This window comes from Pistacia vera, unplaced genomic scaffold, assembly GCF_008641045.1.
Source record: "Pistacia vera cultivar Batoury unplaced genomic scaffold, PisVer_v2 Contig426, whole genome shotgun sequence".
NCBI lineage: Eukaryota > Viridiplantae > Streptophyta > Magnoliopsida > Sapindales > Anacardiaceae > Pistacia > Pistacia vera.
The window spans coordinates 543,154-612,622 of NW_022196253.1; the positions used below are offsets into that span (position 1 = coordinate 543,154).

At 38.6% G+C, this 69,469-nt stretch overlaps 5 protein-coding genes, 1 long non-coding RNA gene and 1 pseudogene across 7 annotated transcripts; 3 read left to right on the forward strand and 4 right to left on the reverse strand.

Moving 5' to 3' along the window:
• Positions 1-16,068: 16,068 nt before the first annotated feature.
• On the forward strand, positions 16,069-18,295 carry LOC116143139 (putative serine/threonine-protein kinase). Its single transcript, XM_031428556.1, has 8 exons — positions 16,069-16,129; positions 16,263-16,378; positions 16,552-16,611; positions 16,973-17,129; positions 17,221-17,247; positions 17,449-17,653; positions 17,782-17,932; positions 18,017-18,295. The coding sequence occupies exons 1-8, from the start codon at positions 16,069-16,071 to the stop codon at positions 18,293-18,295; spliced, it is 1,056 nt and encodes a 351-aa protein (XP_031284416.1).
• A 547-nt stretch (positions 18,296-18,842) lies between these two features.
• On the reverse strand, positions 18,843-20,994 carry LOC116143140 (zinc finger BED domain-containing protein RICESLEEPER 2-like). Its single transcript, XM_031428558.1, has 3 exons — positions 20,493-20,994; positions 18,993-20,279; positions 18,843-18,886 (listed from the first exon to the last, which is right to left on the reverse strand). Exons 1-3 carry the CDS (start codon positions 20,992-20,994, stop codon positions 18,843-18,845), a joined length of 1,833 nt encoding a protein of 610 aa, XP_031284418.1.
• Positions 20,995-26,387: 5,393 nt separating this feature from the next.
• Positions 26,388-27,113, reverse strand: LOC116143141. Its single transcript, XM_031428559.1, has one exon. The coding sequence runs from the start codon at positions 27,111-27,113 to the stop codon at positions 26,388-26,390; it is 726 nt and encodes a 241-aa protein (XP_031284419.1).
• A 4,120-nt stretch (positions 27,114-31,233) lies between these two features.
• LOC116143105 (putative serine/threonine-protein kinase) lies at positions 31,234-33,145 on the forward strand. 2 transcript variants are annotated; one of them, XM_031428516.1, is made up of 6 exons: positions 31,234-31,350; positions 31,484-31,599; positions 31,773-31,989; positions 32,081-32,318; positions 32,447-32,597; positions 32,682-33,145. In XM_031428516.1, the coding sequence occupies exons 1-6, from the start codon at positions 31,284-31,286 to the stop codon at positions 32,991-32,993; spliced, it is 1,101 nt and encodes a 366-aa protein (XP_031284376.1). In that variant the 5' UTR covers positions 31,234-31,283; the 3' UTR covers positions 32,994-33,145. The 2 variants fall into 2 exon arrangements, with proteins under 2 accessions (XP_031284376.1, XP_031284377.1); XM_031428517.1 differs by having other exon boundaries at positions 32,510-32,597.
• On the reverse strand, positions 32,899-34,621 carry LOC116143111. The gene is made up of 4 exons (XR_004130088.1): positions 34,413-34,621; positions 33,382-34,280; positions 33,166-33,190; positions 32,899-32,993 (listed from the first exon to the last, which is right to left on the reverse strand). It is a non-coding gene; the product is annotated as an uncharacterized LOC116143111 (long non-coding RNA).
• Positions 34,622-38,286: 3,665 nt separating this feature from the next.
• LOC116143104 (serine/threonine-protein kinase-like protein CCR1) lies at positions 38,287-40,989 on the reverse strand. Its single transcript, XM_031428515.1, has one exon. The coding sequence runs from the start codon at positions 40,907-40,909 to the stop codon at positions 38,606-38,608; it is 2,304 nt and encodes a 767-aa protein (XP_031284375.1). The 5' UTR covers positions 40,910-40,989; the 3' UTR covers positions 38,287-38,605.
• Positions 40,990-53,192: 12,203 nt separating this feature from the next.
• On the forward strand, positions 53,193-55,616 carry LOC116143107 (annotated as a pseudogene).
• Positions 55,617-69,469: the final 13,853 nt, after the last annotated feature.

Here is a 69,469-nt window from a genome sequence, read left to right on the forward strand (position 1 = left end):
CTTCAGCTTTACTCTGCATGAAAAATATCCACGAATATCTTGAAAAATCATCAATAAAAGAAATGTAATCAATAGATTTTCCAAGATACTTAAGTGGAGCAGCCCCAAACACAGCACTATGAATTAAATCTAGAATCCCTTCTGTCCTTATACCAGTTGACTGAAAACTCACCCGATTCTGCTTCCCATGTAGACAATGCCCACAAAATCCGAATCCCATGGTACAATTAGGAACTCCTTCAACGATTTTCTTTGACGACATTACTTGCAATCCTTTCTCCCCAATGTGGCCCAACCGCCGATTCCATAACATTGAGTTTTCATCCTCTACACTGTGAACTTTTTCTGATACTAGGCTGCTACTCCACTTACTTGGTATTGTACTTCCTAGTAGCTTGTATAGGGTACCAGAACGAACACCACAAGAAATTATAATTGAACCCCGAGTTAGCTTGCAAGAGGTTTGATCACAACTTAAATTGACACCAACATTTGTCATTGCACTTACTGTCTTCAAATCCGAAATGTGCTTCATGTCAGGAAGCATCTTGATTGTTACCACTTGTAGGAGCTCGTGCAATGGAAAATATACTTTCGAGATAACTAAAATAAGATTAAAATCACACCACACAAAGAGATACAATATATACGTGGTTTGGCTAACCCTTCTAAATCCACAGATGAGAAAAATCCACTATAGTTTCATGAATACAATATACAAGAATACACAACACCATAAACCCAGTACATAATTAATATAGTAGAAACAATCCTAATTTCTAACCACGCTCAATCCAGTACCTAGAGCGGAAATAATTCTTGTTTCTAAGACACTCTCCCTATGGTGTTTAAATAACCCTTACATCAAATATCATGTATTCTCACATTCTCTCATAATCTTGAATTAGTTCGCACCCTTATATTTATAGGTAGTATATAAAATATTCTTTTCCTAATAGGATTAATGTTTCATTTCCTAATATGACTCCCAAGACCATCTCCAACCCGTTGCACCAAATTGGTGCAAGTTTCATACCAAATTGGTGTGATTTTTGGTGTAAAACATTCTTGCATCTCCAACTCATTGCACCAAATATTACACCACAAAGAATATTCCTTAGAATATTCTCTTTCTTTTTCTTTTATTGTAATAATTAACAATTAATCTATTTCACTCATTATTTATATATATATTAATTAACTATTGGGAAAGATATTTTTATTAAATAATAATTACTTTGAAAATTATACTAATTTAATAAAATTAAGCATTTATTTAATCAAATAAACATTACATTTAATATAGAAAAACATTACATCTAATATAAAATGATATCAAAAAAAAAACGATAACAACATAAAAGTAAAATTCCATATTGATAGTAATTTAATTTTTTGAATTAGTAATTCTTCCCACAAATGATCAATTAATGCATTTCAAAGAGCATGATGAGTCTTTAGTTCTTTCTAATATTTTGATGATCTTAGAGGATCTGGAACTAATCTACTAGAATACTAAATTGTTATTTTAGTTTATGTTATAATTTCTTTTAATTTAAGTGTTTTTAAATTAGTATTAATTTTTATTTTGAGTTATTATAGTTTAATATTTGCATTGAATAAAGTTTTGTTTTTAATTTTTCATACTTTTTTGAATTATATAATTATTATGAATTTATTATTATAAATATTAATATAAATAATAATCAAATTAACATAAATACAAATAACAAAAAATAAAAAATAAAATATATTTTATAGTATTTGAAAAGTACCGCACCAAATTGGTAAAAGTGAACAGTGTCACACCATCAAATTGGTGTAAGTGAACAGTATCACGCCAAATTTGGCATGACACTGTTCACTTATACTAATTTGGTGTAGTGTTTGGCATTGGGTTGGAGCATATTTTTCACATCATTTTAGTGTTTTGGCGTTGAGTTGGAGATGCCCTAAGGGAGAGAAATGGGAAGTTGTAGTGAGAGTGGGAGAAAGAAACGACAAAAGAGGCAAAGTTGTAGAGAGAGGACGGTTGTGAGAGAAATTTGAGGTGTGGAGGGTTATTTTAAATTTGTTATTTTTATTTTATATCTAATGCAGTACAAATCCTTANGGTATAAGCTCCTAGACGTTGAAAGAAGATTGGACTTTATCGTTATTATCACTATTACACGTTCAAAACCCAGTTGAAATTCTTCCAGAAGGATTAAACAGATGCTAATTGTGGGGCAAAAATCAGAAGTTATGACCAGCTCGATCAAAACTAACATGCAGTCTTTAATTCTTTTTGAGGTGACTTCAATTTTGTTTACTGTATTATGTGAAACGAGCTGACCCATTGAGCTAAAATGGACAGGCAGAAATCGTTTTCAATGAATCAATGGTGACCGGACTCAGAAATTAAAGCAGTTCGGTAAATAAACTTGGATTCATTTATTAGGAATTGTACCAAACTGACCAAAATAAGTAGTCCACTTTACATAAATACCTGACCCTCAATAAATTCTCAACTTTCTTAAAGATACGCAACGAATAGCAAAACAGTCTGGACACGGCAGCCTTTTTATGTACCCTTACGGCCTTACCCTTAAAATGATCTTATTAATTTCCTAGGTTAGAGTTACTTTGACATCACCTATTAGATTTGTAATTTACCTTAGAATTATTAAATTTATAGGGTGTTTAATAAACTCCAAATACAAACTGACTCAAATACCCGATCATTAAAAAACAAAAAAATTATAATCATGCATCATATGTAAGTTGTAACACGTCAATACTTTTCCATATACGTGATGGACCATTTACTTTTCCATATAAACCAATTGGGTTCTTTCCTCGTAAGAGAAAATACTTTTCATTCATGGCCAACTGCTACAATTGAAATAGACCTTATTAATTAATCATCTTAATTTGATTTTGGTTCATCCCGTCGACAAAAGGCAGCTAAATAGAATTATTTCTTATGTTAACATCCACCTTATTTTATTTAATATTAATTGTTATACCTGAAAAAGTAGGGCTGATGCAAAACCCAGTCAGCATAAAAAGTCAGAGCTTAGGTAGGTCCGCAGCCATTCAGAGGCAACCACGTCGCATAATGACATGAGCGGCATGCTTCTGTTAGTGTAGTGGGTGCGCGTCAGACTAGCCAGGAGCTAGAGTGATTCCACGTGTCCAATCCCTACACCAAATCACGTAAATCGCTCTAGAAGGTGGGTAATGGGACATAAAGAAGGATTTGCACGGATAATCTCACTAACTCACAGATTTAGTAATCATAACCTTAACACATCCCACTATAAATTGAGAGCTCTTCTCTCATTTAGCGGATGAGCTAATCTCTCTAAGAAAATAGCATTCTCTCTCTCTCTCTCTCTCTCTCTCTCTCTCTCTCTCTCTCTCTCTCTCTTGTGTAATCATTTGTAAGTCAGCTTGCTAAACGCGACCTGACCATTACTATTAATACAAAACCAGTGGACGTAGGATTTGCTTCCTTGAGCATCCGAACCACTTTAAACACTGTTCTCCATTGCTTTTACTCCCACTCTCTCATCCACGTGTGTCATCTGAGCCAGCTCAGCATTTCACAAGTGCGTTTGGTTTTGTGTCAAAATCATGCATCAACAGTTTGGCACTAAAAGGAGGGCTGATTTAGTATTCGTCCTTCATCAGGAGAATCTTTGACTAACTGGTCCTACAACAGCAAATGGCTCACCGATTCGAACTTGAGCGAACCAATCAGGGTGCTGAGGAGATCCCCCAAGTACAGGACACTTCTCCCGAAGTGCCCTTAGTTCCACAAAATGCCGTAGAGGATATCCCTTCAAGTTCATAACTTGACCTTGCCATCATGAGCTACCTGGAGAGGTTCAACAATACTCTCCAAACGGTCAACCAAAGGTTGGACCGTTTGGACCGAGGCATGTCACCCGAATCAAATGGGGTGGTGCAGCCGTAAAAAATGCCTGCAGGTTGTGCGAAAGCATGGCAAAGGGCGATAGCCCGTGCCGCAAGCACTGCAGCGCGCTGAAGGAAGGATAAGCAAGTGGTGAAAAACCGGCCTAAGGGCTCCAAAGGGCCGACGAACACCGACCACGTCCCGAGTAGAATACCCGTGGCATTAAGACTCGGTGAAAGCTCACAGCCTGAGCCGTCCCATGCCACGTTGCATGCGCACCCCCATAAAAGTGCTGGGCGGGGCGATTCTTATCACCGCCATAAAAACGATCCTGATCGTCATCGTGTGGGAGGTTCCCACACTTCGCGGGGCGGTTCGTACCACCGCAAAGGTCGTGAAAATTCCCCGCACCATTCATCACCATCACACGACTTTAGCCAACGTGTGTCAAGGGTGGCCGGAACTGCCGACCAAGGCGAAGAGGAATCTGACCTCCGGATTTTCCTTAACTACAATCGCGAGGGTCAAACTCGCATGGGGGAAAGCAATCCCCAAATAGCTCCGTTGGCTCAGATTGAAGAGCTACAGTGAGCTCTAGATCAGCTAAAGCCTCAGCAGAATGAGCAAAGGCAGGTCGCAGCAACGTCTCCCTTTTCTATGACAGTATTAGTCGCCCCTCTCCAATCAAGATTTAGAATGCCTAATATGTGGGCGTTCGATGGAAATTCTGATCTGCAGGATCACTTATATGAATTCAACGACCTGATGGAGCTTCACTAGGTTTCAGACTTGGCGAAGTGCCGTTGTTTGGCAGTAACTCTAACCTCTCATGCCAAACGGTGGTTCAGGTTACTCCCAGCGGAATTGATCAGCTCGTGATCTTAGATGAGCACGACGTTCCTAAGACAATTCCAAGCGAACCGAAAGTTCTCAATGCCTTTAAGCTACCTCAGCAACATAAGGCAAGAGAGGGATGAATCCCTCCAGTCTTTCATCGATCGATTCCATAGAGAACTCAATAAGGTAGCTCACACTCCTGAAGAGTCTGTTCGGACTCTCATCATAGCGGGAGTTCGCCCGCAGACCGACCTGTGGAAAGAGCTACAGGCTGGGGATGATGTTTCTCTCACCCGCTTCTATAACCTCGTAGAGAAGTACCTCCGTATTGAAAATTTCGTGGCGGTGCTCCACCACCGCGACCCCGGTGCTTCAGGCAGTGCGCCTGGTCGGGAGGAAAGCAGGAGAGTTGATCGTAGATTGGGCTAATGATGATCAACGAAAAGGAAAGAAACCGCTGTACGAGCCCAAAAAGTCTTATGCTCTAGTTCCTCGTTGCGATCGTGATAGAAATCAGTATACACATCTGAATGCGTTTGTATCGGCTATTCTCGACAAGTCAGAAGAAGCCAGCCTGCTCGGAGAGCCTGAGCCTATGAAAAATGCCCCGTTAGCCAGAAATAGTAAAAAATACTGTCGCTTTCATCAGGATAATGGGCATCACACCGATGAGTGTCGAGCTCTCAAACAAGCAATCGAAGATCTCATCAAGCAGGGGCATTTCAAGGAGTATATTGATGACTCCACTCCTGCACAGGAGAAAAATCAAGGGGAACTAGGAAAGAAGCGTCGTGATCGCAAGGGTATCTGAAGCGTCAGAATGATCTTTGGGGGACCGCACCTCGTAGGGAACTCATGGGGTGCCCAAGAAAGATATGCTCGCCCAAACCATCACGGTCCCATTAGTGTGATGAGCACGACGCGGCGACCACCAAAGGTTTGCAAGGAGGAGGAAATTACCTTCTCCGAAAAATGACGCTCTCGTGATCACGCCCCTGATAGGGCGCTTCGACGTCCACAGAATGTTGGTGGACAATGGAAGTGCTGTGAACATCCTATTCTAGGCAGCTTTCGAAAGAATGAATTTGGAGGAGGCCGACCTAAAGCCCGCCTCGATCCCCCTATACGGTTTTATAGGGGACCACCTGATCCCCAAAGGAACGATCTGGCTTCCAGTTACGCTGGGTGACTTTGACGAGGTGACCAAGGTAACTGAATTCTTGGTAGTGGATTGCCCATCTGCTTTTAATGGTATCATGGGGTGATCTCTACTGAGGAACTTCAAGGCAGTCACTTTGATATACCACCTGAAGATGAAGTTCCCCACCTCGATAGGGATAAGGGGAGTTAGCGGATCGCAGCGCGCATCTCACGACTGTTACGTAAGAGTAGTGCAGATGGCATGCAAAGGGAAGGGCATCTCGCGCGACATCCCTCAGCAGGCAATGGCGATCAGCCGGATCGAGCCATGACCTGGCCCAACTGAGGATAATATGGATCCTCGTGTTCAGGAATGCCTTTCCAACGGGCCAGTTGAGGATCTGTCTGGGGTGTCGGTCGACCAGAATGAGTCGAGCAAAATGTTGAGGATTTGGAGCAATCTCAACCCTCAGCTCGCCACCGAACTGACCAGCTTCCTCAGGGAGAATATCGATGTGTTCGCGTGGTCGCATGCAGACATGGTCAGGGTCAGCTCGGATATTATTTGCCACGTATTGAACATCAACAGTGAAGCCAAGCCGGTTCGCCAAAAGAGAAGAGCGATGGATCCAGAACGATATGCCGTCTTGAAACTTGAGGTAGATAATCTCCTTTGGAATGGATCCATCCGAGAAGCGCTCTATCCGAGCTGGGTTGCCAACCCGATTCTAGTGAAGAAACCCAACGGCAAATGGCGGACCTGCGTCAACTTCACCGACCTCAATAAAGCATGCCCAAAGGATAGTTTTCCCTTGCTTAGGATCGACTAGCTCGTGGATGCCACCTCTGGGCACGAGCTATTGTGTTTTATGGACGCGTACTAGGGATACAATCAAATTCTGATGTACGCGTTGGACGAAGAACATACATCCTTTGTTACAGATCGGGGCTGTACTGCTACAAAGTTATGCCTTTTGGCCTCAAGAAGGCTAGCGCAACTTACCAACAGTTGGTTAACTGAATGTTCTTCGAGCAGATTGGGAAATCAATGGAGGTTTATGTAGATGACATGCTGGTCAAGTCGCATGTCGTTTCAGATCACATAGCACATCTTGCTGAGATGTTAGACATTCTCCGGAAATATAGAATGAAGCTAAACCCCTTCAAGTGCTTGTTTGGAGTATCCTCGGGAAAATTCCTGGGATACATGGTTAACCAAAGAGGAATAGAAATCAACCCCGAGAAAATCTAAGCTCTTCTCAACATGAAAAGCCCTACCAACAAAAAGCAGGTTATGAGCCTCAATGGGCGAATAACGGCACTCAGTCGCTTCATATCGAGGGCAACAGATTGCTGCTTGCCATTCTTCAATGTGCTAAGGACCACCCGAGTGTGAACAGGCGTTCCAGAGTATTAAAGAACACCTCGAGATGCCACCTCTTCTATCTAAACCTCTCCCGCAAGAGATCCTCCTCCTGTATCTGTTCGTCTCTCAGTTCGCGGTCAGTGTAGCCTTAGTTCGGGAAGAGAATAGGATTCAATGGCCAGTGTATTACGCAAGCAAGCGTCTATTGGATGCCAAGATGCGGTATCCGAAAATGGAACAATTAGCTTATGCCCTACTAATCGCTTTCAGAAAGTTGCGACCTTACTTCCACGCCTATACGATCCATGTAATGACCAATTACCCACTCAAGCAAGTCCTCCAGAAACCAGAGGCATCGGTAAATTGCTTAAGTGGGCCATGGAATTAAGCCAGTTCGATCTGAAGTACAGATCGAAGACAACCATCAAAAGGCAAGCTGTTGCCGACTTCATATCAAAATTCTCATATCATCCGACGAATGAGTCGGAGCAACAGCCCAATGAAGTCATTTAGGAAACTGCCCAAAGTCTATCGACCTGAAGCCTCTACGTCGATGGATCATCGAACAGAAAGAGGGCCGGGGCAGGTCTTCTCCTTTTGAGTCCCGAAGGGACTCGCATTCATGGTATTCTCCGGTTCGATTTTAAGGCAACCAATAATGAAGCCGAGTATGAAGCTCTGTGAAAGATCAGCATGCATGCATGAAGAGTGGTGGAAATGGAGAAGAAAGCATAAAAAAAAATTGGATTCAAAAAACCGGTTTTCAAACAAAGCTTGGAAAAGAGATTATACCTACTCCTTTGCTTTGGATTGATGAAGATCAGCCTCAAAGTAATAAGACCTCCACACTTTAACACCACCTTGAGAGGTTTAGAGAGTGGTCGTGGCTTTTAGAGAGAGTTTTGGTTTTGCTTTGAGTGAACAATGTGTGTTATGAACAAAAATGCAACCTTTTGCATTTATATATACTTGGGCAATTTTGCAATTATTTATTTTTCACTTCCAAGCCCAATAAAATCTTATTTTATAAAGGGACCCCACGAATTTAATATGCTACCCTTTGAATAATCAATATTATTCAAGGGCCCATGTAAACTAAACTAGTTTACATTAACAACCCAAAAATTTACCCCTTTTTACCCTTTAACTATTAAAAGGTTATTTTTGTTCATCTCATTAATCTTAACACTTTAAGATATAATAATTAAATATAATTAATTATTGCTTGACCATTTTAACCCTTAAAATGTCACAAATAATTTTCTATGTAACTATTACTATAGAAATCCCGTTATTACCCTCGGAAGGTGCTAGCCCTCTTCGGATAATCATTTCTCTCTCTCATCCTTCTCTAACTTCTCAAGGCTATTGGTGTGACCATGTAGGTCCACCGTGGATTAGCCGTGAGCCGGTTCTGGATGAATCCGGAAACCTGTCCGGAGGCCCAACGACTATGGTAAACATCTAGCAATGTGCCATAGTCCCTAAACCACGATGAAGAAATACTTCATCGAACCCATTTCAGATCATACGTACCATGCAGGTAAAGTCCCTCCATTGAGATATCCTAATCGAGTATGGATTCATGGAACGTCAAAATCCTAAACTCGATCTTCTACCGAATTGTCGATCAATATGTCCGGAACTTGTCATCACAAACTTACTTTTGTATGACTAATAATAGACTCTGGCCAGAGATTCAGTTTTCCGACATTTATCGATGTTCGTCTAGGAACTCGAATCCGGATGGAGTCAGCGGTACTCCCGATCCTATATTTCCGAGTCAATGGATCCCCTCTTGACCATCGTTCGTTTCCGCATATGAACAACGCATGACCAAATAGGCTTTATTGTACGAAACATGATTAGTCTCGTACTTATACACCGTATGAACCATACGCATCCATATCGGATCCGACTACAATGTCTCAGGTCAAAGGACTACATCGTGCACTGATATAACCAAACGATAAATCATTGACTACATGCTTTTCCAAGTGATTTGTCGTTATTCGGTCACGTTCGAAAAACAGTTCACCAACCGTTAATCCATACCAATGCCCCAGTGACATGACTATCATCGTCATCCGTACTTATATCAACTCATGATATCTTTCGGAAGCATCCGGTATGCCTACTGTACAATATAGTTGCCCAAATTTATATTGCTTCCGCAGGGAACCCTTTTCGATAATTCATTTACCTATTAAATGAATCATCTGGACAATTCATATACATACTTTATTTTAAATGCATGACTGAATAAAGGAAGCAATTTACATATATGAATTGAAGAACTCTTTCTTCTATTATTTATGATATATATAGATACAAGACAAAATGCTCTGAAACCGACAACACGAATGGTTTCTAGGGCATACACTAATATACAGTAACACTCTGTTCACTGGACTGCAGTTGACCAAGGAAATGGGTTCAACCGCGATCAGAATCCACAGCGACTCCGTGCTGGTCGTTAACCAGATTTTGGGGGAGTACCAAGCCAAGGAGGAAAACATGATCAGCTATCTGAAGAAAGCTAAGACCGCACTTGAGCCGTTCAAGCACTTCACGATCACACAAATTCTTAGAGATAGCAACTCTGTGGCAGATGCCTTGGCAAGGATAGCCTCGTTGTTGGATTCTGACGCTCCGGAAAGCATTCCTGTTTGGTTCATCCAGACCCCCAGTATTAGCCCGATCGAACAGGTCGTGAATATAGCAGAATCAGTTTCCTGGATGACCCCTATCATTCGACATCTCAGAGACGAGACTCTACCCGACGACAAGGTCGAGGCAAGGATCCTGCAAATAAGATCTGCTCGTTACACCCTCATCGGAGACCAGCTGTACAGGCAAGGGTTTAGCGCCCCCCCCCCCCCCCCCCCCCCCCCCCCCCCCCCCCCCTCCAATGTGTAACCAGCGAAGAGGTAGACTACATCATGAGGGAAATACATAGAGGGATCTACGGTAATCACACCGTCGCACGATCTCTCGCCAACAAAGTTGTTTGTCAAGGATACTATTGGCCCCTAATTCAAGAAGACACCTACAACTTTGTCAAAAGGTGTGACAAATGCCAGCGTTTTGCGAACATATTGCGAGCTCCTTCCCACCAGCTGATAACCATGACCAGCCCCTGCCCATTCTCCATGTGGGGAATCGATCTCATCGGTCCTATACTAGTTGGTAAAGGGGGAGTCAAGTATGTCGTGGTTACGGTGGATTACTTCACCAAATGGGTCGAAGTAGAACCATTAGCCGTGATCACAACCAAAAAGCTCAAGGACTTTGTCTTCAAGAACATTGTGTGCCGCTATGGGATTCCTCATACTCTCATCTCAAACAATGGTAAGCAGTTCAACAATGAGGAGTTCAAGCAGTTTTGCGACGAGCTGGGTATTAATAAAATATTTGCCTCAGTCGCAAGACCGTAAGCGAAATGTCAAGTTGAAGCTATCAACAAAACCATCAAGCATACTTTTAAAGCCAAACTTGGCGCAACCAAGGGGAATTAGGCCAACGACCTCCCCAAAGTCTAATGGGCATACAGGACAGCTCCGAGAACCTCTACCTCAGAAACCCCTTTTTCGCTAGCATATGGCTGCGAAGCGATGATCCCTATGGAGGTAGGAACCGGTTCACTTCAGAGGGACCTGTACAACAAAGCCGACAATAAAGCGCTTAGGCGCGTAAGTCTGGACCTAGTCAAAGAACATCGCAGCAAGGCTCAGCTAAGGATAACAGCCTATCAGCAACATGCGAAAAGGTTCTTCGACTCTAAGGTCAAAAGAAGAGACTTCCAGGTCGGCCATCTCGTTTTGAAGGAAGTTCTCCTTAGTACTAGAGAACCAAGTGCGAGAGTTTTAGGACCAAACTGGGAAGGCCCCAACCGCATTGCCAAAATGATAAGACCGGTGACTTATCATCTCAAAAGGCTAAATGGTTCCGAAGTATCGCGAGCTTGAAATGCTGAACATCTCTGACCATATTATCAGTAATTCCAAACTCAGTTTTTCCTTGTAAAGATTTTATTTCTCACAATCTTTGTAAATAACAAGTGTATTATTTTGTTCTTTTGTAATAATCTTTCCACATGTAATTCTGCTCGTATAGACGTGTTATAATCATGTTTGAATAGACTTGTTCTAATGTTATAAACGGTTAGAATGCGATCTCACGAACAACATGGGGTACAGAAATTATAAGTGCTCGAGAGATTAAGAAAGATGTATTTCATTAATAAGGGAAGTACGACGAACAAGATCCCAAAGATAAATTGCAATTATCAGCCCTGATCCCCAACTCTTGAAGGCTCGGCCTCGTTATCCCCCAACTTATCGCCATCTGCCTGGTTGGCTGCGGGCTTCTCTAGGACGTATCCTGAAGTCTTTCCCTGATCAAATCCTCGGGTGGCCTCCGCTGTCTCCTTATCGTCAAGCCGCGCCATGGATATGCGAGTTTCCCGCCAATCCTCTAGGAGGTTGGACATATCAATCTCTGGATTCCTCGGCCACAAGGCATAGATAGACTCAATCGCCCATTCAGTAGCCTTTGCCTTGATTTCCGCTGCTTGACTCTGCATCTCTTCGGTCAGTGAAGTAACTCTTCCCTAACTTGCTTGGAGTTCGGCCTCGAGAGCCTGCATTCGCTTCTCGGAGGCCTCCCAAAGCTTGCCCCTCTCCCGCTCTGCTCGTAAGGCCCGCTGAGAGGTCGTTTTAAGCTTCAGGTCTTTCTTGTCGACCTCCTTGGAGAGTCTGGCTATAGTCCTCTAGAGCTCCTTTATCTCCTTCCCGTTCTTCTCGAGCTCAGCCTTTTGAAAATCCACCGTGCGAAGAGCCACATTCCTTTCATTCAGGTACTGGTTCACCGATTTAGTGGATAGCTCCTTCTCTGCTTTAGCTGCTTCCAGGTCCCGCTTGAGCCGCACATTCTCTTCCCTCAGCGCGACCTCTCTCTCAGCAGCTCCCAGCCGGACCTTTTGCAAGGATAGTTGCATGGAGAGCAGAGCCTGCGAACAAAAAGAATAGCAAGTCAGTTTCCTACTAAGAACAAAAAAGTAGTCCTCGTTGAGGATAGCTCGTTTTACCTTGCTTAACTGCTGGATTGATGTGGACATCAGGTCCACATGGTTGGAACCCACGAACTCTTCAAATGCTTTCGCGAGTCTGCACTCCAGCAGGGCGAAGACCACTAGCTACAAATGATCCGGCAGTTGTCCCATCGAGTCCAGCACTGGAGTGTCCTTGTCGATGCCCCCGGCAGAGGTGTCGCCCATCGGTTCCTTACCCGTTCTCTTTCCAGTGCCTGCGACCTCGCTTTGCCCTACTCGAGGTGCTCCCGGAGTAGTGGAAATGCCTGGCTACGACCTCCCGAGCTGAACACCCAGATCCTCTGGTTTGGACTCTGACTCTTCGGTCTGAATTTGTCGCCTCTTCCTCGAGCGAGCAGCTGAAGGTTGGGAAGTGCCCGTAGGTCAGACCAGAGTGCCCGCCGAAGGTTGGGAAGTCCCAATAGGATGCGGCGAAGCTACGGGTGTTGCCCTTTTTGTCTAGGGGACCACTAGGAGCAGCTTCGGTCGTCCTAATGGTGCTCACTCGAGGAAAAGTGAACTGCCTTCATCGTGGCAACCTTGGCACCTTCGAAGGCATGGGTGCCGCATGTGAACGTCGTTAGTAAAAATAGTTTATTGCGCAATCGAGAAAGACCCAGTTAACACAACTTACTCGATGGGGGCTCTAAGGTTGCTTCCGGGTTGAAAAAACCATACTTCCACAAATTCTCTGTCGTCATAAGCAATCTGTCGTCATGAGCAATCTGGCGTCATGACTTGCTTCAGACAGGAAGCCAAAGGTGACAATTCTATCCGAGTCCGCGAGGAGTTCCAAATTGGTCGTTTTGTTAACTGCAAAGGAAAAAGAGTTCATTAGCAAAGACCAAAACAGTTCGCAAACTCATAACAAAAAAAAAAAAAAAAGGAAAGAAACCTACTCGGATCCTGGAAATAGAAAAAGCCATCGTAGCGGAAGAAAAAGAACTTCGTCTCGTAGGCTCCCACATTGCTCGGGTAACTATGTATACCCGCTTCGATGGTGGTTCGCCTAGAAAAGTAGTAAGAATCTTTTTCCTTACTTTTCTTCAGAACATACGAGCAACCGAGTTCCACTGCGGTTAGCTCGCCCAATCCGCTCTCGCGGCACACGATGTACATTGCCACTGCTATCATATACGCGTTTGGCGTGAGCTGGAGTGGTGCAATCCCGAAGTGGTCGAGAGCCAACCTGATAAAAGGGTGGAAGGGGATCAACCCTCCACTCTAAAAAATGCTCTCGGAGATCGCAGCCAACCCCCGTGGCAGATTATGAGCTGCGCGTGTCCTATCTCGGAAGACAGCCGCACGAAGAGCATATTGCTCTATTATCTTGTCCAGATCCTCGGCAATCAATACCGATAGGATCTCTTGACAGGGACTCGCAGGAGCATCCTGCACAGACAAATTGGTCTTTTCCTCGGCTCTGGTCATTGGGGGGTCCATTCTACTGTAGTCTACAAAAGCGACAAGCAGGGAATCGTTTAGCCCTTGTACACTATTTCGTACGATGACGTGGAGGAAAGTAAACACTTCCCCTCCTAAATCCCAGAAAAACCCTAACAGAATGTTTCGAGCCATCATTCATGGCTCGAACCCAGCGAGAACATTTCGTCTCCGATCAACTACTGGCAGACTGATATCGTTTATCAACTATTGGAAGTAAGAAATAAAAACAGAAAAGAATGATTCTTACCTCTCGGAATATGAAGATGAATCCTTCTGCTTCGAATATCAAGTACGCGCTGGTTTGGAAGACAAAGAACCAAAGTTTGCAAAAGTCTCTTGCTCTCTCTGAAAAGATGAGTATGGTGACACTGCCTGAAATGAACCTAGGTTTTATAGCAAAAGAAATGGTGCTTGGTTTTCTCGAAATCAAATGACGTTTGGGCGAAAAAATATATCTCACCGTTGATCGCGACCATGTGTTGCAGATCCACGAGGAAGGGTGACCGTCACGCTACAAGAAAACCAAATCGTCGTCCTTCTCCGTTGAAAAAATCAAGCGACGGCACGTTCTCCCTCCGCATTAAATGCGCCCCAATCTGCATTTAATGCTCTGATAGGGAATGTCGTTTTAGCATGTCACACATTTAATGCGCATGGCTGGCATTTATTGCGCACAGGACATGACTGTCAGAACAGAAGGTGTTTCATTAAATGTATCCATTACGAAAATGCGACAGATAACGTGTGAAGAGATCGTAACATAGAACACTCTTCGTCGGGCCAGTCACGAAGCAACGTGACTCCTCGACTCTACCCCATTGGTCGCGAAGCGACGTAACTCTCGATGGGTATTCAGTTCCGAAACAGCCCAATCCCTTGTCCAGAGGAGAATTCCAAGTATAATCAGGTCGTTCATCCTTAAGCAATGACTATATCAGGTCGCACGCATAAAAGCGCAGTCTCGACCACTTTTCAATCGGGTCGGGTCTACCAGAATCTCTTTGAAGGTGTCTTGTCACGGCATAATGTGTAGTTTCCAAGGTTCGATCCTCAAACCTTAAAAACTAGGGGACTTTTGTTATGCCTGAAAAAGTAAGGCTGACGCAAAACCCAATAGCATAAAAAGTTAGAGCTTAGGTAGGTCCGCAGCCACGTCGCATAATGACATGAGCAGCATGCTTCTGTCAGTGCAGTGGGTGCGCGTCAGACTAGCCAGGAGCTAGAGTGATTCCACATGTCCAATCCCTGCACCAAATCGCGTAAATCACTCAAGAAGGTGGGCAATGGGACATAAAGAAGGATTTGCACGGATAATTCCACCAACTCACAGATTTAGTAATCATAATCTTAACCCATCCCACTATAGATTTAGAGCTCCTCTCTCATTTAGGGGATGAGCTAATCTCTCTAAGAAAATAGCATTCTCTCTCTCTCTCTCTCTCTCTCTCTCTCTCTCTCTCTCTCTCTTGTGTAATCATTTGTAAGTCAGCTTGCTGAACGCAACCTGACCATTACTATTAATACAAAACCAGTGGACGTAGGATTTGCTTCCTTGAGCATCCGAACCACTTTAAACACTGTTCTCTATTGCTTTTACTCCCACTCTCTCATCCACGTGTGTCATCTGAGCCAGCTCAGCATTTCACACGTGCGTTTGGTTGGTGTCAAAATCACACATCAACATTAATTATTCTATTTATTCAATTCATGTTAAACAAAGTTTCATCAATTTCCAAATCATATGTGAACCTCCTTGATTTACCGTTTAAGAAAAAAAAAACAAAAAATGCTGGATTGTAAAAGATTGTTTATGTATTGAATTGACATAAAGCGCTACAAATTGTGATTAAGAAATACGAATAATTAGAAGTTGTGTTTAAGAAGAAGAACGATACAAATGCATGAACGCCTTTAAGAAGTCAAAATCTAACTACATTTGGCCTGCAGTTTTACTTTCATATTTCTTTTCTTTATTCCTCTCCTGTAATTAGATAATCCCGATAAAATAAATGGCCTACAGTTTTACCTTCATATTTCTTTTCTTTATTCCTCTCCTGTAATTAGATAATCTCGATAAAACAAATGACTTGCCGTTTTACCTTCATATTTCTTTTCTTTATTCCTTTCCTGTAATTAGATGATCTCGATAAAACAAATGGCATGTAGTTTTACCTTCATATTTCTTTTCTTTATTCCTCCCCTATAATTAGATAATCTCGATAAAATGTATGTTTTCCTTTTAAACTATAATTCAATATTTCTAAACAAAGTAGGTAGGGTTGCATTATGAAATTCCTGTTCTGTTGCTCAATCATCTCTGTATCACAAATTGAAACTGCCATCGATGGTAATATTTAGACTTTACCTCTTCTTATTCAATCATGTTCGTACAGTTTATGTAGATATTGCTACTAGTTAGACGTGTAGTTCTTGATTCAGTTTCGCTCTTGATTGCTTTCTGTATTTGCCCACAAAACCAGGTGGACAAAATCATCAAAACTTTCATGTATTCTTTTCTAATGAGCTTAAAACTGCTACTCATGGCTTCTCTAGTTCGAACAAGATCGGAGTGGGCGGGTTTGGTTCTATCTACAAGGTTGACTTTTCTCTCTTTGCCTGAATATCAAGTGTGAACAGAACTTTCTTGTATTTTAACTTGCATATGTGATGTGAATAGAACATTAATTGAACTCATCTGTGTCATTTTCATTTCAATTTCTTTCTAATGTGAATGCAAGATTGTGAATAATTGTTTGATTGACAATGAAGGGCCGGCTTCAAGATGGCACTTTTGTGGCTGTGAAAGTTCTTTCAATTGAACTTAAATCGATGAGATGATAGAATTTGAGGTGGGCTTGACTCCTCACCCAATAAGGCCTTGTTGAATGGGAGGATTACCCCCTCTTATAACCCAATAGGCTTGAGCGTGCCTAGTCTATGTGGGACTCCAACACTCCCCGTCACGGTCAAGCCCATATGTTGGGTCACGCTTGTTGATGAAGGTAGTTGCTGGCTCTAACTCCTCACCCGCTGGTCAAACGCTTAGCTCAACTGAACTTGGGCTCTGATACCATGATAGAATTTGAGATGGGCTTGACTCCTCACCCAATAAGGCCTTGTTGAATGGGAGGATTACCCCCTCTTATAACCCAATAGGCTTAAGCGTGCTTAGTCAATGTGAGACTCCAACATGAGAGGTGAGAGGGAATTTATATCTGAACTCGCTGCTCTATCAGATATCACGCATGAAAGCCTTGTTAAACTTATCGGATGTTGCATTGATGGAACCAATAGATATCTTGTCTATGATTCCATGGAGAATAATAGTCTCACCCATTCTCTACTTGGTAATTTTTCATTCTATTTTACAAAATAATTAGTTATTAATTCTCTATTTTATATGAGATCAATTCAATAGTTTTGTGTTTTGATTGATAAGCGGGGAGCAAAACAGGATGAAATTTAGTTAAGGAAAAATGATATCCTTACAAAGACCCATACAAAGAGGGGTACAAAGTGACATCATCCAGAAGAAAAAAACAAAGAAAAAACGGAAAAAGAGAAAGAGAGAGAGAGAGAGAAATCATGAAAATCAAGGGTGGGGATTATTTTTGTAAACCCCCTTTGTATGTGTCTTTGTAAAACTAGCATTGCTCTTTAGTTAAGATATCAGGCGGGATATCTTGTTAGGAGTTGCTCGAGGGCTCGCCTATCTTCATAAGGGGATTGAACCTCACATTGTGCATCGAGATATCAAAGCCAGCAACATACTAATTGATCAGAATTTTAAACCAAAAGTTTCTGATTTTGGCCTATCAAGGTTATTAAGAGATAACAACTCTTACATTAGTACTGGTGTCGCCGGTACATTGTAAGTGAATTAGTTTTACTAATCTTTTCTTACAACTCTCTAATTTGTTGCCTTTTAGACACAAATCTTATGGACAAAAAGACATTATTGCTAATGAGGTTTCTTGCAATTACTCACAATGTCAAAAGAGGCTATCTTGCTCCAGAATATGCCATTAGTGGACACATGACAAGAAAATCGGATGTTTATAGTTTTGGAGTGCTACTTCTGGAAATTATCAGCGGCCGGCAAGTTGTGGTTTTTGATTTAGAACAAGGGGAATATTACCTGGTCCAGAAGGTTAAATGGGTTACATAATCATCTTATTCTGTTAGTTTGATTTGTATTGATAATGTGGAAATAAGAATTATTTATTTGTTGCAGGCATGGGAAGTTTACAATGCTGGCAATTTGGTGAAATTAGTGGATCCTACACTTCAGATGAACTATCCTGAAGAAGAAGCCATTCGATTCTTCAAGGTGGGACTGCTTTGCGTGCAAGAAAATGTAAGGCTATGGCCGACAATGTCAGAAGCTCTCAAGATGTTGTGCAATGAAATGGACATTCAGGATGTTCAGATTTCACGGCCAGGGCTAGTTGCTGATCTTATGGATATCAAGTTGAACCAAAAAATTGATGGTTTTGAGGCTGTAGAATCCTAAGGAAAAGCACTGCAGAGAAGTTGGCACACAATGAAAAAACTGAATACGGGAATTGTCTAATATGCAAATAATATACATGGTTTGCACTAGGGGTGTTCGGTTCCGAGTACCCTGCCTTTTTGTAAGTAACCAGAATCGGAACCGACGGTTCCTTAAAATTTGATACTAGAACCGGAACTGACGGTTCTGGTTCCTGGGTACCCAGAACCGGAACCTGTAACAACGGTTCCGGGTACCCTGTAAAATTCCTTTTACCCCCAAAAGTTTATAAAACGACAAAAAACCCTTAAAAACCTACAAATACCCCCCAACCTGACACTTGTTAACAAAAAATAAAATAACAAATACATTATAAAGCCTTAAGCCTTCCACCTCCAATTCAACTTTATGGAAACTAATGATTTCACATTACAAATTACAATAATCCGTTAGAAAAATCAGAAATTACAAATTACAAACTCCAAAATTAAAATGATGAAATTACATAACATATAAAATAAGTAACATAACAATTAACAAAATCCAAATATGAAAAATTGAAAATATCTCATACTCCATGCTCCAAATTGCTTGCATCATGAGCATTAATTTCTACAAAATAAATACAAGTGAATCAGTAAGTTCAAAATATTGAATACAATTATTTGGGAATAAATTAACTAAATATGAATATAAAAGATTGATATTATATTGTTACCTAAGTCGTAACTTTCTGCATCCATTAAGTAATCCTCAAAAGTAGCTGGGGTATATGCATATCTCAACCAATCATGTGTACAAACTAATGCTTCCACAACAGGTGTACTTAAAGAACTCCAAAATTGATCAAGTACACGACCTGATGTACTAAAAGCTGACTCAGAAGCAACTGTAGATACCGGAATGGCAAACACATCTCTTGCCATATGCGAGAGAACCTTATACGTTACAGCATTTACTTTCCACCAATCTAGTATGTTCAAGTTGGACTTCACGAGAAGACATTTCTCCTCAAGGTAAATTTCTAACTCTGATTTAGTCATATCATGAACCTCTATCTTCATCTCCTCCTCATACTCGTCTAAGGAGGGGTCGTAGTCACTATCATCACAACTCACACCAGTAACTGAAGACTGACCAATTTCGGTAGGTTGGGAAGAAGTGGAAACTTGGCTTTCTTGGAAACTTGATACAACCTCCACATAAAAATCATACAACCGTTGTAACAAATCTCTCAACTTTCCATACATCAACCCAACCTTTTGAAAATCATTGCCATAAATCTTTTTGTACCCCCACTCCACATATTTTATTTTAAACTGAGGATCTAAAACTGCTGCAATCAATACCATCATGTTGGATCTATCAACACTTCCATAATACTTATCAAACTTCTCTTTCATTTTCATTGACATGTTGTTAAGTACTGGATTTGTGTCTTTCTCCCATTCATTCAAACAAAGTACAATACCAATTGTCTCTTGAAAGTAAGAGTTAGAAGTCACATAGTTCGACCTCAACATTTTATTTGTAGCTTCATAAAATTTTCTGAGGAATTTAGCAAATACATTTGCTTTTTCCCAATCCTCGTTAGAAGGTGGATCATGTGACAAATCTATAACATAGTTTGGATCCTCATCTTCCAACCTCTGAAAAGCTTTCCTAAATTTTAGTGCAACATCTAACATCAAATAGGTGGAGTTCCATCTAGTAGCAACATCAAGACACACACCACCTTTATAAGCAATCCTTTCTTCTTTTACACATCTTTGAAATGTTTCGGATCTAGTAGGGGAACTCCTCACATACTTAACCGAATTACGAATTCGGCTAATACAATCCTTTGTCTCACTAAAACCATCCTTTACAATCAAATTCATAATATGAGCAGTGCATCTCATATGGAAGAACTCGCCATCCAAAAGTAGCGCTAATTTGCCCTTTAAGTAAGCAATTGCCACGTCATTAGCGCTAGCATTGTCAACTATTATAGTGGACACTTTATCTTCAATACCCCAATTGAAAATTCACTTCTCAACCACTTTCCCTATCTCTCTTCCCTTGTGACTACTAATGGGCACAAAATTGAGAATTCTTTTATGTATAACCCAATTCTCATCAATGTAGTGACCAGTGAGACATAAGTAGCTAATATTCTGAATTGAAGTCCATATATCAGTAGTCAAAGCAATCCTAGACTTTAGAAAGTGCAACTTACTTTTCAGTAAAACCTTCTCAGAATCAAAACGCTTCACAACATCCATAGCCAATGTGTTGCGAGAAATATCAGACCACAAAGGTTGCAATGAACTTAGAAATCTCCTAAATGGTGGCTGCTCCACCATTCGAAAAGGTTCTTCCATAATAATAATCATTTCAGCAAGCAACTGCCTAGACACTTCTTGATTGAATCTCCAAGTGCTAATCATACTACTTTCTGCTCTTTCTTTGTTTGTGGTCTTGAAAGTTGAGATAAGTGTTTGGCTTTTATCTACATTGCTTAGGCGTTTCTTACAACTGGATAAATGCTTATGCATAGAAGAAGTTCCATTCGTCACATTAAACACCAACATCTTTGCACAATACAAACACTTTGTTCGGTCTACTATGCCCGTTGTCTCATTGACAATTTTCTCAAAGTGTTGCCACACATTGTATTGCTTGGGCTGTGCACGCACATTTGAGATATTCTCTTCAATGTCAATATTCTTTGATGACATTGTTCCTACAAAGAATTAAGCAATCAGCATATAAGTAATATAATAATCATGATATAAATTATAAAGGCAAAATTTATTATAAAGATCTTATTTTAAAAAAGAAAGCGACATTCATAACATCGAAATGTCTAATGCTAACAACAGTATATTATAAATAACAACAAATGAATTAACTCACTATGTCTAATTCCAAATGGTTAATTTAGTGTACATAAAAGGATGAACTTTCCCAACACAGCCGTACATAGTAAGGCACCAAAAATTAACTTTATTTTTAAGACGTTATTGTACATTCCAAATTCTTTACTATTAAATCACATATTCAATTCATATTAAACAATTAACATCTGAATGCACAATGTAAGATGGTTTCTTTTCTTTGATTTGCAATACAATAAATGAATAAAACCTTGAAATGAAGCTTCAATATCTATGGAACTGAAGGACTAGAGATAAAATGATAAATGCAAGAAGTAAAATATGATATTGAAAGAAATGAAATAATTATAAAGTATCCAAGGGAGATTACAAAATCGGAATTACATATATAAATAGGACAAATTTGTCTTTAAATTAACAAGTGGACAATGACCACCAAAAAAATTTAACTAAACCATTCTCTTTCAATTGTCTTGATATGTGTAGACATACACATAGCTGCTAAGTGGTGCATCTTTTAAAAAGAAAGCTTATTTGTTACCACATGTTAAAGGCCAAGGCAAGGCCAAGCAAAATCATTAATATTGTATTTGTTACTGCTGAAAGCCTGAAACGATCACTGAAGCAAGTGGGCATGTGTCCATAAGTCCATTATATACCAACCTAATTTCATTAATTATACTTTTTCATTTGCCACCACTACGTTTGCTTTTTGACCTTTTTACTATGTAAATATTTTCTACTTTTTAAACCATTACCATCAGATACAATCTATCCAACAATGAACATTATCAATGACATAAAAATTGGTGCATTGCAAACTATCTGTGCTATCTTTTTTAATTAATAAGTGGTGGACCATTGAGGCCCTAATGTAGTAATGCCTTAACTTTGTGGCTTTGTGCCCCAAGCTCTCAACAGGCCAACACAGCCAAGAATCTGTCAACTATTTTTGTCTCCTACGCAACCACCAAGTCAAATTTGGCTGCAAGTCTCATTTTGTGGGTCCAATTGTGTTATTCTCTTCTCTATTATTCTCTTCTCTATTTATTTTGTTTTTCAAATTTAATTTAATAATACAAATTTGTCAACACTTAACACTTAACAGGATGGGGAAGTAAGTCAACATACTGGGAAGCAGTGAGCACATGGGTCTTGCATTTCACAACTTTTAAACACAAGAATGATGCCTATTGGCTTGCCTATAAAGTGTTTGTGAAAAAAATTACTTCACAGCGTCAGGCATCAACACAACAAAGTCTTAGAAGAAGAGAGTTCAAGTGGGTCTTAGAAAGAGAAATGAAAACAAGATACCTGGGGTTGGAGCTGAAGGAATTCCACTTGAGCTGAGGGAGAAGTAACAGTCCTTAACCAATCGGGGCTCTGTTGTTGTTGTGATGAAAAACCAAAGAAAAGTGTGAATGATTTTTTTTCAATTTGGCGTTTAGGGTTAAAGAGTCGAATTGGGAATTTTAGTCTACACTAATTTAAATTTTTAGTGTAAAATATCACATAACCCCCCAGATTTATATATAATTTCATTTTAGTCCTGATTCCTGAGTACCCGTCGGTTCCTACCCAGTGAAACCAGAACTGGAACCGCACAGTGTCGGTTCTAGTTTTTTGGAACTAGAACCTACCCTGTCACTACTGGTTCCGGGTAGGAACCGAAACCGGACCCCGGGTACCCGTCGGTTCCGGTTCCGGGTGGTTCTTTTGTACACCCCTAGTTTGCATTGTTGTTACACCTACTCTGCAGTAGGTTTACAATCAAAATAAATCAGCCATACTTTGCTAACTACTACAAACACATTACATTAAAAAACACCTAACAAGCTGATTTACAGCTGAATTCACCTAAATTAACATTACATTGATTAAAAAATTCAGCTCCAAAGAGTTACAGCAGAACCAAAAAAACTACAGCAGAAATTTAAACTTTGCCGCCAACCTTGCAGCATCATATTCCAAAAGTTGACATCCTACATGCAGTTTCCAGCATAATATCAGCTTGATCAACACTCCTCCTTGATATTTATGCTAGAAACTCCAAGTTTGAGTCTAAATTCTTCAAACTTGGACTTATTCAATCCCTTGGTCATAATATCAGCAACTTGGCTCTCTCCCAAGCAATGAACCAAACTGATTTCTCTATTTTGCTCAGCCTCACTCACAACATGGTATTTAATCTTAATGTGTTTAGTTCGACCATGGAGAATAGGATTCTTAGCTATTGCAACAGCTGACATGTTATCACTATAAATGGTAGTAGACTCACCTTGGTTCAGCCTCAAGTCTCCTATAATCTTTCTCAACCAGACTGCCTGGTTTGTGGCAGCTACGACAGAAATGTATTATGCCTCAGCAGTAGATTGAGTTACTGTGTCTTGTTTTTTGGAAAGCCAACTGAAGGCACCATGATTGACAAAGAAAACATATCCAGAAGTGCTTCTCATGTCATCAATTGAGCCTGCCCAGTCACTATCTGAATAGCCAATTAAGCTGAATTTTTCAACTCTTCTGAACCAGATTCCTAACTCAGTAGTGCCCTTGATGTACCGTAGCACCCTCTTTGTAGCCTTATAATGTATCTCACTTGGCTTGCTCATAAATCTAGATAGGAGGCTGGTGGTGAACATTAGATCAGGCATGGTTGCTGTCAAGTACAGCAAGCAGCCTATTAAGCTTTTATAGACACCTTCATCCACCTTCTTGGCACCATCTTCCTTGCTCAGCCTTTGGCTAGGAATAAGAGGAATATCAACTGATTTACAATTGTTCATATTGAACTTCATTAGCATACTTCTTTTGACACACAAATATACCATTTAAGCCTTGGTATATTTCCATGCCAAGAAAGTAGCCAATTTCACCCAAATTAGTCATATCAAATTCCATCTCCATTGCCCTTTTAAATTCTCCCAACTGATTAAGATTGCTTCTAGTAACATGGAGGTCATCAACATAAAGGAAGACTATTATCACTTCACCATTTTGTTCCCTTACATAAAGAGTATGCTCATTTGGACTTCTCACATATCCTAGCTTACACAAATGGTCATTGATTTTGCTGTACCAGGCTCTAGGGGCCTGTTTGAGGCCATACAAGGCCTTCTTGAGCAGATAAACTTTCTCCTCATTTCCTTTAACTTCATACCCCTTCGGTTGCTCACTGTAGATTTCCTCATCAAGCCATCCATTTAAGAATGCAGACTTCACATCAAGTTGGAAGATTTTCCAACTGAATTGAGCTGCCACTGCCAGAAGAAGCCGAATGGTGTCATGTCTTGCCACAGGTGCAAAGGTTTCTAAAAAATCAACCCCAAATTGCTGTGCAAAGCCTTTAACAACAAGCCTAGCTTTGAGTTTGTTCACTGAACCAGCAGAATTCAGTTTCCTTTTAAATATCCATTTGACTTGTATTACTTTCCTGTCCAATGGCCTATCAACAAGCTCCCAAGTGTGATTTTTCTCAATCACATTCATCTCCTCCTGCATTGCAGCCTTCTAGGCCTCAGATTTTGCAGCTTCAACATAACTTGTAGGCTTTAATTCAACCATATTGCACCTTTCATATATATCATGCAGAGACTTGGTACCCCGAACTGGCATTTCATTCACTTCTTTTGGACTCAGTTTTGGATTCTGGTTCTCTGGATCCTTGTCATGCTAAATGCTGGACCTTCTCTTAACTTGCTTTTTTTCCCAATTCCATTTAGCTCCTTCATCTACCTTGACATCCCTACTAATCACAATCCTTTTGGTACTTGGATTGTAAATTCTATAAGCCTTAGATTGGCTACTATACCCAACCATAATGCCTATTTCAGCTTTTTCATCCAATTTCCTCCTTTTGTTTGCTGGAATAAGGATGTAGCACACACTTCCAAATACCTTTAGGTGATCCACATTTGGCTTAACACCATACCAGGCTTCAAAAGGAGTCGTGTTGTCCAGAGCTTTGGTTGGTATCCGATTAAGGAGGTAGATCCCAATGTTGATAGCTTCTGCCTAGAAAATTTTTGGCAGATTTTTCTCAATCATCATGCACCTTGCCATTTCCACCACTGTTCTATTCTTCCTCTCACGCACTCCATTTTCTTGTGGAGTGTATGGACTGCTAAACTGATGCCATATTCTAGCCCTTTGCATGCTTCTTCAAACTCATTGGAAGTGTACTTACTACCATTGTCACTTCTCAATTATTTGAGTGTCAAACCTGTTTGGTTTTCTACCAGCAATTTGAATGTTTTAAACACCACAACTACCTCACATTTTTAGTTCAAGAAATGCACCCATGTCATCCTAGAAAAATCATCTATGAAAAAGATGAAGTATCTACTTCCACTTAGAGAAGTTTGCTACATTGGACCACACACATCAATGTGTACAAGTTGGAGTCTCTCACTTGCTCTCCATTCTTTATTGACAGAAAATAGGGGCCTGTTGAGCTTACCAATTTGACAGGTTTTGCACAATCCTTCACCTTGGTCAATTTCGGGTAAGTTATGAACAAGGTTTTTGTGTTTGAGTTCCTTAAGGGCATAATAATGGAAATGCCCAAATCTCCTATGCCACAACTCTGAAGCATCTATCCTAGCTGAATGATTTTAAAAGATAAGTTTTCCCCATTCTACAGAGAAGCTTTTTCCCTGCATCCTAACCTTCATCAATTCAGTCCCATCACTTTCTAAAATAACACAAGCAAAGTCCTTGAAATACAGAGAATCATTTTTCTCTAGCATTTGTCCTACACTAAGTAGGCTCAAACTAATCTTAGGCATAAACAAAACATTTGTTATATGTTTAATACCTGTCTTGGTTTGGACAACTATATCACATTTGCTTTTCACCTCCAGCAGCTCACCATTTCCCACCTTTACTCTAGATTGATAGCCCTACTCCAGGTTCATGAAATTGCTGGCATTTGGTGGCATGTGGTTGGTGCAACCACTGTCAATCAGCCACACATCAGGACTACTTGCAACCATGCATTCCGAGACCACAAACAGCTGCTCTGTACTTTCTTGTGTCTGCTGGGAACTTTCCATTGCTTGAGCTTGTTAGTCCTGCCGATTCCCCTTGTTCTTACACACTCTTTCAATGTGCCCAAATTATTTACAAGACCTGCATTGTATGCCAGGCCTAAACCAGCATCTGTTTTCAAAGTGGTTTTTTTTTTTCTTGTAGTGAGGACAAGGACCAAAAGTTCTTGCACCTGCATTCTTTCCTCCTTAATTGTTCACATTTTCTTTTCCCTTCTTCTCTCCAGTATACCTCCTGCTTTCACCTTGAAATCCCTTCTTTTTTTGGCTTGCAAACATAGCTCCCTCACCCAAATCTTCCTGCCTCAACAGCCTCCTCTGCTCTTGTGCTTGAAGGGAATGCACAAGTTCAGCTAGACTGATATGGGACAGGTCTTTGGAGTCTTCAAGTGAGGAGATTTTTGCTTCAAATCTTTCAGGTAGACTGACCAAAACCTTCTCCACAATCCTATGATCAGTCAACTCCTCACCAAGTAGTTTAATCTTATTCACTACATTCATTAATCTATCCACATACTCTTTGACATTTTCAGTTTCTTGCATTTTGAGCATTTCAAACTCTCTTCTCAAGTTCAAGACCTGCATGTTTCTGGTTTGGCTACTTCCCCCAAACTCCTCCTTGAGCTTATCCCAATATTCTTTAGGAGTATCACATGCCATTATCCTAGAAAAGACCTGGTCGGTTACTGCATAATGGATGTAGAAGAGTGCTTTTAGAGCCTTTGCTACCTCTTCTTCATGAATCCTTATCTGATTCAGTGTTGGGTTTGCTCCAAGCTCAGGGATTTGTTTCTCTTCCTCCACATATTTCCATAAAGAATGACCTCTCAAGTAGGTCTTCATTTTGACAGCCCAAACATGGTACTGCTCACCATTAAAGATAGGTGGAGAAAGAGGTGTTGGGTTTGTTTCCATGAAGGAGATCTTAAGAGAGTTGAGCTATGTTTGAAGAGTTGAGGTTTTGGTCTGGAAACTCATGGTAGCTCTGATACCAATTGATGGTTTTAAGGCTAGAGAATCCTAAGGAAAAGCACTACAGAGAAGTTGGCACACAATGAAAAAACTGAATATGGGAATTGTCTCACTTCATTGAACAATAATGCAAATAATATACATGGTTTGCACTGTTATTACACCTACTCTGCAGCAGGTTTACAATCAAAATAAATCAGCCATACTTTGCTAACTACTACAAACACATCACATTACAAAACACCTAACCAGTTGATTTACAGCTGAATTCACCTAAATTAACATTACATTTATTAAAAAATTCAGCTCCAAAGAGTTACAGTAGAACCAAAAAAAACTACAGCAGAAATTTAAACTTTGCCACCAACCTTGCAGCATCAGATTCCAAATGTTGATAGTTTCCAGCATAATATCAGCTTTATCAACAAAAATCATGTCCCATAGCATTTCTTCATCAGGCACAGGCAACATTCCAAACAGTATTACATCTTTTTGACTGGTTAGCTTGCAAGAGGTTTGATCAGAACTGAAATCGACACCAACATTTGTCATTGCACTTACTGTCTTCAAATCTGAAATGTGCTTTATGTTAGGAAGCATCTTGATTGTTACAACTTATAGGAGATTGCGCAATGGAAAATATACTTTCGAGATAACTAAAATAAGATTAAATCACACCACACAAAGAGACACAATATTTACGTGGTTTGTCTAACCCGCCTAAACCCACATATGAGAAAAATCCACTATAGTTTCATGAATACAATATACAAGAATACACAACACCATAAACCTGGTACATAATTAATAGAGCAGAAACAATCCTAATTTCTAACCACTCTCAATCCAGTACCTAGAGCGAAAATAATTCATGTTTCTAAGACACTCTACTTATGGTGTTTAAATAACCTTTACATCAAATATCATGTATTCTCACATTCTCTCATAATCTTGAATTAGTTCTCACCCCTATATTTATAGGTAGCATATAAAATATTCTTTTTCTAATAGGATTAATGTTTCATTTCCTAATGACTCCTAAATTCTATTCCTATTTACAATTTTATTCTTTATTAAATAGTTTTCTTAAAGACATACAATTTCACATGGGAACAAATAGGAAAGGGAGCCACAAATATCCCAACAACAGTGCAGTGCCACATTATCAAGTTTCTGGAATTTCAAGTTCTAGCTTCTTCCTTGTGTGTCGCGACAGAAGTTTCTTCCTACCGTAGAAGACGTATGGCATTGCGGCACTGCGACGCGACATGCTTCCCTTCTACCAAAACGTGTTCATTGTTTAACAGGATCAAGTGAAAAAAAATTCAAATATCATCATCTATGAAAAAGACTTTTTAATTCATTAAGTTTCATTAATAAATCTTCTTGTATAAAATAATTTTATATATATAATGGTGATAATGTTTGAACTTAGGTTAATTTGATTAAATAAAATAAAAGAGCGTTAATGTTAAAACATAGAGTATAAAAGTATAATTGAAAATTTTCTAAGTTGGATGGGGCATGAGCCCCCTTCCACCCCCTTAGTGGCTCCGTCCGTCTGTAAATCAGGTCACCACATAAGCTTCTTTCGCGGTTGATCTCCATAACGTAATCTTGCATTCCATGCAAAGCTTCAACCACAACTTAAATGGGTCAGAATTTCTGGAATGGAGTATTTAAGCGTGCGTAAGGAATCGTGAGGATTGGGCTACAAATTTGAAGATCATTAACTATGACTCCCGAGAATACATTTATTATTAAGTAGTCATGAATAACCCAGTTGGAATATGAGAAGAAAATTCTTATCCAACATGATTTCTACTCCTTCCAATATGACATTCAGGCTAATCTAATCTTATGACCTTGACATTTGGAATATCATTCATAGCTTCACGGTATAAGCTCCTAGACGTTGAAAGAAGATTGGACTTTATCGTTATTATCACTATTACACGTTCAAAACCCAGTTGAAATTCTTCCAGAAGGATTAAACAGATGCTAATTGTGGGGCAAAAATCAGAAGTTATGACCAGCTCGATCAAAACTAACATGCAGTCTTTGTTGATTTATGTTGCTTGTTGATTTAGTCTTTCTACCACGTTATGTTGCTTGTTGACTTAGTCTTTCTACCACGTCATAGCAGTTATGAAACGTAGGCTATTTTATTGCGTTCAGTTTTTTATTTCAGTTCTCTGTAAGGCTATTTAACAGCCAAATTTGTTATTCAATATTCAGTGGATTTCCTTCAATATTCTGTCTGTGCAATTTCTTTAATCTTTATTTTTCTACAGTCTTTAATTCTTTTTGAGGTGACTTCAATTTTGTTTTCTCTATTATGTGAAACGAGCTGACCCATTGAGCTAAAATGGACCGAGAAAAATCGTGTTCAATGAATCAATGGTGACCGGACTCAGAAATTAAAGCAGTTCGGTAAATAAACTTGGATTCATTTATTATGAATTGTACCAAACCGACCAAAATAAGCAGTCCACTTTACATAAATACCTGACCCTCATTAAATTCTCGACTTTCTTAAAGATACACAACGAATAGCAAAACAGTTGGACACGGCAGCCTTTTTCTGTACCCTTACCCTTAAAATGATCTTATAATAATCCCAAGACACGGCAGCCTTTTTCTGTACCCTTACCCTTAAAATGATCTTATAATAATCTCTAAGGTGTTGGCTTGATGCTGAGCAATATTTGTTTTTTTATCAATTTTCTATATTCGAATTATCTTAAAATTATTTATTATATTTGTAACTTATCTTAGAATATTAAGTTTATAGAGTGTTTAATAGACTCTAAATACAAGCCGACTCAAATAACCCTTTCATTAGAGAAAAAAAAAAAAAAAATTATAATCATATATCATATGTAAACTGTAACACGTCAATACTTTTCCATATACGTGATGGACCATTTACTTTTCCATATAAACCCATTGGGTTCTTTCCGCGCAAGAGAAAATGCTTTTCATTCATGGCCAACTGCTCCAATTGAAATAGACCTTATTAATTAATGAGAGAACAACATGTTTCCACCAAGGTTTAGCGAAACGACACTTTCTCATCCATCAAGTTTCAAAATGACACTTTCCCACCTTTCTTTAGCTTCTGTTATGTTTTCCATTAATATTTTATTAAAAAGATAAAAATACCCTTAAATATTTTACTTTATTATTTTTTAATTAGCCAAAAAAGTCAAATATTAAAAATTTAAAAAAGAAAAAATAATTAACCTCATCTAAAATAAAATTATTTAAAGTTAAATAATCTTAATATTTATTTATAATGTCATCACTATTATTTATAATGTTTTTCATTTTTACTAATTAACATAAAAAATAATATTCCTAATTAATTAAATAAATAAAGAAAAAAATATATCTTTATACTTTGACTAATAAATAATCGAATAAAGGCTTTGAATTAACTAATTTAATTTATAATAAACTAATTAAGAAATAAACTATTTAAGGGTATTTTCGTCTTTTTAGTTAAATATTAACTGAAAATACTAACAGAACCTAACAAAGAATGAGAAAGTGTCATTTTGAAACTTGACGGGTGAGAAAGTGTCGTTTCGTCAAACCTTGGGTGGGAAAATGTCGTTCTCCCTTAATTAATCATCTTAATTTGATTTTGGTTCATCCCGTCGACAAAAGCAGCTAAATAGAATTATTTCTTATGTTAACGTCCACTCTATTTTATTTAATATTATTTATTCCATTTATTCAATTCATGTTAATCAAAGTTTCATCAATTTCCAAATCATGTGTGAACCTCCTTGATTTACCGTTTAAGAAAAAAAAAACCAAAAAATCAGCTGGACTGTAAAAGACTGTTTACGTATTGAATTGACGCAAAGCGCTACAAATTGTGATTAAGAAATACGAATAATTAGAAGTTGTGTTTAAGAAGAAGAACGAGTCAAACGCATGAACGACTTGAAGAAGTCAAAATCGAACTACGATTTGGCCTGCAGTTTTACCTTCATATTTCTTTTCTTTATTCCTATCCTGTAATTAGATAATCTCGATAAAACATCTGCTTTTCCCTTTAAACTATAATTCAATATTTCTAAACAAAGTAAGTAGGATTGCATTATGAAATTCCTGTTCTGTTGCACAAGTTCTTTCAGCTCTGTGTCACAAATTGAAACTGCCATCGATGGTAATTTTTAGACTTTACCTCTTCTTATTCAATCATGTTCGCACAGTTTATGTAGATATTGTTACTGGTTAGATGTGTAGTTCTTGATTCAGTTTCGCTCTTGATTGCTTTCTGTATTTGCCCACAAAACCAGGTGGACAAAACCATCAAAACTTTCATGTATTCTCTTCTAATGAGCTTAAAACTGCTACTCATGGCTTCTCTAGTTCGAACAAGATCGGAGAGGGCGGGTTTGGTTCTGTCTACAAGGTTGACTTTTTTCTCTTTGCCTGAATATCAAGTGTGAACAGAACTTTCTTGTATTTTAACTTGCATATGTTCTGTGAATGGAACATTAATTGAACTCATCTGTGTCAATTTCATTTCAATTTCTTTCTAATGTGAATGCAAGATTGTGAATAATTGTTTGATTGACAATGAAGGGCCGGCTTCAAGATGGCACTTTTGTGGCTGTGAAAGTTCTTTCAATTGAACTTGAATCGATGAGAGGCGAGAGGGAATTTATATCTGAACTCGCTGCTCTATCAGATATCAAGCATGAAAACCTCGTTAAACTTATCGGATGTTGCATTGATGGAACCAGTAGATATCTTGTCTATGATTACATGGAGAATAATAGTCTCACCCATTCTCTACTTGGTAATTTTTCATTCTATTTTACAAAATATTTAGTTATTAATTCTCTGTTTTATATGAGATAAATTCAATAGTTTTGTGTTTTGATTGATAGGCGGAGAGCAAAACAGGATGAAATTTAGTTGGGAAATCAGGCGGGATATCTCGTTAGGAGTTGCTCGAGGGCTCGCCTATCTTCATGAGGAGATTGAACCTCACATTGTGCATCGAGATATCAAAGCCAGCAACATACTAATTGATCAGAATTTTAAACCAAAAGTTTCTGATTTTGGCCTATCAAGGTTATTAAGAGATAACAGCTCTCACATTAGTACTCGTGTTGCCGGTACATTGTAAGTGAATTAGTTTTACTAATCTTTTCTTACAACTCTCTAATTTGTTGCCTTTTAGACACAAATCTTATGGACAAAAAGACATTATTGCTAATGAGGTTTCTTGCAATTACTCACAATGTCAAAAGAGGCTATCTTGCTCCAGAATATGCCATTAGTGGACACTTGACAAGAAAATCGGATGTTTACAGTTTTGGAGTGCTACTTCTGGAAATTATCAGCGGCCGGCAAGTTGTGGTTTTTGATTTAGAACAAGGGGAACATTACCTGGTCCAGAAGGTTAAATGGGTTACATAATCATCTTATTCTGTTAGTTTGATTTGTATTGATAATGTGGAAATAAGAATTATTTATTTGTTGCAGGCATGGGAAGTTTACAATGCTGGCAATTTGGTGAAATTAGTGGATCCTACACTTCAGATGAACTATCCTGAAGAAGAAGCCTTTCGATTCTTCAAGGTGGGACTGCTTTGCGTGCAAGAAAATGTAAGGCTACGGCCGACAATGTCAGAAGCTCTCAAGATGTTGTGCAATGAAATGGACATTCAGGATGTTCAGATTTCACGGCCGGGGCTAGTTGCTGATCTTATGGATATCAAGTTGAGCCAGAAAATCATGTCCCATAGCATTTCTTCATCAGGCACAGGCAGCATTCCAAACAGTACATCTTTTTGACTGGTAGTTTTTTTTTAGAACACACAAAAAGAAAAAACAAAGTGTTAAAATTGGAGTCAAGCTTTTGTATACCAAAGAAGAAAAGGAATGGTCTTATATGTATATGCAGTTTGTACAAATAATGTTTTTGGCACCGTGTGAAAAATGATTGTTTTGGGAACCCCTATGTTACCTTTCTTTGTTGATATGATGCAACCCTGCAGAAAATTCAACGTCAAAAGGAGACTAAGTTTGTATTATGGAGAAAACAGTAGCTTAAAACTTGATTGAGTAGGGCCAGTCAACTAGAGACAGACCCTATTACACATGTTTAGAAGTTTTAACTTGTTAGAGTTATAAAACGTTTTAAGTTGTTGAATCATATATTCAAATATAACTTCTGAAAAACCTTTTTAAAATGGCTCATCGATCGAGTGTCAAGGGCGACTCAAGGCAACATCACCCTGCCAAGAAACCAAAAAGTAAATAAAACGAAGTAACTAATAATTAAATTGAATAAAGTTAATTCGGTGTATGATAATTAAATAAATTCTGCTCAAGAGTTTTCTGGAAATTCAGAACTGCTTAAAATGGTCTTGCTAATATGGTCTACATATCTCTTACATACCCGTATCAAAGAATGAAGATTAGCTGATTAAAGAACACCACTAGGCCGCCATAATTGACATAAGATCACCAGCGTTGTATTCTAAATTTACATACGAGCAAATTAAACAATAAAGAGTCAAAAACTAAGACCACAGTGGTCCTGTGATTATATTGATGATGAGCATGGCAAATAAGTCATTCACCAGTCAACAGGAAGCTTTAATTAAAGGGAAAAGTTAAACTTCATGTGCTGCATTCGTGCGGCTTATCATCGTCTATGAGCATGCGCAATTAGAGTATTTAATAAAAATAAGCAAAAATAAGAACATTCATATCTTGATGTCTAAAAACTTATTTCCTTTCTGAGAATATCAAATAAAGAATCAGAAACTGAAAGACGCTCGTTATCAATATTAATTCTCAGATATGAATGACAAGAAGTTAGCATGCATGGCTCCTCGCACGCTATTTACGAAGGCCACCAATCCCATGATGAGCTTTGCAAATGGCATACAGGGAGCCAGGCATACTATCTAATACACATGCATGCATTGATGAATATGCAAATGAAATGAGTGAACAAATATGCACAATTTCGCTGTTACTTTCGAGTAAACCAAACCGAAAAGACAATGTTGCTTGCATTGCCACAAAGTGATCACCCTCTACCGATGGATGCGATTTGGGAGCACAAAGTTCCTGCAATTAAAGAGCAAGTGTCACCCCGCTCAGATAGAGCAGAGGCGTAGATATGAGCATAAGAGTGAAGAAGCTTTATATAAAGTTCATGTAAAATGGATGGGTTGGCTTGAAGGTTACTGCATCCCATACCTTGTTTTTTTTATCCCACGCTGTTTCCCAGAAACCAACGAAGTAGCTTTTGAGTTGGCAATGTGGCTATAGCTAATACAGATCAAGAAACCAGTACACTTCACCTGAAAGGCTTCTTCTTTTTCCTACTTTTGTCTCTAAACGTGGCGAAGATTGTAGAGATTTGTGTGTGAGTATAAAAGAGTAAGAAGGAAGCTGTAGGTTAGAGATTAAGTAGTGAAGATAGAGATGAGGGCTAGGTTCTTTTTTCCTCTTTTCTAGTTCATAAAGCAAAGCAAAGCAAAAGCTTCTTTTTTCTCTTCTGAAACCGATTTGTCGTGGAGTGGTTGTATGATTTGGATTCCCATACGCTTACACCTGGCTTCATATTTCAAAACAATTAAAAAGAAAATTCTCTTCCTCATGTGACCCCTTCTTCTTCACAATTACCCCTCTTCTTCTCCTCAATGTTCATACATATCGCGGCCTAAAACCAAGAACCTTTGAAAGAAATTTTTTAAACAGTTAATATATAACTTAAGGCTACAGCTTGTAGTAGACATTTGATATAGAAAATGTGTTTTTTTTTTTTTTAATGTTATATAGCATTGTAATATTCTTATCCTTTTTCTTTTCAATAATACTATACTTACAAAGAAATCTTACAAAGATTTCCATACAAAGTAAGGTGGCAAAATATAAATGGAAGAGTGAAACAAAAAGTCAAACTCATTAAATTCACTATTTTCTTCATTTTTTGCCACATCACTTTGTATGGAGGTCTTTGTAAAATTTCTTTGTAAATGTAGTATTATTCTTTTCTTTTAGAAATTCAATACAAGTTTCAATATTGTTTCCAAAGAGAGAGAGGCCGGAGAGGAAGGGTCCTTGAAATAGGACGAAATGTTAGATACAAAGCAGATTGGCTCTGTCAATAATTCAATGTCAAGTAAATAAAAAAGCTGCAATGGATGCAGTGTGATCCATTAATTCGTTGATTACAAAAAACAAATTAAATATGGCTGAATGAAAAAGATGTGAAAGGTGTGTCTAAAATTGGTAATAATAACAGGATTGGAACTTGGAAGGAACCACCAAAGTGATGAGAATCCTCTTCTTTTGTCAGGATTCATTCTGAGCATGCCAGAGCTCAGAAATCACAAGGGTTTGCCATAATTATTTTTGCATTTGGACGGGCTTGAGGACCCTTTCCTTAGATTCTATTCTCTCACACACGCTCCTGTAAAAATTCAAGCTTTAATTGAAGCTTAAACTCACAAAATGCAGCCTCTCAAATCCTCTCCCGTGAAGTTTAATTAAAATATGTGAAAAATTTGAAAGTAAAAACTTTAATTTTGGAAGCATTGATAATTCGTATTGGTGACTGAATATATCATGATTTAAAAGGGAAGAAGGGTCCCAAGCATTGAGTGAGAACCCTTTTCTATTTTTGTCAGAATTGAGAAGGCTGCAAATTACAGAAATCACAAGGGTTGCCATCATTTTTTGTGTTTGGACGGGCCTGACCACCGTCTGTGTTTAGATTCTATATATTCTCTCTTTTTCTCCCACACATATATGCCAAGACCCTTGCAATGGGGTTGGCTATGTTATCAGACATATGTTTATAAAAGCTCAACCTAACACTTACAAAACGCAGCCTTATTAAAACCTTTTTCTGTGTCATTCAACGCTAATAACCTATATTCAAGCTAACATAAAGAAAGGCCTTTCTGCTCAAAGCAGTTCACATTGCATATTTGTATTTGTCCCACCGACTTCATTTGGTTGGACTTCGTAAACATAACGAACTGTACAAGAAAACCAACTTCAGCTATTAGACTTTAAAATTGCCCATTTGAAAGTTATCCATAATCACACACAGTGACAAATATTGGTTGCAGTCTACAAGTGCATATTCATCCATTTACTACAGGCAGAGGTAAGCAAAATTATCTTGGTGCTGTGGAGTTCTCTCCTGATTTAAATTTACCCATATTTTAAAATATTTCATGATGGGGTTTTTGTTTTGTTTCTTTTTCTATTCATTATTAATTACACCAACGAACTTGAATTTGAAAAAAGCTCAATCTGAATCTATGCTCAAAAATTGAGGGAAAAAAAAGAAAGTCAAGTGGTAGAAAATTAATTAACTAGCGGCACATCTCTGTTATTAGCTAACATAACATACATAGATTTCATTTGATTTGACAAAACAATATACTATGGAATACATTCCCGGTTAGACACTTCAAGTCTTAGATTCACCTAACATGCTACAGAACAGCTAACAGTTTCCATATCTTCTACTACAGGGCCCAAAAAGCAAAATTTAGACAATGCAACGCCCAGTGGACCAAAGATTTAGCACTGTTTGGGATTTCATGTAAAAGGAATACACTGGTAACATAAGGCAAACTGAATTTTTTTATATTTAAGTATATTAGAGATATACATATAAAAATAAAAAAATAAAAAAGGGATATGAAGGACGGAGTCCGGAAATAACCAAAGACCAAAGTAGTAAAAAAAAGTCCAGCTCTAATTTAGACAATGCACTCCTTCATAGTATTTTAATAACGGGGTGAAACCTGGCAAATTGGCCAGGTCCTGGGTTGACTGGTTGAACTGGTCCAACTAACGGATTGGACCAGTGATGTCAGCATGTCCAGATGTTTGAAATCTAACAAACGCACTGTTAAAAAATTACACATAAGTCCCTATAGATTTGAAATCTAGTAAACACACCATGTGATCTGGTCAAATGCAAATTGGCGGTTGACTAGTTGGCAACGACGACACACCAAATGCAAATAACATTCATCCTTTGAGTCATTCCCTAGCAAATGCCTAAGATCTAGCCGAAATTAAACCATATTTCGTAAAAAAACCACCACGCATGACTGTCGCCCCGAGCCAAATAGACCTGTTTTCGGCGTCAACAACGCGCCCCCCCCCCCCCCCCCCCCCCCCCCCCCCCCCCCCCCCCCCCCCCCCCCCCCCCCCCCCCCCCCCCCCCCAAGAAAACACTCTCCTTAGCCTCCTGACCAAAACCCATCTCACCCCCTATTCAGCTTGCCAATTGCCGACAACATCCCGTTGTTGTGGCTTTGCGACTTTTGCCTTTTGTGGTCGTTTCGCTTATGGGAAATTACCTTCGTCACCACCTTTCGACTCATAGACACTTTCTCTCCAAAAACTCTAACAGCCTCACCATCGTCTACTTGCAAATCATCACCCTCCTCTCTAGGGTTTGCTTCTTCGTGAATTTGGGGTTTTAAACAGTGGATAGGGGTGACCCAGCCCGGCGAAGGCCTGGTTCCTCATCCGATCGGTTATTGTACCTGTTTGGCTGGGCCGGATTTTAAAACAATGGCCCTTCACATAAATGGACAACTTATTGTTCATACTTTATATGAAGAATAATAACTTGTCTATGGTTATTTTCCTATTTGTGTGGCATGATGTTGCATATTTTGGACAATATCTTTGATTTAAAATAGAATTGATTTTTTCTTTAACGGATTATAACAACATTGTATATAAACTATTTCGTAATTATAAAGTATTGTGACAATGGAGACATAGATATTATGAATTTATGACTGCATAAATTTATATAAGTTGTGTTTTGATACATTGAGTTATTGAAGCTGTAAGTGAGCATTCACGTTGTTCCCAAAGAATCATAATCATGGTGATAACTACAACGAAATTAAAATATAATAACTGCAGTGAAAGAGCAAATTAGCAGATAACTAGAGTAACATAGAAATTATGAGAACAGAGTTTTTTCTTTATGCGAACTTAAAAGGTTATTAAATAATCATACCCAGTACATAAAAAGGAAGAAAAGAAAAGTATTCTATTCTTGATAAATGACAATGTTACGGCCCATTTTTTTATTCCTGAAATACAAGTTCCAATTGTTACACAAGAGGGCATACCTATTTAATCCATTTCCATAGAATGAACAAATGTAGAATGTAGAAAAAATTGCATCTCCTTTACTTTGTGGAGATAAACTGAAACAAGCACGGAGAAAATAGAAGTAAAAAAAATACAAAAAAAGGGCTTAGAGAGGGTGTGAACCGGTATGCGTCGTCATATGCAAGAAGCTCATACAAATTTACAGTTTCCAAATGGCACTACTCAATGAAGATGAAGTATTTATCAACTTGATTTTACCGAAAGTATGAGACTTGAGCTGAAGACTACAAGATCAAACCTTCCTTCACAATTTGCTCCAACCATGTTGCCACTTCTGACATAGTAGGACGCTCACTTGGATTTTCCCTAATACACAATTCTGCTATATCCGCTAGTTTTAGCAAAGGCTCAACATTTCTTGGTAGCGCCACATACCGATCGATTATTGCAGCTGCCTTACCCTGTTTAATCAAGGGCAATGTCCACTCAACTATACCAGGAGGTGTGTATTCTCTATCGTACGCTTTTCTCCCGCTAAGAATCTCTAATACTACAATCCCAAAGTTGTACACATCATTCTGTATGTCTCCACTGAAATCCCTCTCATTAGATGTAAGAAGCCCGAAATCAGCAATTCTAGCTCCCCAATCGGAATCTAAGAGAATGTTTAAAGTCTTAACATCTCGATGCACAATTGGTGGAACAGCTTCCTTGTGGAGGTACTCAAGCCCTTTAGCTGCCTGCATTGAAATTTTCAGCCTCAGGCTCCAATTTAGAGGAGAAAGTCCACCATGGAGATGGTCATGAAGTGTTCCATGGGGCATAAACTCATAAACAAGAAGCCTCTCCCCCATCTCTAAGCAATAACCGAGCAAATTCACAATATTGCTATGCCTGATACTGCAAAGGATTTCCAACTCCATTTCAAATTCTCGGATATTAGAGTGAATTATTGTGGCTGCATTAGCTCGCTTGACAGCAACTTGCCGCCCATCTGCAAGGACAGCTTTGTAAACAAAACCATAGCTTCCCCTGCCAAGTTCATTAAACTCCTTAAACCCATTGGTAGCATCTTTCAGCTCTGAGAGTCGGAAAACTTGAGCCACCCCAGGACAGGTAGCAATTGGAGGAGGAAGTGAATCAGCAGTAGCATCAGTGGCTAATTCTGGTTTACCAATGCATGATTTGAATTGTTTTTTTGATCCATCTTCTGTTCTAGTGGTACAAACATGCGGAAGTATACACCAGCTAATTATTAGCAGTAACAAACCTGCTGCAGAACAACCAACTATGAGAACTAAACGGCGAAACTGATGCCAATGCCTTTCTGTAGAAGATTGAAGCCCACAAACATCCCAACAAGAACTACTCTGGCAAAGTGAGCAGGCTGTGCATACTCGGTCAGCATTATCAGTGCACGGACTAGACAAGAAGAATCCTCCAGAACAATTTGTTCCACAGGGTGAACAAATTTTCAGATCCTTTCTAACACACAAGCTTGTCAAATCCGGCTCATTTAGCATACTTGCATTGAAGGCAAACTCCCCAACGTTACAAGGACCAGGTGTACAAAGTCCTGGACTACACAACTCCAAAGGAGGATCATAATCAGCCGGCAAGGAGGAATTAGCAAACCAGCAGTCAAGAACCAAATCATTTTCCCTGATACCACACGTTGTAAAATCAGATGAAGCAATAGCCATAAACCCAGAATTCTTCGGAACAGATGAAAAATTAAAGCTTCCCCAGCAATCAACTCCATGATTATCTTCTCTAATACCACAAAAATGATTGGCACCAGCAGCCAACGACACAAATCGGATCCCGACTCGAGGAACTAAACTTGAATCATCATTAGAACCCCAACATTTGACCTCGCCAGATAAATCTAAAATCCCACAAAGAGATTCTTTTGCTGAAGCTAAAACTGTGAAATTTTCTGTCACATTAGAGACTCCTAAACTCCCAGAGTTTGGTCCCCAACAAACAACACCGCCGTCTCTAACCCCACCACAACTAAACCCCTCACCGGACACGACATATTTAAGAACAAGAGTACTAACATACTCATCATAAAACATGGTACTTTGTACAGAACTCAAAGTATTATTATTACCACTTCTCAAAATATCCCAACAATCAACAATACCCGAATCGTGATCAGAATAATAAGACCCTCTTATAGCACACACATGATTCTTCCCAGCAGCGATATGTGAATAAGCAGTGGTTTTAAAAACAGAAGGTACAAGATCTATACCTGATGAACTATTTGAACTCCAACAAAACGCTTGTGAAGTGTTAGCTAATATACCGCACAGAAATCCTTCACCGCCAGAGAGAGCTGCCATCGGAGGAATGTTACTAAAATAAGCAGCGCTTGTTGTTGAAGATGAAGAAGATAACGAAGAAGTGTTCTTTGCCCAGCAAAGAACGTCTTGTTTGCCACTGGCGTCAATGGCGCAAAAGAAGCTATTTTGACCAAAAGATGCGGAGATAGGACCCATTGAGCCGAACCCAGATGCGCCATTGGAAGAGAGAAGGAGTAGAACAGAGAAGAGAAGAAAAGAGGTAATCAGAATGCGCATGGTTTTGATGGCTTGGGTTTGGGTTTGGATGAAGAATTAAAGTCATGGACTCGTAGGAGGAGTGGAGTGTTGTGTTGTGTTGTGTTGAGTTGAGTTGAGTTGTATGTTTCAAGTGTTTGTTGTTCTTGTTGATGTGTTGGTGCCTTGGTGGTGACGATAGAAGAACGTGCGTGTCGCCATTTTTACAGTTTGCTAGGACCGTTAACAATTCAAAATCTACTTCACTAATTACCGCGAACCACATTTTCGTAGTTGAAAAATGCAATCTTAATCTTAGATGGCAATTATTCCATAAGAAATTAAGTTGAAATGATAATAATTTTTCATTTTCTTAAAGATGTTGGATTCCTCCGTCCATGACAAAACGAAGGAAAAATCTAAAATACCATTAGATCCTACATTATTCTTTTATGATCTCACATTTACTATATATAAGATTAGTAGGTGGTTTATTAACCCTAGACTCTCTACCTTTACAAGTCGATCCTATAAGGTGAATAATTTGAGTGTTCGAACTAATTTGCGTATATTTTAATTAATCTCTGAAGTCCATTAAATATCTTACAAATCTAAAGAACTAAATAAGTCATAATGTTATTGTGATAGATAACTTAAATATTTGAATCCAAAAATTCAAAGAATTAAGCAAATCTTCTTGAGTGTCAGCTAGCCCCTTGAGATTAATTTTGTAACAATTGGTATCCCAATATGATTAATTATTGATATAAACTTGATAAATAATTGCATCTTATTTTGAGCGCAGAACATGGTGTTTGAATTTCAGGTAGTCATAAGTCATAAGTCATAACCAAACCTTTTTTGAAAAAGGGTGGTTCAAATGGAGTTTCATGAGTAAATTTTACTGATAATCATGCATGATTGTTGTTGACAACGATTATACGAAATCAAATTCATTATCAGAGAATTACAAATTAAGAAAGCAGTTGTGCTTATCGAAACGAAGAAGAAGTTAGCGCTGAGGCTACGTAAGAAACAGAGAAAAGACAGCACAGGAGGATATGAAAATATGGGAAGTGTACGGTGAACCGAGTGGGGTTTTTCAGAAGGTTGTCGTAATCTAAACACTAGTGTCTATTTTTTCATTAATGGATGGATAGAAATTACAAACAGTACAGAGTGTGACCACTTACCCACTTGCCTGTTATTATTCATATTTTAAGAAATATATATTTGACTATGTATGTACCGTCTTTTACTTAATTACATTTTTAATCTAACACCCAAAAACCCCCACCCAACACCCCACCCCACCCCCCCGCGGTTGATTTGGATTGCAATTTATTATGTTACGTACCCTTTGGAATCAAATCTACTTCAATCAATGTACCTATTTAATGTAAGATGTCAGTCGCACTATAATATGATAAATTGACAACTTGTTAACATTAATTTTCCTATACTGAAATAGTCTACCGATCAAAGAAGGTTTGTTCACTTCCTTAAGTTTTTATGTTTAAACCTTAGAGTCATTTACCATAATAATATTATTGTTTACCTGATCCTTTGGGTTTATAGGATATTCAATAGACCTTAGAAACAGTTGAGATGCGCACAAACAGGCTCGCATACCCCGATTACCAAAAAAAAAAAAATCTTATACTTGTGTTAATTTATATCTGCTCTTAATGTATATACATTTTTAATTTTATAGTTTAAACTAACAGAACACATAAAGTTTCAATACAAATTTGAAAGTGGGATATCAATAAATTAACAAAAAAATGGAGGGTTAAACAAAAATAACCATATTTATAAAAATTTTAAGACTATATTAACCAACGATTATTAGGATTTTAAAATTATTCTCATTCAAAAGCCAACATTTTATTCACTTTCGCTCTTTTTCTAATAATTTGAAGTTCAATTTTTTTGCCATTCCAAATTCTTAACAAATTGAAGCAATAATTTCATCATTAATAGTTGTTTCCCTAAGATTAAAGTCGAAAAATTGATTGAAAAAGTTGGAAATTTGGTTTGGAAACATAGGTATATGTTAATGATGTGGCATCATTTTTTAAACATGTCTACTTATGTGAAGTCCACTGCTAGTCAAAAGGCATTTTAAAGAAAGAAACAGGCATTTGTGGAATTCTTACTTTAGGATGTGTGTTGGTCGACCTTATCTATTTTAAGTTGCATTGCTGGTTTCTTCTTGATTTTCTCTTGGTTACAGTGAGAGAAACTTTGTTGCAAATGGCGATTGAGGTGGAGCATTGTAGATCACCAGATGAATCAAACAGCTTTGGTGAGGACTTGTCATATGGTTTGTTACACGGTTGTCTCCTTTTTCTTTGTATAAATGTCTTATGATCTTTTGTATTTGGATGTATGAGAGCTGAGGCAAGGGTGTTTACGAATGGTTCATAGAGGGTATCCTGGGTTTCTTTGTATACTAGAAGGTGTCTAAAACTTTATAAGTTTACCATTGATTAGTGATTTCTTGCTCACCCTGGAGAGTGGATGTAGGTAATCAGTTTGATTACCGAACCACTATAATTTTTGTGTTCCTTTCTCTATTTTATGCTTTCCATATTTCATTATTATTGTTATGTCGTTTGTGAATTTGCTTTAAGATTGTTGTTCTACTGTTGTCGAATGAGTCTTTAGTTTCTACAAGTGGTATCAGAGCCAGATTAGGTCTGGGTATTAAAGATTCTTTGAATTTGTGACTGTCTAGGGTTAGATCTAAAAATACTAGTTATGGGTTTCTTGACTTAGAGTTTCTAGATCTTGATTTTTGCGGCTTTTCATCTCTGAGTAACGGTGAGAGATTAAAACCTAGATATGTATAAGTTTGAGGTAGAGAAATTCACTGGAGACAATGATTATGGTTTATGGAAGATGAAAATAAGAGATGTGTTAGTTAAGGATGGTCTGTCAGCTACCCTAGAGGGTGAAGGTAGTTTACCAAAGTCCTTAACTAAGAAAGAAAAGAAAGAACTCTTAGACAAAGCCCATAGCACCTTGATACTTGGGTTAGGAGACAGTCTTGAGAGAGGTAAAGAAGATGGCTACACCAGCAAGGGTTTGGGAAAAATTAGACTCTTTGTACCTGTCCAAATCTTCTCTGAATAGGTTAATTTTAAAACAGAAGTTCTTTGGTTTTAAAATGGATGAGAGTAAATCTTTAGGAGAGAATATGAATGATTTCATGAAATTGGTTTAGGATTTAGAGAGTCTAAGTGTCAAGGTTGAGGATGAGGATCAAGTTGTCATTCTCATAAATTCTTTGCCAAAAATGTATACAAACTTTGTTGATACTTTGAAGTATGGTAGGCAGACCGTTGAGCTAGATGAAGTTGTGGTGGCAAACATTGCAAAGGATTTTGAATTTAGGAAAGAGGGTAAGCTAGATGGTGAGGGGCTTAATGTGAGAGGTGGATTTGAAAAGAAAAGTCATAAGAAAGGGCATTTCAGCGGGAGATCAAAATCAAAGTCAAAATTTGTGAGAAAATGCTTTTACTATCATAAAGAAGGCCATTTCAAAAGGGACTGTCTTGATAGGAAGAAAAATCAAGGGAAAAGGATGCTAGTGGGAGTGTAGATATAGTTTCTGATGGGTATGAGAGTTCAGATGTATTGGTGGCTTCTGAAACGGAAATGGATTCTGAATGGATTCTTTATTTAGGGTGTACATTCCATATGACTCCAAATAGGAGTTTTTTTATGAACTTTAAAGTTAGAGTTTGGGAAAGTCTTGATGGGTAATAATGTTGTATGTAGAGTCTTAGGAATTGGAGATGTTGGACTAAGCTTGCATGATGGTAGTTCAAAATTACTCACAGAGGTCAGATACGTACCAGAGTTAAAAGGAATTTAATTTCCTTAGGAAGCTTAGATTCTAATGGGTATAGCTATAAGGCTCAAGGTGGAGTTCTTAAGATCACTAAAGGGTCTTTAGTTGTGATGAATGGAGACAGGAAGAATGGGTTGTATGTTCTAAATGGTTCAACCATCACTGGAACAGTAGCTGTGTCATTATCTCAGAAGCCTAACACAAAATCTCTTTATGGCATAAGAGATTAGGACATGTTAGTGAAAAGGGTTTAGTTGAGCTAAGCAAGTAAAAGGTCTTAAGAGGGGGCAAAATAGAGAAACTAAGCTTTTGTGATCATTGCATTTATGGAAAGATGAGCAAGATTAGGTTTAGTGTAGGGAAACACTGTTCTAAGTCCATCCTAGACTACATTCATTCTGATGTGTGGGGGCCAACTAAATATCCATCCTTGGGGGGTTGTAAATTCTTCATTAGCATCAGAGATGAATACTTTAGGAGAGTGTGGATATACTTCTTGAAGAGTAAAGGGAAGCCTTTAGTAAATTCAAGGAGTGAAAAGTCATGATTGAGGATCAGACAGGGAAGAGAATTAGAAAATTAAGAATTGATAATGGGTTAGAGTTCATTAATGAGGAGTTTGATTAACTGTGTAAAGATAGTGGAATTCTGAGACATAGAATAGTTAGGTATATACCTCAACAAAATGGGCTAGCTAAGAGGATGAATAGGACTATCTTGGAAAAGGTTAGAAGTCTATTGTCTTGTGCCAAACTCCCTACCAAATTCTGGGTAGAAGCTACTCATACAACAGTGTTTTTTATTAATACGATTCCCTCCTCAGCCATTGAGTTCAAAACACCTATTGAAAGATGGACTGGGTATCATAGCAATAAACACTGTCTTTATGCATGACAACTCAGATAAGTTATATCCTAGGGCCACTAGGTGTATTTTCATAGGCTATCTTGATGGGGTAAAAGGGTATAAGTGCTGGGATGTTACTAAGAAACAATGTATAGTCAGTAGAGATGTTAGGTTCAATGAAGAAGAATTAGGTGGTCTGAGTGAGAAGGCTGGTGAAACTAGTGAAATATCTAAAGTCATTAGTTTTGAATTGGGTGATGAAGCTTCTACTAAAATCTTGGTAGTTTGCAACCAGACTATTAGCAAAAAGATTTTCAATTCCAAGATGAGAAACCTGCCTTAGTGGAGAATGAGGATGATTTAACTCATGATAAAGAAAATGAGCTCCAAAACTATCAGTTGGCTAAAGATAGGCAAAGGAGAGAAATTAGGTTGCCTAGTAGATATTCACATGCTGACATCGTTGCATTTGCACTCCAAGTTGTTGAATAGATAGAAGAAGAATCTAAGACAGTTAAAGAAGCCATTGAGAGTAAAGAGTCTAAGTTGTGGATTAAAGAAGCCATTGAGAGTAAAGAGTCTAAGCTATGGAAGTTAGCTATGCAAGAGGAGTATGAGTCCTTGATGAAGAACAAGACTTTGATCCTTATCAATAAACTTGAGGGCAGTAGGGTTGTCATGTGTAAATGGGTTTTCAAAAGAAATGAGGGAATTTCAGCGGTAGAGGCACCTAGATTTAAAGCTAGGTTAGTAGCAAAGGGCTTTATACAAGTTGAGGGGGTAGATTACACTGAAATATTTTCACCTGTGGTGAGGCATACAACTATTAGGGTCCTCTTATCTTTGGTGGCTCAATTTGAACTTGAATTAGAGCAGCTTGATGTTAAAACAGCCTTCTTGCATGGTGATTTAGAAAAGAGAATATGGATGGAACAACCTGAAATGTTTGAAAATGGTTCTAAAAATCAAGTGTGTCTTTTAAAGAAGTCTTTGTATGGGTTGAAACAGTCACCTAGGCAATGGTATAGGAAGTTTGATAGTTTTATGATTAATGTTGGTTTCAAGAGAAGCAATTTTGATGGCTATCTTTACTTCAAATGTTTGTATGGTGACTGTTATCTTTACTTAGCTCTTTATGTTGATGATATGTTGTTGGCCTGAAGGGATGTTTCTGAAATTGCTAGATTTAAGATTGAAATGAATAGGCAATTTGAAATGAAAGACTGGGGGAAAGTTAAGAAGATTTTAGTCATGAACATTGAAAGAGATAGGAAAACAAAGAGGATAGTACTATCTCAAAGGGAGTATGTCGAAAAGGTTGTTAAGAAATTTAATATGTTTGATTGTAAACCTATCAAAACTCCAATGGGTCAACATTTTAAATTGAGTGTGGATCAATGTCCAGAAACTGAGGATGAGAAAAGGGAAATGGCATAAGTTCCTTATGCAAATGCAACAGGGAGTTTAATGTATTTAATGGTCTGTACAAGACCTTATTTGTCTTTTGCAATTATCTATGTGAGTATATTTATGAATAATCCTAGAAAATGTCATTGGGAGGCAATGAAATGGATTCTAAGATATGTTAGGGGCTCAATCTCAATTGGGATTATATACAACAAAAGACAAGATCAAATGAATTTCATTATGGGATGTGTTTATGCTAATTATGCTGGGAATCTTGATCATAGGAAGTCAATGATTGGTTTTGTGTCTTCTTTATGGATAATCTAGTTTGTTGGAAAGCAAAATTGCATGCTATTGTGACTTTCTCAACTACAGAAACTGAGTATGTTGCAATCACAGAAGCTGCAAAGGAAGCAATTTGGCTCAAGGGAATGCTCAGTGAACTGGGGTTCATTCAGACATAGATTCCAATCAAAAGTGATAGCCAAAGTGCCATTTTTCTGTGCAAAAACCAAGCTTTCCATGAGAGATCGAAGCACATTGATGTGAGGTTGCCCTTCATCAGAAACATGATTGAAGATAAAGTTATCAGGGTGAAGAAACTTCCTGGAAAAGAGAATCCAACAGACATGTTTACCAAAGTTATTACTTTGGATAAACTAAGGCTCTTCAAGAGCCTGCTCCATGTTGAGTAGAGCTGAAGGAAATTTCCAACGCAGTGAGGAATGGCAAAAATCAGATGCCAAGGTGGAGATTTGTGGTGATGTGGCACCAGTTTTTAAACATGTCTGCTTATGTGGAGTCCACTGCTAGTCAAAACGCATTTTAAAGAAAGAAATGGGCATTTGTGGAATTCTCACTTTAGGATGTGTGTTAGTTGACCTTATCTTTTTTAGGTTGCATTGATGGTTTCTTCTCAATTTTTCTCTTAGTTACAGTGAGAGAAAATCTGTTTCACGTAGAGATTGAGGTGGAGCATTGGAGATCGCCAGATGAATCAAACGACTTTGGTGAGGACTTGTCATATGGTTTGTTACACAACTGTCTCATTTTTCTTTGTATAAATGTCTTATATCCTTTGTATTTGGATGTATGAGAGGTGAGGAAAGGGTGTTTAAGAATGGTTCATAGAGGGTATCCTGACTTTCTTTGTACACTGAAAGGTGTCTAAAACTCTGTAAATTTACCATTGATTAGTGATTTCCTGTTGCCTTGGAGAGTAGATGTAGGTAATCAGTTTGATTACCAAACTACTATAATTTATATATACATACATATATATGTATGTATATGTGCTCCTTTCTCTATTTTATGCTTTCCATATTTCATTATTATTGTTATGTTGTCTATGAATTTGCTTTAAGATCGTTGTTCTACTGTTGTCGAATGAGTCTTTAGTTTCTACAATTAAAATTTAGTTTAACTTTGGATTTGGAGTTAATCTATTAATTTAAACAGTATATATGGTTGTGTGTGTGTGTGTGTGTGTGTGTGTGTTGGTGTGTGTAATAAAAATATTAATTAGATTAGATTACTCTATGTTGTTTATCATGTTAAAGTGATAAAAACTTTTAAGAGTTGTTATGTATTTCATTGGAAGAATGACGAACTAGAATTCACTAATGACCACCTATTCATGTACATGATTTTAGGTTAGCTAGTGCAAAGTGTGGGAATTAAAAAATTTAAACCATGAGTGGGTAGTCTGATGTAAAAGATAAAGGAATACACATACCTCCCAAGTTTGAAGCCCCTTGATGGTCAAGAGCAAGAGAGGATCTAACTAGTCTTCTTGAATTCAAGTCCTCACAACTACTAATAAGGTGACCATTGAAACTCTACTCAGTCGTAGTTCTAGGATCTTAAGGATTTTGTTGAAGTGAATCTAGCTAGTTCAACAACCCCTGTAAAAAACAAAAACAAAAAACAAAAAACAAAAAAAAAAATTGCAATGGGAAGAAACATAAGGGGCCCAAAATTGCATATGTGATTAATATAGTTTAGGGTTTAGAGTTTTCATGAATCATATTAAACCCCTAAATTTTAGTAAATTTTTTAAAATCCCTCCAATCTTGCACTTAATTCATGTAATCAATAATTTAATTTTAAATCAGATCCATTTATGTTTATAACAACTACTATTATATAGATATTTAATCAAGAAGAACAAAACATATATTATCAAATAAGTTAAGATTGAAACAAGAAAGTAAACAAAACTAAAATAACAAGCTGTCTACTCTTGAGAGATCCAAATCCGAAATTTATTCTTAATCTGGTATATAATAAATAGATTAGGAATTAATTAGAAATTTTATCTCCATATTTTGTGGGTCTGATAGTGTATATACTGGTACAGATGCAGCCAAAACCTCCTAGAAATTCTCAAGCGCCGATCACCATCACGTGGTTGCTAGGTCACTGTCTGTTTTGGTCAACCTGTACGTCTACTTACTGTTTTTGTCAAACACTAAAAACTCTAGCTACCCACATAGCTTTGTCTTGTCCAAATCTTTACAATATGTAATCTCATTGGTCGGATCATGGAATTATTGGACCTTACCTGTTTTTTCAATACATTTTAGCTTCATATTTTGTTTGAAAATGGGATCCAAATTCTAATCATTCGTTCATAATTCAGGAATTGGAATTAATTATAGTTTATCATGTATAATGGTTTGAATATTTGACTAATCATTCTTCAAATAACTTACCATAACCTCTTCTTAAATTTAATATGAATTATTTCTCAGTCTGTCCAGGACATATTTTTGTTGATTTTGGTTTATATGATGCCCCTTAAATTATTAATTCCTCATGTTAAAAGGCATGGGATTAATCCAGAAAAGTGAGTTGAATAACTCTCAAAGAGTTAGTGTGGCAGTAAGATGCTTACTTCTTTCATTAACTTTTTTTATTTGAATTTTGAAATCATCTATCACATTTGTAATTTATTTAAAACATAATTGTAACTTATTTAAATATTAATTTATAAAGTATTCAATAAGTTTAAAAGATTAATGGAAGTATATGCACAATGATCCAAATTCCCTGGTAAAAAGAAAAAGAAAAAAAAAAAAAAAATGAGTTGGTGAAGAAGAGAAGGAAGAGACGAGAAAATTAGATTGGGACCCAGTTGTTGGAATGGAGCATGTGGAGTGTCCAGGCAAATTCCAATACGATTGTAGGCTGAAAGCATAATCTTCAGGTTTTGTTTTGTTGAAAGCGTTGGGATTCTATTAATTATTTCATAGAAACCGGCAGGTTTGATGGGTCAACAAACACCCTTCGCCCTTTCCAACTTACATTTGTTGGATGCCCTGCACTGCTAACCCAATCTTCTCATTCTCATTTTTTAATCACCTTCTACATGTCTATCATAGTTACTCCTCATTCAATGCATCTTGTATTATTGATATTGTCATTCTCTCCAATCTAGTATGTATTGAAAATTAATCTATTCTCTTACTAATAATGATCTATGTTCAAATTCTCTTGGTGGTTTTGGGTTTCTTATGATTGTAAATCCGCAATTTGAAGTGTATTTGATCACTATACTGTAATGTTTTCACAATCCATTGTAAATTTTACACGATGTTTTGTTTATATATGTCCATATAATTTAGAATTCATTAAAACTTAAATTTCATATTTTTTAGAATTTCTTCAAAGGTTAGATAGGTAGAAGATGAGGATGTTTTTGGAATATTTTTTCATATGATGAATTTCTTTTAATATGGAACTTAATGAGAGAGTTGATCTTTAGCCCCCAGATAAATTCTCAATTTAGAAAGTGTCAAAAATTATTTTAATTTGTCTCTATTTAAGATTTCTAAACCATGATACTCCGGAAATAAAAATTCTTTACTGTATAACTCTTATGTGAAGTAAATATTGTATTTATAATAAAAATTTAATGTCTTTAGATAAAAGTAAAAGTTTATGGGTAAGTTTAGTGATTGGAAGAATGAATGAATAAGTGACTTTCGAAATTATTTAACCCAATGGATTGACCTGATAGTCAAAGAGGTTTGCTCATTTCTTGAGTTCCTAGATTTAAACTTTGGAGTCACCTATCACAATACATGTAGGTTACTTAGTATGTTGGTCCGAATACCTCGGTTACCCAAAAAAAAAAAACAAAAAAAAAAATGAATGAATAAAAGTGTTAAATAGGAGGAGAGAGCAATTTTTAAAATCCTAGTCTTCAAGTGAGCAAGACACCATGAATTATTTGGCTGCAAGTCGGAGACTCTGGTAATGATAAAAAGAGGAGAGATTGGCATCATAAAAAGGGGCAAGTTAAAAGCTTTTTTATTGTGTTTATTTTTATTACAACTTTAAAGGGGCAGTTAAAAACTAATTCCCCAAAATCCTAGAATCGGCGCCAAATAAGAGTTTCATACTACCATTATTATTATACTCAAATAATATTACTCAAGTTCCCTTTTAGCAATGCCAAAATAATGTTTACTTATGTCATCTTCGTATTCGTAGAGTTATAAGGAGGGCTTAATGGGCCTAAATTCCAAAATAATATTTCCTGGACATGGTCGGTTTTACCTTCTACCTGCTGCCTGACTACAAATTGTTTCCTAACATCCCAGATCTACTGGTACAAAATTCACTTAATTTCATTCCCATGTTACTTACTAATTAGGTTGGGAGAAAATGTGATTTCTAATATCCTAGATAAGAATCAAGTGTGACACTTTCAGAGTAATAGTGAAATTTTTATGTGAGATACAGACAATATAATTATTTTTAATTTAGGAAGTTTTCATTTTTTCTTACAAACATAAATATTTTATCTTTATAAAAAAAAGTTAATAGTTTCCTTCAAGTGCAACATCAAATATTTTCTATGTTCAATAGCGTTGCGCCAACGATTGTCCGAGTCAATTTTATCTTTAAAAAAAAAAAAAAAAGTTAATTAGTTCCTTTCAAGTGCAATCATCAATATTTCTATGTTCAATAGCGTTGCGTCAACGATTGTCCGAGTCAATTTTATCTTTATAAAAAAAAAAAAGAGAGTTAATTAGCTCCTTTTAAGTGCAATCATCAAATATTTTATATGTTCATATCGTGCGCCAACGATTGTCCGATTCCAACCCATATTTAAATTAAAACATTGAGACCAGAGTTCTTTAAATTTATCTGCATTATCAGCCACTAGCCCACTCTAGAATGTTATTAGAACCTCTAGTCCAACATAAAGCATTAAATATGTAAACAACAAACTAATGCAAATGAGCAATGCTATAGTTACCCAAAAAAATATACCAAATTCATGCATTGACATATGTGACATCATTTGCTTTTCTTAAAAAAAAAAGTTTCATAATTAATGGACGATCAAGATGGTGCTACGTTTGTCAGTGCGTGAATTCGGTATATTTTTTTCGATAACTGTATCATTTTTCCGAACTAATTAGTCAGATATCATTTTCTGTAAAAATTGATATGTAAGCTTAAAATACATGGAATATTATTTATTATAGATATTTCTTTTTCAATTACATAGTATTATACTTATAAATCGAGAAAGAAAGTTTATATCATAGTTTACCATGTAAAACTTAAGGTTCGCCAATTTTTTTTTTTTTTTTTTAGTGACCGGGAATGTTTGGATCAGTTTGCGCGGCACTTCAACTAATCTCCAAGACCCTGGAAACTACCGATGGAGTAAGAGTTCCAATGACTATCCCTATTAGCAACTGAGAAAGAACTCGAACTCAAGACTTCTTAAGTAATACACCCAAAAGTCTCTATCGAACGATCAGGGATAATTAATGTTCACCAATGTTGATTGTTAAGAAACCTCGTCAAGAAGTTGGTAATTTCCCTCTCTTTTACCTGTAAGAGATTAGCCACAAGTGATAATATTAATATTATAGTAAATTTAACATTGTCAGAACAATAATACAATCCAACGTTAAAGAATTAAAACCAGAAACCAAATAGTCAAAATGCTATTTGCAAAAACAATTCAACTAGCCTTTCTATGACATCGTTTTGTCACTATTTTGTTCAAGAACACGTCCATTTGTCACTATTTTCCTCAAGAACACGTCAATTTGTCACTATTTTCTTTAAGATGACATGGGTTCGTCCCTATCACATCTAAATTTATTCAACACCTCTGTTACAGATTCTTTAAATATTCTAAACATCTCTTTAATTTGTCTCATGATCAATATTTCTTGATCGAGGGGAAGAGAAATGGAGGCAATAGAGACGTCTGAAGAATCACTAAGAGGCCAAGCTGAAATATGGCAACACATTTTCAGCTTTGCAGATTCAATGGCATTAAAATGTGCTGTTGAACTCCGCATAGCTGACATTATAAACTCAAACAATGGCCTTGTTACCTTGTCCCAAATAGCTTCGTCTATTGCCTCACCCTCCCCAAATATTTCCTTCCTCTCGCGCATCACGAGACTACTGGTCCGAAAAAAAATCTTCGCCGCCAATCATGACTCTAACGGTGGAGAAACCTGGCCTCTACGGGCTGACTCGCTCATCAAGATGGCTTTTACGTGACTCTGAGCTGAGTCTAGCGCCAATGGTATTAATGGAGAATCATCCATGGCTAGTGGCTCCCTGGCACTGTTTTAGCCATTGCGTTAAAGAGGGTGGCATCGCTTTCAAGATGGCTCATGGCCAAGAGATTTGGGACTTTGCATTACAGAATCCTGAATTGAATAAACTGTTTAACGATGGTATGGCCTGTACGTCCAGGATCATTTCCAGGGCGATTGTCTCAGGATACAAAGATGAGTTTAGTAGCAATGGATCGTTGGTGGATGTCGGAGGTGGAATCGGAGAAATGATGTCTGAGATTATGAAATCGTATCCGCATATTAAAGGTATAAATTTTGATTTGCCTCATGTCATCTCCACAGCTCCCAAGTATAATGGTATCTCTCATGTTCACGGTGACATGTTTCAAGCTGTTCCACAAGCTGATGCTGTTATTATGAAGGTAATTTATAAAGTGCTTAGCAATATATTATTACATTAATTTGCATTACATAATATGGATATCACCAAAGTCTAGCTACCCAGTATAAATACTAGGGATAGAAGAAAAATCCTCGCCAGGTTAGATACTCCGTCCCGTCCGGCTAGGAATCGCCAGAAAATTCTGGGGTAGGGGGAGTAGGGAAAAATGGAAACTTGCTAAACCTGGCTCCAAAAAAAGTCTGAGTATGGGTATTGCATTCCTCTCCCAATTGTACTTGCCCTCATCACCGCTCCTAAAAATACGAGGTTGGGGTCAGGGACGAGGCTGGAGAGAAAGGTCCTCGGCCCTCTCCTCAAAGATTGCCAACCCTAATAAAGATGAAAGATTGTACGTATTCAACTAATTAACCTCACTTGTATATTGAGTAATCGTTGGTTCAATTCCTAAGAAATATTAGGTGCGTTTGGCTCCATATTTCTACCCATATTCCCAATCTTATTCTCCAAATATTGTTTGGTACATTATTCCAGAAATATTACTATATTTTTTAATTACTTTTAGACCCCTTAAGTTTATTAATTTCATTAAATACCCCAGAAAAAAGTTTAAAAATTAACAAAAACACCCCTATCAACCCATACTTGTCAGATTCTGGCAACCACCGTCAGTGGTAGTCAGAATCTGTACAACGGCCTACACCACAACCAGAACTGGCCGGTAGTTCATCGATCTAGCATTTTTTGGCCAGATCCAAGCCGTCAGCGACGGCCAAAGAAATGGCGGTCGTTGACCAAAAACGACGGCCATATCTTTGGCCGTCGCGGCCAAAGATGAACTTCTTTGGCCTTTTCCGGCCGTCGACGGCCACATCTAGCCATAGATCTAGCCTTTTCCAGCCAAATCCGTGGTGGATCTGGCTGGAAAATGCCACATCGACGCGTTACGACGTAGATCCGGTCGATCTATGTCGTAACGCAATTTTTCGGCCAGAATCCGACGGTGGTGGCCGAAATCTGGTACTGCAGGTGGTGGGGGTATTTTTGTCATTTTATATGTTGGGGTGTTTAATTAAATTAGCAAATCTAAAGGTTTTTTTTATAAATTTTTAAATTTTACCTCGTAATACTCTCCTATTCAACTACCCAATATTATTTCCAAAATCCTATCCAAAATAATAAACCAAACGCATTATTTTTTTTGGCAAAACTATTTAATCTAATTTGATGTTTATTCATTTGCAAAAAATTCTTATAGTGGATATTGCATGATTGGAACGATGAAGACACTGAGAAGATTCTGAAAAATTGCAAAAAAACGATTCCGAAGAAAACAGGAAAGGTTATAATTGTTGAGGTTGTTTTACAACCTGATAGCAATGAGCTTTTTGACGAGACGGGCTTGGCATTAGATTTGGCTATACTAGCACACACCAGCGGTAAAGAGAGAACTGAACCTGAATGGAAGAAAATTTTAGAGGAAGGAGGATTCCATTGCTACAATATCATCGATATTCCAGCTTTTCCATCCATTATTGAAGCTTTTCACGAGTAATTAATTAATGTTGGCTTTCCCAAGTTTGATTAATATTTTGTATTGCGTAGAAATTTGTATTTTAATAAGTGGTGTTTAAGAATTGAGGATGATTCTATAATTAGTTATATTATATGTATGGTGGACTATTATTTGTAATAATATCTTAATTAGTATTTGTAAGTAATGATTAATCCATGTGTTATCTTCTTATTGTATTTAATGTCTTAATTACCCATGTCACCAAATAATTCATATATATCATTAAAGTATATAATTTTTTAGCCCCAAGGACTGTTGGGCTTGGGTTTCCCTCACGCGGAGAATGACCCAAAATCCTAAAACCCAAAAATAGGAGAATGACCCAAAATCCTAAAACCCAAAAATAAAAGAAAAAAAAGGGGGCAGCAGCTTTGTTAGGTTTTTTTAGTGTATGAATAGCGTGAAAGACAAGATACTGTTTATAGATTAAAAATATGAGAAGAGTCAGAGAGGCAGCCACACCAGATTATTTTAGCGATAATTCAACAGTAAATCTTACTTCGTTTTTACTTAAATTTTAGAGCGTTGTTTTGATGACAAGATCTTCACATCCAACGGTCAATTTCGTGATAGCCATTTTTTTTTTTTTTTTTTTGCAGAGTTTTGCCTCTTAAAAGACAGTCAAATAAAAAAGTTGAGTTGTAGAATTTTCAATCCATCGGTCTTTTTTCAACTTGACGATCGGAAGGTCATCTCTAGTCTGATCAACCTGATTTTTTTTTTTTTAGAATGCAGAGGACGTTTGGTTCTTCAATCTGGACGGTTAGTTTTCAATTTTAACGGCTGAGTTTGGAGTTATACAGTTTGCATTTTAGATGCTTTGCTGGTGATTTTACTCTTATCTTTTCGCAAGTCATTTGTGTATTTCACTTTGTTAGAGTTGTGATAAATCGCTAAATATTGTCTGGAATCTTATTAGTGGTTTGTGGCTGTTGTAAATACTTTTTATTATAGTGGATTTAAGTAGATCATTCGATCCTGTGGTTTTTAATCTCTTCACATCGAAGGGGTTTTTTCACATAAAATTGCTTGTGTCTCTTGTGAATTTGATTGTTGTTTTAGGCATATTTGCTGAAGGTTTTACTCATTACAGATTCATTCAAATATGAAATATTTTGTTAGTGCATTATTTACTTTCAAGGACTTAGCCTGGTGGTTTATCAGCCACTTGTTTTGGTGGTCACTCGAGTTAGGGCCATGGGGGTAGGATACCGGTTCAAAAATGCTTTGGGTAGTGACCCACCCTATCCTCTTTAAAAACATATAAAAGAAAATATTTGAAGAAAGCAAAAAAAATAACGAAATATTTATAGAAAATTGTCCACTAGCAAAATCTGCAAAATTTTGAACTTCGAGAATTTTTTTTTTTTAATGATTGTGGTTGTATGGACTAGCTTACGCGTACCTCAATTAATTCTCTTGGGACCCTAAAACTATCAGTATCTTACGTGTACTTCAACTAATCTTCTAGAACCTTGAAACTACTAGTAGCTTACGTACATCTCAACTAATCTTCTAAGACCTTAGAATTATCGGTTAGGTAAGAACTCCAATAGCCACCCTTATTAGCAACCATGCAAGCGCTCAAATTTAAGACCTTTTGAGTTATACACTCGAGAGGCTCCATCAAATAACTGGACCACCAAGGGGTTGATTAACTTTTGAGAAGTTTCTTTAAAGGAAATTGTTTTTGTAAAAAATTTAAAATAAGGCAATGGTAGTAAACACCCGAGGCTATGGGCTTAATTTTAATAAAATAGTCCGATCTATCTTCAGATTTTAATACAGCCAATCCCTTTTAACTTAAAACTAAACCAAACAAAACATGGGATCATTTGAAAAGAGTGCATTCTAGCCATCCGGACAACCAAACGAACCAATGAACACAAATGCATTTTTAACAGCACCGATTTATGATGGTTGAAAGGAAACAGATTCCTTGGTTCCCCAATAAAAATTCACCAAAAATCAATCAAAGGCAAACTCACTCGTCATGAATGCTTTATGGGACGTCGGAGTTGGGGATTTTAGTAAAATTTTCATTGTTGTAGAGACATAAATATTGGCAGATCACCTAACAGCCGGAGCCTCCACGGGCTGAGTGGGGGCTCATGCCCCTACTGACCCTAGGAAATTCAGTTAATTCCTTTCAACTTTGTATTTGTAACAAAAAATTAAAAAAAAAAATTATTTTATAAAATCAGTCTGTGTCCGTGTGCCACCACTTTTTCAATGTTTTGTATATTTTTTCTATAAACTTGAATATATTTTAAGCTTTGATTTTTTTTTTTTCTCTTATGACTGAATTAAATAATCACTATATTTTATAATATCAAAATTAAATATTATCTCTTTTGATTAAATTATCTCATCTAATAAAGATGATAGTATTAATAAGAACCTTAAGTTTTTAATTTATATGGTCAATTTTAAATTTGTGTTTTCTCAGCTACAAATGGCTAGAAGTTATCTCATGATAATCAAGCTGACTGCTTCTTTAAAATTAAACATTGAAAGCAGAGTTCATTGTATTTATTTGCAAAGATAATACAATAATATTATTAAAACTTTTACTCCAACTTAAGGAATTAAATATGCAAACAACAAGCTCAATTGTCAAATATCATTTCCAAACACTAAGCAATTTTCAATAAAAATAATATAATGTTACATCAATTAGCATTTACAAAAATAATATAACCTTGAAATAAATAGCATTATTCATTTTCAATCATGATATTAGTATCCTAATTATATATAATTGATATGTTAACCAATATATATACTACTCCCTCTATTTCAAAATATATGTCGTTTTAACAAATTACACAATTTTTAATGAACCAATGATAGCGTACTTCTCTCTTATAAGAAAGTAATTTTTTAACGTAAACAAACCCTCATCAATAACTTGTTAGCACTCCTTTACATTAACAAAAACTGACTCAAATTTTCTTTCTCCTACTTTGCCGGCTCTTATTTACTCTTCAATGATTGAAAATTGATAAATTATCAAATTTAAAATTACTCTTCTCTCTCAAGGTTCGGTGGAAAATTTTTGGTTTTACAACATTTTCCCTCTCATTACGCTTTATTATCTGAAACTAGAAAGAAATGTGAACAACTAATAGCGTTTGAAAGAATGAACAAAAACACGGTATATAAACAAAGAGATGTAGAAGAGGCTAACATGGGTTATGTTTTTGGTTCTCTATAACGAGTTAAGATCGATGTTAGTTTAAGCCATGGAGACAGATTCAAAATTGAGACAAGAGGATTTTTGAATTTGCGGGCACACCAAGAAACAGAAAGAGAAAGGGAGAGAGGAGACGAGGAGCTAGAGAAAAAGAAAAGGAGAGGTGTTATGCCTGGGAAAGTAGGGTTGACGCAGCACCCTGTCAGTACAAGTAGTCAGATCTCGGGAAGGTCCTGCAGTCGTTCAGGTGAAGCCACGTCACGTGGTGACATGTGTAATAACCACTTTCTACTCAAATACTCATAATGAAATACATATAAAATAATATAAAGAAATTGGGCCCAAAATTTTTCTTTTTATTAAATATATATATATATTCTTTACAAACATATAACAAACTTATAATGTGTACAAAAGATATTAAAACATGGTGGACAGTGTAACCGCTTCCCCTTGCGTGTCGACGTCCATCCGACTGTGTCCTCACCTAGATCCTACAAAACATAGGAAAACAACAGAGTGAGCACTAAAATAATGTTCAGTAAGTAAATCATCTACTCATCTATCCCCGTAACTCTCTCTCTCTCTAATTCTTTCCTTACAACTCCTCATTCAATTTCTCTTTGGGTACTTCTCTCTCTCTTTCTCTTTCTCTTGGAACTCTTTTCTAATAACTCTTTCGTAAGTAACGGCCCCATCTTACCGGGGGCACGGCCGGGACTCGCTTCCACTCTACGTGATCTCTACTCATTCTAGCCGATCGGACTCGGTTATGCATGGATTCGGAACCCTTGGCCATGTGAGTGTATAATCTCTCTCTCGGGTACTCGGGTATAGCCCTCATCTGCATGCACTCTCATGGGCTACACCACTTCTCTATCTCATACTCATGCCGCTCCCTCAATGCGGCGTACATGCAGAAATACTCTACCCATTACTCACGGGTTCCCCATCGCACAACCTACTCTATTCTCTTTCTCTTAGCTCTTAAAGTAGCTTATACTCAAATTCTTTACTAAGTCTCAAGCTACTTCTTAAGTGTATAAACAAATGTGTATAGCTAGCTCATGCTCACTAATGCACTAATGAAATGCCAAATACAAGATTTCCTCAAAATAGTCATTCTACACAAGTCACACTAAAAAGGCCATAACTTGGGTTATACACCTCGGATTGCTACGGTTTTGGTCTCGTTTTAAAGCTTAGAAACAAGGCTATAACTTCTATGTTTTGGTCTCAGCCCAGTTCAATCCGTAAGATGTCCAAAAATTTACTTAGAAAGTCACAGCAATGACAGTGCAGATTTCACTTAGGCATTTCATCAAACAACTCATGTGCATATAAACACTCTACTAAAATTACTATTCTACTTCATTCTCTAGCCATCCAAAATGGGAGAAAACTCCCTCAAATAACCATAATCCCTGTCAAGAAAAGCACTCCCAAATCTGTTTATACAACATCTCTCAAACTTCATCTCAAGTTCCATTTGTCAATACACATTAAAACACTTCTCATACATGGAGTCTATCCAACAACCACAAAATAGCTACTCATCTCAACTCAATTTCTCATCAAGCATACTACATACTGATCATGCATACATCTCTACTCAAAAGCTTATTCAAAACTCAAGTTGGTTGGATTTACTTACCTTGTCAAAAGGTGACTTCTTTAGCACTTTTCCTTTCCTTTGTTGTCTTGTCTCTTCTCTACAACTCAAAACAACAACAAACAACAACAAGAACAATAACAATCAAATAAGACTTCACTATAACTATAAGAAAATTCACATCTAAAGCATGAATCCTTACCTTAGGATGCTTTAGATGAAATCTCTACTCAAATTACTCAAAAGCTCTCCTAAATCCCTTAGAAATCTTGGAAGATTGGATAGAAAAATTGAGAGAACTTAGGTAAATGGAAGAGGCGGTGGAATGGATGGACTAAAGGGTTTCTCTACACTTAACCCTTTTTAGCTCATATTATAAGCATCATTTCCCATTTTGCCCTTGCCCTTCCTTGGGAATTCCATCTATATCCTTTGATTCTTTACAAATACACCCCCATCCAAACACAATTTCTGCTAAATTTCCATCCATTTTACTCCCCACTTTTCCTACTAATTTGGGGTAGAATGGTCATTGTGCCCCAAAAGAAGAATTCTCTAGAAAACTCAAGAAACTTTGTATTAGGCTCGTCGCCGTGACGAAGCACTTTCCGTCGCCCCGACGAAATAGGGCAGAACCTGCCCGTGGGTGCAGCCCCTCTTCGCCACAGCGAAGCTTCTTCTTCGCCCCGGCGAAGATTGGATTTCCAAACTTCACCAAAACTCAACCAATTCAAGGCAACCATTCAACCAACTCAACATACCATAATACAAACAAACTCAATTGAAGCTAAAACAGTAAACTTTTAACTAATACAACAAATCTTAAATACGTACCTCAAGTGGGATATTACAACGTGAGTAGCACAATCTTGCCAGTGTAGTGGGTGCGTGCCAGATTGGTGAAATGGAGGATGTCCACGTGTCCAATCCCTGTACACGTTGCGCAAATCTCTCGAAGTAGGTAAGCGACGGGATGCAAGGAAGGATCTGCACGGTATCAGTCCCCCTTTCTACGGATTCAGTAATCATTACCTCAATGTATCCCACTATAAATAGAGAGCTTCTCTCCCGTTTGTGAGATTCGCTCATTTTTACTCTTGATTAGCTTACTTTCACTCTATAATAGCTTACCCTCTCTCTCTTGTATTCTCAATACATTAAAGTCAGCTCGCTAGCCGCGACCTGACCCATCAAATATAAATACAATATCAATGGATGTAGGATTCACTTTTTAGCATCCGAACCACTTTAAACATTGTATCTCCACTCTATACACTGTCAATCCCTCATTCATGTGTGTCTCCTAAGTTAGCTCAGCGTTTCCCACGTGCGAGTCGTTGATGTTGAAATCAAACATCAACAGTTTGGCGCTAGAAGGAGAGCATGATTTAGTATTCGTCCTTCATCAGGAGAATCTCTAACTAAACGGTCCCATAACAGTAAATGGCTCGCTGATTCGAATCTGAGTGAACCAACCATGGGAATGAAGAGATCCCCTAGGTACAAGAGGACACTTCTCCCGAGGTACCCTCAATCCCACCAAATACTGCGAGGGATATTCCTTTGAGCTCACGGCTTGACCCAACCGTCATGAGTTACCTAGAGAGATTCAACAATACTCTTCAAACGGTCAACCGAAGGTTGAACCGGTTAGATCGGGTCACGCCACCCGAATCAAATAGTGTGGTGCCACCGCCAAAAACGCCTGCAGGTCACGTGAAAGTACGGAGACAGGCAATAGCTTGTGCCGTGCGCACTACAGCGTGACAAAGGAAGGGAAAGTAAGTGGCGAACAACGGGACTAGAGGCTCCGATAGGCCAGCGAACACCAACAGCACCCCGGGTAGAATACCCATGAAGTTGCGGCTCGGTGACATGTCACGACCAGAGCCATCCCATGCCACGTCACGCGAGCACTCCCGCAAAAGTGCGAGGCGGGGCGATTCTCATCATCGTCGAAACGACGACTCCAATCATCGTGAGGGAAGTTACCACACTCCGTGGGTCGGTTCGCACCACCGCAGAGGTCGTGAAAATTCCCCGAATCATGCAACGCCATCACACGACTCTAGCCAGCGTGTGTCAAGATTGGTCGGGACTGCCGGCAGAGGCAAGGAGGAATCTGACTATGGTCATTCCTCAACCGTAACCGTGAGGGTCAAACCCACGTTGCGGAAAGTAATCCACAGGTAGCGTCGCTACCTCAAATCGAAGAGCTGCAGCAAGCTCTTGATCAACTAAAGGCTCAACAAAATGAGCAAGGGCAGGTCGCAGAGGCGTCGCCCTTCTCTCTAACGGTATTGGCCGCTCTTTTTCCATCAAGATTTAGAATGCCCGATATACGCGCGTTCAATGGAAATTCTAATCCGCATGATCACTTGTATGAATTTAACGACCTGATGGAAGTTCACTAGGTTTCGGACTTGGCGAAGTGCCATTGTTTGGCAATAACTCTAACCTCTCATGCTAAGCGATAGTTCAGATCACTCCCAACGGGGTCGATCAGCTTGTGGAATCAGATGAGCTCAAAATTCCTGAGACATTTCCAAGCAAACAGGAAGTTCTCAATGTCTTTGAGCTACCTCAGCAACATAAGGCAAGAAAGGGATGAATCCTTCCAATCTTACATCGACAGATTCCACAGGGAGCTTCATAAAGTAGCTCATACTTCCTAAGAGTCTATTCGGACTCTCATCATCGCAGGAGTTCGCCCACAGACCGATCTGTGGAAAGAGCTACAGGCTGAGGATGATGTTTCCCTCACCCGCTTCTACAGCCCCACGAAAAAATATCTTCGTATTGAGAACTCCGTGGGCACTTGGTCGAGGAGAAAACAGGAGGACTGATTGTCGCTGGGCTAATGACGATCAGCAAAAAGGAAAGAAACCACAGTTTGAGCCCAAGTCTTATGCTCCGGTCCCTCATCGTGATCGCGACAGGAATCAATATACGCCTTTGAACGCATCTGTCTCGGCTATTCTTTACAAGTCAGAAGAAGCCGGCCTACTCGGAGAGCCCAAGCCCATGAAAAATCCCCCATCAGCTAGAAACAGTAAAAAAATATTGTCGCTTTCATCGAGATAATGGGCATCACACTGATGAGTGCCGAGCTCTCAAACAGGCAATCGAAGACCTCATCAAGCAGGGGCATTTCAAGGAGTATATTGACGACTTCACTCCCATGCGAGAGAGAGATCATGGGGAACCAAGCAAGAAGCGTCATGGTCGTAAGGGCATTTACAGCGTCGGAGTCATATTTAGAGGACTGCACCTCGCTAAGAATTCGCGAGGTGCCCAGAAAAGATATGCTTGCGCAGCTCATCACGACCCTATCCGAGTGATGAACACGACACAGCGACCACCCAAGGTTCGCAAAGAGGAGGAAATTTCCTTCTTCGAGAAAGATACAGTGCGATTGCATCATCCTCATGATGATGCTCTCAGCATCACGCCCCTGATCGAGCGCTGCAACATCCACAGAGTGTTGGTGGACAACGGAAGCGTTGTGAACATCATGTTCCAGCAAGCTTTCGATAGAATGAACTTGGATGAGGCGACCTAAAGCCTGCCACCATCCCTCTGTACAGTTTTACTGGGGATCACCTTATCCCCAAAGGAATGATCTCGCTTCCAATCACGCTGGGTGACTCTGATGAGGTGACCAAGGTTACCGAATTCTTGGTAGTAGATTGCCCCTTCGCATTCAATGGTATCCTAGGGCGACCTCTACTAAGGAACTTCAAAGCAGTCACCTCGATTTACCATCTCAAGATGAAGTTCCCCACCTGACAGGGATAGGGGAAGTGAGCGGATCTCAGCACGCATCTCGCGACTGCTATGTAAGGACAGTGCATATGGCGTGCAAAGGAAAAGACATCTCGCAGGGTATTCCTGAGCAGGCAATAGCGATCAGCCGGATCTAACCAGGCCAGGCCGAGAACAATTTGGATCACCGTATTCAGGAATGCCCTTCCAGTGGGCCTGTTAAGGACCTAACCAAAGTGTCAGTCGACCAAGGCGAGCCGAGCCGAGCCGAGTGTTGAAGATTGAAAGCAATCTCAATCCCCAGCTCGCCATCGGACTGACCAGCTTCCTCAGAGAGAATATCGATGTATTCGCATGGTCGCACACAGATATGGTCAGGATTAGCCCGAATGTGATTTGCCATGCCTTGAACATCGACAGTGAAGCCAAGCCAATCCGCCAAAAGAGAAGAGCGATGGATTCGAAGCGATATGCTGCCCTAAAAACCGAGATGGATAACCTCCTTCTAAACTGATTCATCCGAGAAGCGCTCTACCCGAGCTAGGTTGCTAACCCAGTTCTGGTAAAGAAGTCCAATGGCAAGTGGCAGACCTGTGTCGACTTCACCGACCTCAACAAAGCATACCCAAAAAATAGTTTTCCCTCACCGAGAATCGACCAGCTTATGGATGCCACCTCCAAGCACGAGTTGCTAAGCTTTATGGACACATACTCGGGATACAATCAAATTCTGATGTATATGCCGGACGAAGAGCATACCTTCTTTGTTTTAGATCGAGGGTTATATTGCTACAGAGTTATGCCTTTTGGCCTAAAGAATGCTAGCGCAACCTACCAGCGGCTGGTTAACCTATGTTTCTCGAACAGATCGAGAAATCCATGGAGGTCTATGTAGATGACATGCTGGTCAAGTCGCATGTCACTTCAGATCATATAACGCAACTCGTTGAGATGTTCTACATCCTCCAAAAGTACAGAATGAAGCTAAACCCTCTCAAGTGCTCTTTCGGAGTATCCTCGGGAAAGTTCATGGGATACATGGTTAACCAGAGGGGTGTAGAGATCAACCCCGAGAAAATCCAAACTCTCCTCGATATGAAGAGCCCGACCACAAAGAAACAGGTCCAGTGCCTGAATGGGTGAATCACAGCACTAAGTCACTTCATATCAAGAGCAACAGACCGCTGCTTTCCGTTCTTCAATGTGCTAAAGGCCAATAAAAGGTGAGTTGACTTTCGAGTGCGAACAGGCATTTCAGAGCATCAAAGAACACCTCGGGAAGCCACCCCTCATGTCTAAACCTCTCCCGCAAGAGATCCTCTTCCTGTATCTATCCGTCTCTCAGTTCGTTGTCAGTGCAGCCTTAGTTTGGGAAGAGAATAGGGTCCAATGGCCAGTGTATTACGCGAGCAAGCGTCTGTTGGATACCAAGATGCGGTATCCAAAAATGGAGCGATTAGCTTATGCCCTGCTGATCGCTTCCAGAAAGCTGCGACCTTACTTCCACGCCTATACAATCCATGTAATGACTAATTACCCGCTTAGGCAAGTCCTCCAAAAGCCAGAGGCATCGGGTAAATTGCTTAAATGAGCCATGGAATTAAGTCAGTTCAATCTAAAGTACAAACCGAAAGCAACCATTAAAGGGCAGGTCGTTGCCAACTTCATATCAGAATTCTCACATCATCCAACGAATGAGTCAGAGCAATAGCCCGACGAAGTCATTCAGGAAACAGCTCAAAATCTATCGACCTAGAGCCTTTACGTTGATGGATCATCGAACAGAAAGAGGATCGGGGTAGGTCCTCTCCTTATAAGTCCCGAAGGGTTTCGTATTCATGGCATCCTCCGGTTCGATTTCAAGGCGACCAACAATGAGGCCGAGTATGAAGCTCTACTCGCTGGATTGCGATTGGCCTAGGAAATGGGTTTGACCGCGATCAGTATCCACAGTGACTCCATGCTGGTTGTTAACCAGATTTGGGGGGAGTACCAAGCCAAGGAAGAAAATATAATCAGCTATTTGAAGAGAGCTAAGGCCACACTCGAGCCGTTCAAGCACTTCACGATCACTCAGATTCCCAGAGATAGCAACTCCGTGGCAGATGCCTTAGCAAAGATAGCCTTATCGCTAGATTCGGATGCACCGAAAAGCATTCCTGTTCGGTTCATTGAGAGCCCTAGTATTAGCCAGACCGAACAAACTGTGAATGTAACAGAATCAATTTTCTGGATGACCCTTATCATTCAATATCTCCGAGATGGGACCTTGCCAACGACAAGGTCGAAGCAAAGGTCCTGCAAACAAGAGCTGCTCATTACACACTTATCAGAGACCAACTGTACAAGCAAGGGTTCAGCGCCCCTCTCTTCCGATGTGTAACGAATGAAGAAGCAGACTATATCATGAGAGAGATACATGAAGGGATCTGTGGTAATCACACCACTGCACGATCCCTCGCCAACAAAGTTGTTCGTCAAGGGTACTACTGGCCCCTAATCCAATAAGACACCTACAACTTTGTCAAAAGGTGTGACAAGTGCCAGCGGTTCTCAAATATACCGCTAGCTCCTTCCCACCAGCTGATAACCATGACCAGCCGCTGGCCGTTCTCCATGTGGGGAATCGATCTCATCAGTCCCATGCTAGTTGGAAATGGGGGAGTCAAGTATGTCGTGATCGCGGTAGATTACTTCACCAAATGGGTCAAAGCAGAGCCATTAGCCGCGATCACGACCAAAAAGATCAAGGACTTCATCTTCAAGAGCATTGTGTGCCGCTACGAAATTCATCATGCCCTCATCTCAGATAATGGTAAACAATTCGATAACGAGAAGTTCAAATAGTTTTGCGATGAGCTGGGTTTTCATAAAAAATTTGTCTCAGTTGCAAGACCGCAAGCAAATGGTCAAGTTGAAGCTGTCAACAAAACCATCAAGCACACTTTGAAAGCCAAACTCGGCGCAGCTAAGGGGAATTGGGTCGACGACCTCCCCAAAGTCCTATGGGCATACAAGACAACTCCGATAACCTCTACCTCAGAAACCTCCTTCTCGCTAGCATATGGCTGCGAGGCGATTATCCCTGTGCAGGTAGGAACCGGTTCACTTCGGAGGGACTTGTACAACGAAGTCGACAATGAAGTGCTTATGCGCGCAAGTCTGGACCTAGTTGAAGAACATCATAGCAAGGCTCAGCTAAGAATAGCAGTCTATCAGCAACGCGCGAAAAGGTTCTTCGACTCTAAGGTCTGAAGAAGGGACTTTCAGGTTGGCGACCTTGTTTTGAAGGAAGTTTTTCTCAGTACTAGAAAACCAAGTGCGGGAGTTTTTAGACCGAACTGGGAGGGCCCATACCGCATCGCCAAAGTGATAAGACCGGGGACTTACCACCTCAAAAGGCTGAATGTTTTGTAGTACAGCGAGCTTGGAATGCTAAACATCTCTGACCTTATTATCAGTAATTCCAAACTCAATTTTTCCTTGTAAAGCTTTTATTTTTCATTCTTTGTAAATAACAAATGTAATTAAGTTCTTTTGTAATCATTTTACATGTATGATTCTGTTCACATAGAATGTAAAATCCTGTTCGCATAGACTTGTTCCAATGTAATTAGTTAGAATGCGATCTCATGTAAATGTAATACGAAAATTGTAAATACTCAAAAGATTAAGAAAGTGATGTCTTTATTTATAAAGAAAAATTACATAAGCAGGAAAGGGAAAGACAACAAAAAGGAGATCAATGGCCTTAGTCCCTAGCTCTCGAAGGCCCGGCCTCATTGCCCCCAGGCTAATCACTGATCATCTAGGTCAGGTCATTGGGCGGCCTCCGCTTCGTCCTCTTCATCAATCCGGGCCATTCTGTCAAGGATCTCCTGGTATTCCACCAGGAGATTGGTTATATTCATCCGAGGATTCTTCGGCTTGAAAGCGTAGATGGACTGAATTGCCCATTCAGTAGCCTTACTCTCGATCTCCGATTGCTGCCGCTACACCTCTTCGTTCAGCGAAGTGACCCTTCCCTGACTAGCGTGGAGTTCGGCCTCAAGCGCCTGCCTTTGCTTCTCGGAGGCTTCCCATAGCTCACTCCTTCCCTGCTCTACTTGCAAGGCCTGCTGGGTGGTCGTTGCTGTTGAACCGGTCGTCATGGTCACAAAATTAAACCTAAATACCGTAGTTAGCGGTAAGTAGGGTCGAATCCACAGAGAGCAAAACTAATGACTTAATGTATATTTGAGTTAACGAAAGAGAAATTAGCAAAATGATTGATGAAACTAAATGCAAATAATGAAAGAGCGAAAATAAAACTAATAAAGACTTTATAATAAAAATGTAGCTGTTACGGTTCTGGTTCGACATGAGACTGACTTACACAATTCTCCTCCACTCTCTACGATCCCCTAAACCTACAAGCCAAGGTAAATCAATGAAATGGCCTCCCGACATTCTAGGTATAATCTATCATGTCTCACCCGATCACTCAAGTTCGATTGGTTAAAGACTATAATTAAATGCCGATAAACGCTACAAGGCAATACCACTAGTTGGTACGCGATTAACAAATACAATTTGTCAACACGTAAATTTCAATCAACCAACTTCACAATAAACGCAACAACAGTAGAAATTAAATTAAATCCAAACACAACTCAATTACAATCAATGTGAAGTAATGAAAAGCAATATTCATCATTTAATTATTTCAAACCAACATTTATCATTCAGCAAGTTCTATGAAAACATTAAATCATAATGGACAACAATATTCATCACAAGTTATGCTCAAATCATATTAAAGTATCGAAATCAGACATGAAACGAAAACAAATATAATCCGAAGCACAATACTACCAAATGTCCTACAATCGGGCTCTTCCAAATAGTCGAGAGCTGATGAGGAAACTGGTGGAGTCAATCTCGATCTCGCCTATACCGTAACAGACAACCGGGAACTTAGCCGCTCCTGGTGGTGATAACGGAGGCTTAAACGGTGGAAACGAAGCTGACCATGGTGGAGAGGAGGTAACCAATAGCGATATGATGCGAAGAAAGGGTGAAAACGACCAACGGACAACCCGAATACAAACAGTCAGAAAACGTTAATTTTTCGACGGGTCTTCCAGAAAACGGTGGCAGAAATGGGATCCGAAGGTACCGATGGAAAGCTCTGGTGATGGGGAGTTCAGATCAAGTCCTGGGGAGGTGACAAGTCACCGAAAATGAGTAGGATCTGGGCTAAAAGATGAAGAGTCGCGATGGCTAGATGGCGGATTCCGACTGTTTTCGTGGCGGCTGAAGCTAGAGAAGTGTAGATCCGGCCGTGGGGAAGGGAGATCAAGTCCTGGGGAGCCGAAAGATCGCCGAAAAACGGCGAA

What these genes read in the sequence shown, in the direction of transcription:
- LOC116143139 (XM_031428556.1), top strand. Translation starts at nt 16,069, where the DNA reads ATGAAATTCCTGTTCTGTTGCTCAATCATCTCTGTATCACAAATTGAA. An exon ending in GCAAAACAGGATGAAATTTA is followed by an intron (nt 17,248 to 17,448) that starts GTTAAGGAAAAA and finishes TCTTTAGTTAAG; the next exon opens with ATATCAGGCGGGATATCTTG. An exon ending in ACTGGTGTCGCCGGTACATT is followed by an intron (nt 17,654 to 17,781) that starts GTAAGTGAATTA and finishes CAATGTCAAAAG; the next exon opens with AGGCTATCTTGCTCCAGAAT.
- LOC116143140 (XM_031428558.1), bottom strand. Translation starts at nt 20,994, where the DNA reads ATGTCATCAAAGAATATTGACATTGAAGAGAATATCTCAAATGTGCGT. An exon ending in TGAGAAGGTTTTACTGAAAA is followed by an intron (nt 20,280 to 20,492) that starts GTAAGTTGCACT and finishes GGGGTATTGAAG; the next exon opens with ATAAAGTGTCCACTATAATA. An exon ending in TGCAGAAAGTTACGACTTAG is followed by an intron (nt 18,887 to 18,992) that starts GTAACAATATAA and finishes TTTATTTTGTAG; the next exon opens with AAATTAATGCTCATGATGCA.
- LOC116143141 (XM_031428559.1), bottom strand. Translation starts at nt 27,113, where the DNA reads ATGGAAACAAACCCAACACCTCTTTCTCCACCTATCTTTAATGGTGAG.
- LOC116143105 (XM_031428516.1), top strand. Translation starts at nt 31,284, where the DNA reads ATGAAATTCCTGTTCTGTTGCACAAGTTCTTTCAGCTCTGTGTCACAA. An exon ending in TCTCACCCATTCTCTACTTG is followed by an intron (nt 31,990 to 32,080) that starts GTAATTTTTCAT and finishes TTTGATTGATAG; the next exon opens with GCGGAGAGCAAAACAGGATG. An exon ending in ACTCGTGTTGCCGGTACATT is followed by an intron (nt 32,319 to 32,446) that starts GTAAGTGAATTA and finishes CAATGTCAAAAG; the next exon opens with AGGCTATCTTGCTCCAGAAT.
- LOC116143104 (XM_031428515.1), bottom strand. Translation starts at nt 40,909, where the DNA reads ATGCGCATTCTGATTACCTCTTTTCTTCTCTTCTCTGTTCTACTCCTT.